A 72,089-nucleotide genomic window follows, 5' to 3' on the forward strand; every position below is an offset into this window, starting at 1 on the left:
CCCGTGCTGTGGGACTCCTGTGCGTGCTGCCTGGTCCTCTGAGGGCTCTCTTAGAGCTCCTGGGTAGAGGCCATCAAGTCCCACCTGTTCCTGGGCACTGCCATTTTCCATTAACTGCGAGCTTTGTGTGTGCCAAGGCTTGTTGGCAGAATACAGTGACACAAACCAGACTGCTGTCATTCATCCGGCGTGGGACATTATCTGCACCAACCAGGAACCCACATCCATCTTCTTGGGTTCAGTCCTGACTGTTCTTCTACACCGGTGGTTCTTCTTTTGCACCTTCATCTGGGTTAGCAAGGGCTCCTGTTCTCCCTGGACTCTTCAGTGCTTCTTGGACCTGGTTCCCTTCTTCCACAAGTCTTCAGGTCCAACAATCCATTGTTGGTGTCTTGCAGTCTCTTCTGGTTCTTGCAAAATCTTCTATCACATGTTCTTGTGTGTTCTGGGAAAGTTACTGTGATTTACTCCTGCTTTCCTCGGCTCTGGGGTGGGTTCTATTAATTACCTTTGGTGCTTTCTAACACTCTCAGCGCCCCTCTACACACTACACTTGCCTAGGTGGGAAACCGACTTTCACATTCCACTATTCTAATATATGGTATGTGTTCCCCTATGCCCATTTCTAATTATTGTGATTTTCACTATTTGCACTATTTTCGAACTGCTTTTACAGCTATTTCTGCATTCTAGTGTATATACTGTGTATTTTACTTTCCTCCTAAGGGAATAGAGGGGGTAATTTTGACCTCGGCAGTCTTTTTTTAAAGACCGCTGAGGGACCGCCGTGCGGAAGACCGCCAGTGCAGGCGGTTTGCCACTCGGCCTTTTATGACCGTTGGCAGCTCTCCGTCCCTTTACGAACGGAGAGCCGCCAAAAGCCATACTGGCGGACGGCGGGGAAGTGGAGGTTGCTCCATCTCCATCGCCACGCCAACAGAACACCACCCAGCAAATCACGTCCTTTGATTCGCCGTGACGGTGTCCTGTTGGCAGTGTGGTGTCGGCGGAGCTGCCCCCTTTGCTCCCGTCCCCTCCTTGAGGATCGTCTGACCAGGTAAGTCGATCGTCCGTGAGGGGAAGGGGGTGGGGGGTATTGTGTGGGTGCATGGGGGTGTGCGTGTGTGTATGTGAAGGGGGGGTGAGTGCGTGTATGCTTGCGGGGGTGTTGTGTGTATGGGAATGAGTGCGTGTATGTCTGTGGGTATGTCTGTATGGATGTGTGCATGTATGTTTGAATGTGGCTGACTATGTGTGTGGATGTTGGCATGTATGTCGGTGTGTGTGCGTGTAAGTATGTAGGTGGTGCCTGCGTGCGTGTCGTGTGGGTATGGGTGAAGTGATTTTGGGGGTCGGGGCGGGGAGGGGGGCCCTGCCACCTTTGGGGGGTGGCAGGGGTAGTGGGGGGGTAGGGGAGGGAGTCGGGGTGGGGGTGGGGGAGTCCCCTATCAGTGCCAGGGAAGGGATTCCCTGGCACTGATAGTGCTTACCGCCATGGATTTAATGGCCGTTCAAACTGCTGGAAATCCACGGCGGTAAGCCGGGTCCAAATACTGCCGGTGGTATAGTGACGGCCGCCGGGCTGGAGACCCAGGTCTCCAGCCTGGCGTGCGGAACGGAGAACCGGCGGATGACCATGGCGGTAACCGCCATGGTCATAATTCCATGAAGGGAGACTGCGGGACTGTTGGCTGTCTTACTGCCGCTTCTCCGCCTTCCGCCAGGGTCATAATGACCCCCATAGTCTCTAAGGTATTTATAGTCTCTAAGGTATTTTTGGCAATTGTGTCACCAAAATAAAGTACATTCATTTTTCTAACAATGAGTATTTTCTTTCATGTGTGTGACTGCAATGGTATTGCATAAGCTTTGCATGTCTCCTAGATAAGCCTTGGCTGCTCAGCTACAGCAACCCCTAGACAGCCTGGCTTCTAGACACTGTCTACATTTCACTAATAAGGGATAGCTGGACCTGGTATAAGGTGTAAGTACCCTAGGTACCCACTACAAACCAGGCCAGACTCACACAATAAGGAATCATGAGTTTCTCAGCAGTTATTTCAAAGCCTTTTATGAAGCTCTGTGGTTATACTGAATAAGCAGCTTCCTACATCATTATCCTATGAAATGTCTTTATTGATGTCATAAGTACACTTTCTCATTTGCCTTATTAACCTTTTTGTCTTCTGAAATCTAATTGAAAATGCACCATTTGCCTGCTCTTTTGTTCAACATTTTCACAGGGGGAGCCCCCATTTACCCTCATTATGACATTCAGACCCACTCTCTATGCTTGCTCACCACAGGTGACTCATGATGAACTTTTATGCCCTTCCATTTGCAAATGTCACCAGCCTCCACTGTGTGTAAGACCTAAATATGTAGTAACAGGTGAAAGGAATCCCCCTGAACCACCTAGCTTCATGTTGCACCATAAATTCCCTTCTTACTGAACTCAAATAAATACTATTTGTGTTTGGCCTTGAAACTTTCCAGTGACTATTTTGGTAGTCAAATTGGCCATTGTTTACAAATAATCAAAAGAAACCTAAAAACTTGTGATCAAGTAGTCTATCAATGACACAAGAATTCATATGCATGGCTAATTGTAGAACAGTAATTACACAGATCCACTTGAAAGTGCTGCTATATTGTGATTGAAAAACAAAAAAAAAACAAAGTGGTTCATTCAAGATCTAAAAAACACGTTCATCCTGCCTTCAGAGTTTGCTATGTTATCAATTTTTTTTTTATTTCGGAGAATCATGCAAAAGAATGGCAGCCTTCTGTGAGTAGTAAATTATTTGACAATGTATAGAAAATTCATGTCATAATTAAGGATACGTTTTTTAGGATGTATTTCCTTGTCAGTGGTCTAGCAGTCTTTTTGGGAATATCAAGGATGCAAGAAGCTATTTTATTTGTGAAATGAATAAACGTCTCTGTACAGTGACCATTAAAATTCATCTAGGCGAGGGGTCACTTTCATAGGGAAAGAGGGCCGTATCAGCACATCTAGTTAATCTCAGAAAACTGCCCAAAAGGATGTGGAACTCATTGTTTTGAAAATAAATATATCTCCCATATACAGTCACAGTCTACATATCCCACATTCAATTAGAAAAAATGGAAAAGTAAAATATAGGCCTCAACCTACATGTCTCTCAATCTTACCTCTCCATTCTTCCTACGGAACAAACGTTATCTCAGCTCACTCTTGTTGGGCTCTTGGGTGCAGTGAGCAGCCAGGCAGGCAGCCTCAGCAACCTCATGGGTAGCGGTGACATCATAACCAGCAGGTGACACGTCACTGGGTGCCCATATCTTAAAGGAGCCTGAGTGTGTTTACCTACGCCAACCTCCTGCCACAGAGAGCACTGCCACACTGTCTCAGGTTATATTTAAGAAGCTGCGTTTGGTCTTTCAAAGTTATTTTATGAGCACACATTTATATAATTTAAAGCAAGTTTCTACCAAATGAAGGCAAGCAATATCGTTTAAATTTCACCATAAAAATCACATTTCTTGGGCATGTAATATAGTTCTGACCTAAAAAGTACAGACTCCAGTTTGCTCACCAATCCTGAGGTAACACAGTCAGGAACAGCACTATTAGTAACTTGCGATCTTTATTTTTGTGATTTTTTTCAGTGAGGACCAGGCAACTATGGGTGTTGGAGTACTTCATACCACAGAGTGATTTACTTCAGTCCCAGGAGATGCCAGTGGGCTTGACTGAATCCGGTGACTTTTCCACTCTCATAAAGAGATATTACCACATCAAACCAGTGATTAGAGCATGAGGAACATTTATTTATCTAATTATTAGATCTATTTAAATAGAGCGGAAGTAGCCACAGCGGCAACAAAACACTTGCTAAAAGCAAAGATTACAATATATAATCCTAGACACCTGGATTACATTGAGGAGGGGAGACAAATTTGACTTTAAGTGAGACCCTGAATTGGTATGTTTTCGAGTCTTTATGAAAAGAGCAAAGAAATGATGAGCCGGACATTCTTCGAAAAGCCTTTCCAAAGGCCAGGGGCTTCAGAGGTGATGGCCTGGTTGAGTGCTCTAGACTATTTCCCAGTGAGGAGTTCAAGAAATGGGCGAGATCTGGTCCTGGTGTTTTCCTCTTGTGATGTGCAACATGTCTACTGTTGGTGCATCATTTTGGCGTAGATTCTGTGTTCCAGAGAAGCTCCAGGAAGGGTGTGATGTGATCTGGTTTACTTGTTCCTTTTACCAGAAAAGCTGCAGCAGAGAGGATGTCTCTCATGGGAGCTGGGGTAGATTTGGGAGGGGGTAGGAGGGAACTTTTAGCTTCACATTGCTATTGTCAAAGCTGAAAGAGAACAGAGCTGCCAAGTTTCCCAGGTCCAGGCGTGGTGCGCTACTCCAATCCGGTTTATTCCCTTTGGATTCTAGGAGTTGTAGTCCTATCTTATCATAAAATAAAGAAGCCTACAATTCTCAGAATTCAAAGAAAAAACATTGGAGTGGAGCAGCAGGTCACACGTTAACCTGGGAAACTTGCCAGGGCTGAGAGAAATAAAGCCTGAATGACAGCTTTGAATTCTGCTGGAGGGATGGAGGGCTCCGGTTTGTTTGGGGAAAGAGTTGGAAGATGTCTTATTCAGTAGATCGGGGGCCCTCATTAACACATTTTGCTCTGTGATGAAGCCTGTTGATTTGGCAACAGAAACCAAGAAGGAAGAAATGCCAAGATCTGAAAAGTTGTCTCTATAAGTACATTCTTTAGGCAGGAGGAGGATTTCCATTTTAGCTTAATTAAGGTCTAGAGGGAAAGAGGTCATCCAAGGTATCTGTTTTTCTGTTAAGTTTGTAAGCATGTTAGACCAGAAGGATTTAATATTCTTGGATAAAGCTGGTATTATTAAACGTTTCAAATATGGAGATCTAATTTTCCAGGAGCAATGGATTCATGTAAAGGCTGCACAGAAGGAAGATAATATGGAAGATTTCAGAACACCACATTTCAGAAGCAAGTGTGAGTGAGATCCGTAGTCAAATATTTTTGCAACTTGTGAGAGTGAGGTTAAGAGGGGTGAAAAACGTTTTATGCCTTAGGGTCAGGTTCCTATTTCAGAGGACAGGTTACTCTGCCACAACAGTGGTGGATATCCTGTCCGCCGACATATAAATTCTATTACATCCTATGATATTTATATTTCGGTGGGCGGGATATCCATCACCATTGTGAGGGAGTAACTTGTCTGCCGAAATATAAATCAGGCCCTTAAACTTCTTTCCCAGTTCAGTGGGGGAGGCTCTTGTGGGCGCTTTGTAAGCAGCTGTGTCAAATGCTGAGATTGGTCCAAGGAAACCCAAACACATATATCACCCTCATCCATAATGTAGAGGAGGCTCGAGCTAGCTGGAGGACGGCTCTTTCAAGGCTACATTTTGCATGGAAACCAGATTGGAAAGAGATCAGTACATCTTAGTAACTAGGGTGATGGTCTGCACACCTGTTCTCCCTTTTTATAAACTACAATGACGTCTCCATATTTACTTGGGTGAGCAGATTGAAGACATGGGAGTCGTTTGGGAGTCATTTAGGGGTCGCCAAGGGTCACAGTTGCATCAACTGTCTTACCCCAGAAAACACCTGGCACTGATTTCGACCCCCATACCCTCAGGAGTGGCAACAGTAGTGCCATGAACGCATGGGTGCCTCGCATAATCAGCATCAGGTTTCAATGTCCTTGTATTCTGCTAATTTTTTTATTACAATAATAGAGAAAACGTGTCTACTTTCACTATCAGTGTAATTAATAAAATGTGGAGCAGGAGGTTCCTGAATGAATCCTTCAGTAACATTCAAGAGAAGTAAAGTAAAAAGCTTACAAATGTATGTTGTGTGTGTGCATGAGAGTGAGTTTGGGTAAGTGTGTATGTGTGAGCATGTTTGTTTGAGTGGTTGTGTGTGTATGAGTTTGACTGAGAAAGAATAACCGTTTCAGAGTATGAGTGGGTGAGAGTGTGAATCAGTGAGTCGGGATAATAGTAAATGCAAGAGACAGTGAAAATGAATGAGTGCAAGTGACCTCGAATGGGAGAACGAATGGGAGAGTGAGTGTGAGTGATGTGAATGATGATGAATAAGTGAGTGCGAGTGAGCATGAGTGAGGATGTGTTGTTCTACTTTTAAGTCTGCTGTTGGACCTGTCACGCTTCTTGGCTTATAGCGGCACTCGTGACTAAATGCTGGCACTAGCACACTGGATGTAAGACTCACATATGTGATACCCACTGTGAAATGCTGGAGGTAAATCTTGGTGTAGGCCACCCTGAGAAAACCAGGCAAATTCTTGGCAGTGGTGCTACATGTGGCAGATTCTTGGCACAGGTGACACGTGGCAAAATGTTGGCAGACTGGAGGAAATTATTAGCGTAAGGAAGGACACCCGTGGAATATGGCGGGGCATCAATGACAAAACGCTGTCCCTGATATCCTAGATGCCATGTTGTACGCAGGGTCACCCATAGCCCATGGATGGCAGTAATGGCAGAAAATATGGCACTGACATATAGAATGTAATATCTGGGCAAAAGGGACACCCATATCAAAATGCTTTCACTAGCAATGGCTGTAATATTTGACATATCGGGGTTCCTTTAGGGCATTTTAAAAACAGGATGGGATCAAATCATGAGGACTTTCGGGTTTCATTAGCTTTTCAGGCCATCAAAATAAATATTTAATGAGTGCCTTTCAGAGTCTGTCTTTGTAGCAACTTTTTGTGAAAATTGTGCTGTAAAATGCATTATTACATCCCACTTCTTTCAAAGTTTTCTCAATGGAAGAATCCCCTCTGAACCCAAATCCCCACTAGAAGATGTCAGGCTCATTTTGTTAACCTACTGTGATTCAGATAACTGTTCGCTAAACATATGTCAGTACCTGATCTCTTCTCCAAGACTGCAGCTGATGGCTCAGTGGAAGGAGCTGTTCTTGCAGATTGTCTTTCTAAGAAGAAGGAGGATTGCAGGAACTTCCTAGGCCAATTTTCTGGACGTTTCTCTCTGACACCTGGTCAGACCACTTGGTGTGAACACACCATAGATACTGGAGAGCTTAACTGTCAAAAGTAAGATTCATAGACAGCCTGACCATGTCAGGGACTGCATTAAGTTTGAGGTTCAGATGTTATTGGACTTAGGAGTGATTGAACACTCAGATAGCCCCTGTGCCAACCCAGGATGCTAGTACCCAAGCCTCAGTCTCAAAATGGGAAAAAAGGAGATGAGGTTTTGTGTAGCTTATAGAGGAGAGCGAGCATTCCAGAACATTCTGCAGATGCGCCTTCTAACCTCACCTGCCTGAGAATACCGATGGATGTGGGAAATCGTACAAGAGCACATGCATGAATGCACGTTGTGTAAACGCCATACTGAATTGATTAAACATCTCGTATCCGGTAGCCTTTGCTTGGTGACTGAATGGCGCCTCCTGTTAAAACCTCTGTTCTTGAAACATGGGGTGAGAACATGTAATGGAGCTCCAAGCCTTATTTTCACCACAGTGGTCCCCATGGAACGAGCCCTTTTTGGAAAATTCTTTCATAAGATGAGATTAGCCTTACACCAGGCAAGGAGTCAAACTAGCATGGGTATTGTAGGAAAGTACCATCTTGGCTGGCATATTACCCCCATATTTCACTGTATATATGTTGTTTTATTGTATGTGTCAGTGGGACCCTGCCAGCCAGGGCCCCAGTGCTCATAAGTGTGCCCTGTATGTGTTCCCTGTGTGATGACGAACTGTCGCACTGAGGCTCTGCTAACCAGAACCTCAGTGGTTATTCTCTCTCTGCTTTCTAAATTGTCACTAACAGGCTAGTGACCAATTTCACCAATTCACATTGGCATACTGGAACACCCTTATAATTCCCTAGTGTATGGTAGGTACCCAGGGTATTGGAGTTCCAGGAGATCCCTATGGGCTGCAGCATTTCTTTTGCCACCCATAGGGAGCTCTGACAATTCTTACACAGGCCTGCCACTGCAGCCTGAGTGAAATAACGTCCACGTTATTTCACAGCCATTTACCACTGCACTTAAGTAACTTATAAGTCACCTATTTGTCTAACCTTCACCTGGTAAAGGTTGGGTGCTAAGTTACTTAGTGTGTGGGCACCCTGGCACTAGCCAAGGTGCCCCCATATCGTTCAGGGCAAATTCCCCAGACTTTGTGAGTGCGGGACACCATTTCACGCGTGCACTATACATAGGTCACTACCTATGTATAGCGTCACAATGGTAACTCCAAACATGGCTGTGTAACATGTCTAAGATCATGGAATTGTCACCCCAATGCCATTCTGGCATTGGGGAGCCAATTCCATGATCCCCCGAGTCTCTAGCACAGACCCGGCTACTGCCAAACTGCCTTTCCCGGGGTTTCACTGCAGCTGCTGCTGCTGCTAACCCCACAGAAAGGTTTCTGCCCTCCTGGGGTCCAGCCAGGCCTAGCCCAGGAAGGCAGAACAAAGGACTTCCTCAGAGAGAGGGTGTTACACCCTCTCCCTTTGGAAAAAGGTGTCAGGGCTGGGGAGGAGTAGCCTCCCCCAGCCTCTGGAAATGCTTTGATGGGCACAGATGGTCCCCATCTCTGCATAAGCCAGTCTACACTGGTTCAGGGATCCCCCAGCTCTGCTCTGGCGCGAAACTGGACAAAGGAAAGGGGAGTGACCACTCCCCTGACCTGCACCTCCCAGGGGAGGTGCCCAGAGCTTCTCCAGCGTGCCCCAGACCTCTGCCATCTTGGATTCAGAGGTGTGCTGGCACACCGGACTGCTCTGAGTGGCCAGGGCCAGCAGGTGACGTCAGAGACTCCTTCTGATAGGCTCTTACCTGTGTTACTAGCCTATCCTCCTTCCTAGGTAGCCAAACCTCCTTTTCTGGCTATTTAGGGTCTCTGCTTTGGGGCATTCTTCAGATACTGAATGCAAGAGCTCACCAGAGTTCCTCTGCATCTCTCTCTTCACCTTCTGCCAAAGGATTGACCGCTGACTGCTCAGGACGCCTGCAAAACCGCAACAAAGTAGCAAAGACGACTACTGCAACCTTGTATCGCCTATCCTGCCACCTTCTCGACTGTTTCTTGGTGGTGCATGCTCTGTGGGTAGCCTGCCTCCTTTCTGCACCAGGAGCTCTGAAGAAATCTCCCGTGGGACGATGGAATCTTCCCCCTGCAACCGCAGGCAACAAAAGACTGCATCAACGGTCCGCTGGGTCTCCTCTCAGCATGATGAGCATGGTCCCTGGAACTCAGCAACTCTGTCCAAGTTACTCCCATAGTCCAGTGACTCTTCAGTCCAAGTTTGGTGGAGGTAAGTCCTTGCCTCCCCACGCTAGACTGCATAGCTGGGTACTGCGTGATTTGCAGCTGCTCCGGCTCCTGTGCACTCCTCCAGGATTTCCTTCGTGCACAGCCAAGCCTTGGTCCCCAACACTCTAACCTGCAGTGCACAACCTTCTGAGTTGTCCTCCGGCGTCGTGGGACTCCCTTTTGTGACTTCAGGTGGACTACTGTTCACTCCTCTTCTAAGTGGCTGTTCCGGTACTTTTGCGGATGCTGCCTGCTTCTGTGAGGGCTCCCTGACTTGCTGGGTGCCCCCTCTGTCTCCTCATCCAAGTGGTAACATCCTGGTCCCTCCTGGGCCACAGCAGCATCCAAAAACCTTAACCGCGACCCTTGCAGCTAGCAAGGCTTGTTTGCAGTCTTTCTGTATGGGAACACCTCTGCAAGCTTCTTCACAACGTGGGACATTCATCCTCCAAAGGGGAAGTTTCTAGCCCTCTTCGTTCTTGCAGAATCCACAGCTTCTACCATCCGGTGGCAGCTTCTTTGCACCCTCAGCTGGCATTTCCTGGGCATCTGCCCACTCTCGACATTGTCGCGACTCTTGGACTTGGTCCCCTTGTTCCACAGGTACTCAGGAAATCCACTTTGGTTGCTTTGCTGGTGTTGGTCTTCCTTGCAGAAACCCCCTATCACGACTTCTGTGCTCTCTGGGGTTATAGGTGCACTTTATACCTACTTTTCAGGGTCTTGGGGTGGGCTATTTTTCTAACCCTCACTGTATTCTTACAGTCCCAGTGACCCTCTACAAGCTCACATAGGTTTGGGGTCCATTTGTGGTTCGCATTCCACTTTTGGAGTATATGGTTTGTGTTGCCCCTCTACCTATGTGCTCCTATTGCAATCTACTGTAACTTTACACTGCTTGCATTACTTCCTTTTGCTATTACTGCATATGTTTGGTATTGTGTACATATATCTTGTGTATATTTGGCATCCTCATACTGAGGGTACTCACTGAGATACTTTTGGCATATTATCATAAAAATAAAGTACCTTTATTTTTAGTATATCTGTGTATTGTGTTTTCTTATGATATTGTGCATATGACACCAGTGGTATAGTAGGAGCTTTGCATGTCTCCTAGTTCAGCCTAAGCTGCTCTGCTATAGCTACCTTCTATCAGCCTAAGCTGCTAGAAACACCTATTCTACACTAATAAGGGATAACTGGACCTGGTACAGAGTGTAAGTACCCCTTGGTACCCACTACAAGCCAGGCCAGCCTCCTACAGGTATCTGTGGAGGGAGGGGGCCCTCAAAGAAACAGCTTTGACGAGATAGCTTCTGACACCCATGCAATCCCTCTCTGCCACCTAATGGCCCTGGATGACGAGCTAAGAGAGGCTCTTCATGCACAACAGTCCCTTGGTTAGTGCATATCTTTTTGTGCTGGTCCTGGGGTTTGTCGGAAACGGGTCTGGGTTAACAGGTGATGGATTAGTTGGTACCAGCAGCAGGTTGTATTACGGGTACCTACTTGTGTAACAGCTGGTGATTAACATCTGGGGACCCCAAGGTGGGGTGATTTCCTGGGCTTTATAGTATTTTAATGTGTTTAGATAGAAGATACTATGAATAGGCATCGGCTTTGGCATCTGAAGGGTAACTTTTGCTGTTTTTTTTTTGCGCTTTTATTTTAATATGTTGTAATGGTTTTAATTAATCAGGCAATAAAGATTCATTCATTCATTCAAACATTATAGAGGGCTCAATACAGTCACAAAGACTGATGCTCACCTTATACCCAGGACAGATGGGCATATGCCAAGTATCTCAGCACTTTTGACTTGACTGCAGGGTATTGGCAGATCAGAAGAGGCGAAACCTAAAACTGCTTTCTCTGTCAATGGAGGGCATTATCAGTTCACTGTTATGCCCTTTGGTTTGAAGGATGCACCTGCCACGTTTGAGAGGCTGGTGAACACAGTCCCCTAAGGTCCGGAAGCTTTTAGCATAGCACATCTTGATGATATTGCTGTCTTCAGGTCCACCTGGGATGACCACCTGGTCCACGGCTGGAAAGTATTGAATGCCCTGCAAAAGGCAGGCCTCACTATTAAGGCTTCAAAGTGCCAGATAGGGCAGGGGAAGGTGGTTCATCTGGGACACCTAGTTGGTGGAGAACAGATTGAACCACTACAGGGGAAGATTCAGACTATTTTAGACTGGTCTCCCCCTACAACACAGACCCAGGTCAGAGCCTTTCTTGGTCTCACTGGGTACTACAGGAGGTTTATTAAGAATTATGGTTCAAATTTTGCCCCTCTTAATGACCTCACATCCAAGAAGATGCCTAAAAATGTATTGTGGACAGTTAGCTGTCAGAAAGCTTTTGAGGAGCTTAAGTGGGCTATGTGTACTGCACCTGTCCTGAACAGCCCAAACCACTCAAAGAAGTTTATTGTCCACACAGACACCTCAGAGGTAGGGGTTGAGGCTGTGCTATCACAACTTAATTCAGAGGGCCAGGATCAACCTGCTGTTTTTATTAGTAGAAGGTTGACCTCTAGAGAAAAGTGTTGGGCAGCCATAGAGAAGGAGGCCTTGGCTGTGGTCTGGGCCCTGAAGAAGTCGAGATCATACCTCTTTGGTACTTCGTAGTTCAGACAGACCACAAACCTCTCTTATGATTCAAATAAATAAAAGGTGAAAATCCTAAATTGTTGAGGTGGTCCATTTCCCTACAGTGGATGGACTTTACAGTGAAACATTGACCTGGGAGTAATCACTCCAATGCAGATGGTCTCTCCAGATATTTCCACTTAGGTAATGAAGACTCATCTGGGCAAATTTAGCCTTATTGTCACTCTTTGAGGGAGGGTGTGTGTATGAAAGTACCCTCTTTTTGGGTTGTTGTTGACATACTGGTCACCACTTATAAGACCCTAGTATATGATACTTAGGTACCCAGGGCATTGGGGTTCCAGGGGATCCCTATGGGATGCAGAGTTTCTTTTGCCACCCATAGGGAGCCCATGCAAAGGCTTCTAGGGGACTGCCATTGCAGCCTGTGTGAAATGGTGCATGCACCCTTTCTCTGCCATTTACACTGCACCAGCTCACTTATAAGTCACCCATATACCAGGCCTTCAAACCCTGAAGGCTGGGTGCAGAGTACCTGTGTGTGAGGGCACCCCTGCACTAGCGGAGGTGCTCCCACATCGTCCACGACCATTTTCCCAGACTTTGTGAGTGCCGGGACGCCATTTTACACGTGTACTATACATAGGTCACTACATATGTACAGCTTCACAATGGTGACTCCGAATATGGCCATGTTTGGTATCAAATATGTTGGAATCATACCCCAAGGCTTTTGCAAACATTGGTTGTATGATTCCATGCACACTGGAGGCTCCTTAGAGGACACCCAGTACTGCCATTACAGCCTTCTGAGGTTTTTCAGGTAGCTCCAGCTGCTGCCACATCCGGGAAAGGTTTCTGCCCTCCTGTTGTTTGAGCAGCTCAAGCCCAGGAAGTCCGAACAAAGGATTTCCATTGGGAGAGGGATGTTACACCCTCTCCCCTTGGAAATAGGTGTTACAGGCATGGGAGGGGTAGCCTCCCAGAGCCTCTGGCAATGCTTTGAAAGGCACAGATGGTGCCCTCCTTGCATAAACCAGTCTACACCAGTTGAAGGCCCCCCAGTCCCTGCTTTGGTGCAAAACTGGACAAAGAAAAAGGGGAGTGACCACTCCCCTGTCCATCACCACCACAGGGGTGGTGCTCAGGGCTCCTCCAGACTGTCCCTGGGTTTTGCAATCTTGGATTTCAAGTTGGCAGGGCACTCTGAGTGGCCAGTGCCAGCAGTTGATGTCAACACACTCCCCTGGTAGGTGCTTACATGTGTAGCTGACCAATCTCCCTTTCAGGGCTATTTAGGGTCTCTCCTCTGGGTGTTTCATCAGATTCGGATTGTGAGATTCCAGCAGGAATCCTCTGCATCCTTTACTTCACCTTCGTACTGAAGAAACTGCATCTGGACCCTCCAGGAACTCTACAACTGCAGCAAAGAAGCATTGACAAGTTCTGCAACACTGTATCTTCAGCTCATGCCAGCAACTGCAACTGTTTCCAGCTTGTGCATCCTCTGAGGACTGCCTGTCTTCAGCCTGCACCTGAAGAACAAAGGAACCTCCCTTGAAGTGAAGGAGTCACTTCCCTGCTTCAGCTGGCAACCTTCTGCAGCAACAACCAGTGGCTTGGGTCCCCTCTCCTGAAGAAGTGCCTGGATCCAGCAACACGGGTGGGGGACTGAAGTGGACCTGACAGTCCTGAAGTCCAGCTGTCCAACTTTGGCGGAGGTAAGAGCTTGCCTCCCCACGTAAGACAGTACCCCTGTGCAATGTGTGTTTTGCAGATGCCAAGGCTTGTTGGCATCCTTCTACGAAGTTCTTCATGCACCGGGTAGCTCCAACCCCCAGCACTCCTTCCTGCGACGCACAGCCTCCTGCATGGTTCTCCGGCGGCGTGGGATCCCTTTGTGTAGTGCTGCATGGGCCTATTTTTCCACCTTCTTTGTCCCAGTGCTGTGGGACTCCTGTGAGCGCTGCCTGGTCCTCTGAGGGCTCTCTTAGAGCTCCTGGGTAGAGGCCACCAGGTCCCTCCTGTTCCTGGGTACTGGCAATTTCCATTAACTGCGAGCTTTGTGTGTGCCAAGGCTTGTTGGCAGAATACAGTGACACAAACCAGACTGCTGTCATTCATCCGGTGTGGGACATTTTCTGCACCAACCAGGAACCCACATCCATCTTCTTGGGTGCAGTCCTGACTGTTCTTCTACACTGGTGGTTCTTCTTTTGCACCTTCATCTGGGTTAGCAAGGGCTCCTGTTCTCCCTGGACTCTTCAGTGCTTCTTGGACCTGGTTCCCTTCTTCCACAAGTCTTCAGGTCCAACAATCCATTGAAGGTGTCTTGCAGTCTCTTCTGGTTCTTGCAAAATCTTCTATCACATGTTCTTGTGTGTTCTGGGAAAGTTACTGTGATTTACTCCTGCTTTCCTCGGCTCTGGGGTGGGTTCTATTAATTACCTTTGGTGCTTTCTAACACTCTCAGCGCCCCTCTACACACTACACTTGCCTAGGTGGGAAACCGACTTTCACATTCCACTATTCTAATATATGGTATGTGTTCCCCTATGCCCATTTCTAATTATTGTGATTTTCATTATTTGCACTATTTTCGAACTGCTTTTACAGCTATTTCTGCATTCTAGTGTATATACTGTGTATTTTACTTTCCTCCTAAGGGAATAGAGGGGGTCATTTTGACCTCGACTGTCTTTTTTAAAGACCGCCGAGGGACCGCCGTGAGGAAGACCGCCAGTGCAGGCGGTTTGCCACTCGGCCTATTATGACCGTTGGCAGCTCCCCGTCCCTTTACGGACGGAGAGCCGCCAAAAGCCCTATTGGCGGACGGTGGGGAAGTGGAGGTTGCTCCACCTCCATCGCCACGCCAACAGAATATCACCCAGCGAATCACGTCCTTTGATTCGCTGTGGCGGTGTCCTGTTGGCAGTGTGGCGTCGGCGGAGCTGCCCCCATGGCTCCCGTCCCCTCCTTAAGGATCATCGGACCAGGTAAGTCGATCGTCCGTGAGGGGAGAGGGGTGGGGAGTGTTGTGTGGGTGCATGGGGGTGTGCGTATGTGTATGTGAAGGGGGGGTGTGAGTGCGTGTATGCTTGCGGGGGTGTTGTGTGTATGGGAATGAGTGCATGTATGTCTGTGGGTATGTCTGTATGGATGTGTGCATGTATGTTTGAATGTGGGTGTACGTGTCTGACTATGCGTGTTGATGTTGGCATGTATGTCGGTGTGTGTGCTTGTAAGTATGTAGGTGGTGCCTGCGTGCGTGTCGTGTGGATATGGGTGAAGTGATGTTGGGGGTCAGGGTGGGGAGGGGGGCCCTGCTACCTTTGGCGGGTGGCAGGGGTGGTGGGGGGGTAGGGGAGGGAGTCGGGGTGGGGGAGACCCCTATCAGTGCCAGGGAAGGGATTCCCTGGCACTGATAGTGCTTACCACCATGGATTTAATGGCCGTTCAAACTGCTGGAAATCCACAGCGGTAAGCCGGGTCCAAATACCGCCGGTGGTATAGTGACGGCCGCCGAGCTGGAGACCCAGGTCTCCAGCCCGGCGGTCGTCTCCACCCTGGCGGGCGGAACGGAGAACCAGCGGATGACCATGGCGGTAACCGCCATGGTCATAATTCCATGAAGGGAGACTGCCAGCCTGTTGGCGGTCTTACAGCCGCTTCTCCGCCTTCTGCCAGGGTCATAATGACCCCCATAGTCTCTAAGGTATTTATAGTCTCTAAGGTATTTTTGGCAATTGTGTCACCAAAATAAAGTACATTTATTTTTCTATCAATTAGTATTTTCTTTCATGTGTGTGAGTGAATGGTATTGCATGAGCTTTGCATGTCTCCTAGATAAGCCTTGGCTGCTCAGCTACAGCAACCCCTAGACAGCCTGGCTTCTAGACACTGTATACATTTCACTAATAAGGGACAGCTGGACCTGGTATAAGGTGTAAGTACCCTAGGTACCCACTACAAACCAGGCCAGACTCACACAATAAGGAAATCATGAGTTTCTCAGCATTGTTATCTCAATGCCTTTTATGAAGCTCTGTGGTTATACTGAATAAGCAGCTTCCTACATCATTATCCTATGAAATGTTTTTATTGATGTCATAACTACACTTTCTCATTTGCCTCATTAACCTTTTTGTCTTCTGAAATCTAATTGAAAATGCACCATTTGCCTGTTCTTTTGTTCAACATTTTCACAGGGGGAGCCCCCATTTACCCTCATTATGACATTCAGGCCCACTCTCTATGCTTGCTCACCACAGGTGACTCATGATGAACTTTTATGCCCTTCCATTTTCAAATGTCACCAGCCTCCACTGTGTGTAAGACCTAAATATGTAGTAACAGGTGAAAGGAATCCCCCTGAACCACCTAGCTTCATGTTGCACCATAAATTCCCTTCTTACTGAACTCAAATAAATACTATTTGTGTTTGGCCTTGAAACTTTCCAGTGACTATTTTGGTAGTCAAATTGGCCATTGTTTACAAATAATCAAAAGAAACCTAAAAACTTGTGATCAAGTAGTCTATCAATGACACAAGAATTCATATGCATGGCTAATTGTAGAACAGTAATTACACAGATCCACTTGAAAGTGCTGCTATATTGTGATTGAAAAACAAAAACAGTGGTTCATTCAAGATCTAAAAAACACGTTCATCCTGCCTTCAGAGTTTGCTATGTTATCAATTTATTTTTTATTTCGGAGAATCATGCGAAAGAATGGCAGCCTTCTGTGAGTTGTAAATTATTTGACAATGTATAGAAAATTCATGTCATAATTAAGGATACGCTTCTTAAGATGTATTTCCTTGTCAGTGGTCTAGCAGTCTTTTTGGGAATAACAAGGATGCAAAAAGCTATTTTATTTGTGAAAGGAATAAACGTCTCTGTACAGTGACCATTAAAATTCATCTAGGCGAGGGGTCACTTTCATAGGGAAAGAGGGCCGTATCAGCACATCTAGTTAATCTCAGAAAACTGCCCAAAAGGATGTGGAACTCATTGTTTTGAAAATAAATATATCTCCCATATACAGTCACAGTCTACATATCCCACATTCAATTAGAAAAAATGGGAAAGTAAAATATAGGCCTCAACCTACATGTCTCTCAATCTTACCTCTCCATTCTTCCTACGGAACAAACGTTATTTCAGCTTACTCTTGTTGGGCTCTTGGGTGCAGTGAGCAGCCAGGCAGTCAGCCTCAGCAACCTCATGGGTAGCGGTGACATCATAACCAGCAGGTGACACGTCACTGGGTGCCCATATCTTAAAGGAGCCTGAGTGTGTTTGAATACTCCAACCTCCTGCCACAGAGAGCACTGCCACACTGTCTCAGGTTATATTTAAAAAGCTGCGTTTGGTTGTTCAAAGTTATTTTATGAGCACACATTTATATAATTTAAAGCAAGTTTCTACCAAATGAAGGCAAGCAATATCGTTTAAATTTCACCATAAAAATCACATTTCTTGGGCATGTAATATAGTTCTGACCTAAAACGTACAGACTCCAGTTTGCTCACCAATCCTGAGGTAACACAGTCAGGAACAGCACTATTAGTAACTTGCGATCTTTATTTTTGTGATTTTTTTCAGTGAGGACCAGGCAACTATGGGTGTTGGAGTACTTCATACAACAGAGTGATTTACTTCAGTCCCAGGAGATGCCAGTGGGCTTGACTGAATCCGGTGACTTTTCCTCTCTCATAAAGAGATATTACCACATAAAACCAGTGATATGAGCATGAGGAACATTTATTTATCTAATTATTAGATCTATTTAAATAGAGCGGAAGTAGCCACAGCGGCAACAAAACACTTGCTGAAAGCAAAGATTACAATATATAATCCTAGACACCTGGATTACATTGAGGAGGGGAGACAAATTTGACTTTAAGTGAGACCCTGAATTGGTATGTTTTCGAGTCTTTATGAAAAGAGCAAAGAAATGATGAGCCGGACATTCTTCGAAAAGCCTTTCCAAAGGCCAGGGGCTTCAGAGGTGAAGGCCTGGTTGAGTGCTCTAGACTATTTCCCAGTGAGGAGTTCAAGAAATGGGCGAGATCTGGTCCTGGTGTTTTCCTCTTGTGATGTGCAACATGTCTACTGTTGGTGCATCATTTTGGCGTAGATTCTGTGTTCCAGAGAAGCTCCAGGAAGGGTGTGATGTGATCTGATTTACTTGTTCCTTTTACCAGAAAAGCTGCAGCAGAGAGGATGTCTCTCATGGGAGCTGGGGCAGATTTGGGAGGGGTAGGAGGGAACTTTTAGCTTCACATTGCTATTGTCAAAGCTGAAAGAGAACAGAGCTGCCAAGTTTCCCAGGTCCAGGCGTGGTGCGCTACTCCAATCCGGTTTATTCCCTTTGGATTCTAGGAGTTGTACTCCTGTCTTATAATAAAATAAAGAAGCCTACAATTCTCAGAATTCAAAGAAAAAACATTGGAGTGGAGCAGCAGGTCACACGTTAACCTGGGAAACTTGCCAGGGCTGAGAGAAATAAAGCCTGAATGACAGCTTTGAATTCTGCTGGAGGGATGGAGGGCTCCGGTTTGTTTGGGGAAAGAGTTGGAAGATGTCTTATTCAGTAGATCGGGGGCCCTCATTAACACATTTTGCTCTGTGATGAAGCCTGTTGATTTGGCAACAGAAATCAAGAAGGAAGAAATGCCAAGATCTGAAAAGTTGTCTCTATAAGTACATTCTTTAGGCAGGAGGAGGATTTCCATTTTAGCTTAATTAAGGTCTAGAGGGAAAGTGGTCATCCAATGTATCTGTTTTTCTGTTAAGTTTGTAAGCATGTTAGACCAGAAGGATTTAATATTCTTGGATAAAGCTGGTATTATTAAACGTTTCAAATATGGAGATCTAATTTTCCAGGAGCGATGGATTCATGTAAAGGCTGCACAGAAGGAAGATAATATGGAAGATTTCAGAACACCACATTTCAGAAGCAAGTGTGAGTGAGATCCGTAGTCAAATATTTTTGCAACTTGTGAGAGTGAGGTTAAGAGGGGTGAAAAACGTTTTATGCCTTAGGGTCAGGTTCCTATTTCAGAGGACAGGTTACTCTGCCACAACAGTGGTGGATATCCTGTCCGCCGACATATAAATTCTATTACATCCTATGATATTTATATTTCGGTGGGCGGGATATCCATCACCATTGTGAGGGAGTAACTTGTCTGCCGAAATATAAATCAGGCCCTTAAACTTCTTTCCCAGTTCAGTGGGGGAGGCTCTTGTGGGCGCTTTGTAAGCAGCTATGTCAAATGCTGAGATTGGTCCAAGGAAACCCAAACACATATATCACCCTCATCCATAATGTAGAGGAGGCTCGAGCTAGCTCGAGGACGGCTCTTTCAAGGCTACATTTTGCATGGAAACCAGATTGGAAAGAGATCAGTACATCTTAGTAACTAGGGTGATGGTCTGCACACCTGTTCTCCCTTTTTATAAACTACAATGACGTCTCCATATTTACTTGGGTGAGCAGATTGAAGACATGGGAGTCGTTTGGGAGTCATTTAGGGGTCGCCAAGGGTCACAGTTGCATCAACTGTCTTACCCCAGAAAACACCTGGCACTGATTTCGACCCCCATACCCTCAGGAGTGGCAACAGTAGTGCCATGAACGCATGGGTGCCACGCATAATCAGCATCAGGTTTCAATGTCCTTGTATTCTGCTAATTTTTTTATTACAATAATAGAGAAAACGTGTCTACTTTCACTATCAGTGTAATTAATAAAATGTGGAGCAGGAGGTTCCTGAATGAATCCTTCAGTAACATTCAAGAGAAGTAAAGTAAAAAGCTTACAAATGTATGTTGTGTGTGTGCATGAGAGTGAGTTTGGGTAAGTGTGTATGTGTGAGCATGTTTGTTTGAGTGGTTGTGTGTGTATGAGTTTGACTGAGAAAGAATAACCGTTTCAGAGTATGAGTGGGTGAGAGTGTGAATCAGTGAGTCGGGATAATAGTAAATGCAAGAGACAGTGAAAATGAATGAGTGCAAGTGACCTCGAATGGGAGAACGAATGGGAGAGTGAGTGTGAGTGATGTGAATGATGATGAATAAGTGAGTGCAAGTGAGCATGAGTGAGGATGTGTTGTTCTACTTTTAAGTCTGCTGTTGGACCTGGCACGCTTCTTGGCTTATAGCGGCACCCGTGACTAAATGCTGGCACTAGCACACTGGATGTAAGACTCACATATGTGATACCCACTGTGAAATGCTGGAGGTAAATCTTGGTGTAGGCCACCCTGAGAAAACCAGGCAAATTCTTGGCAGTGGTGCTACATGTGGCAGATTCTTGGCACAGGTGACACGTGGCAAAATGTTGGCAGACTGGAGGAAATTATTAGCGTAAGGAAGGACACCCGTGGAATATGGCGGGGCATCAATGACAAAACGCTGTCCCTGATATCCTAGATGCCATGTTGTACGCAGGGTCACCCATAGCCCATGGATGGCAGTAATGGCAGAAAATATGGCACTGACATATAGAATGTAATATCTGGGCAAAAGGGACACCCATATCAAAATGCTTTCACTAGCAATGGCTGTAATATTTGACATATCGGGGTTCCTTTAGGGCATTTTAAAAACAGGATGGGATCAAATCATGAGGACTTTCGGGTTTCATTAGCTTTTCAGGCCATCAAAATAAATATTTAATGAGTGCCTTTCAGAGTCTGTCTTTGTAGCAACTTTTTGTGAAAATTGTGCTGTAAAATGCATTATTACATCCCACTTCTTTCAAAGTTTTCTCAATGGAAGAATACCCTCTGAACCCAAATCCCCACTAGAAGATGTCAAGCTCATTTTGTTAACCTACTGTGATTCAGATAACTGTTCGCTAAACATATGTCAGTACCTGATCTCTTCTCCAAGACTGCAGCTGATGGCTCAGTGGAAGGAGCTGTTCTTGCAGATTGTCTTTCTAAGAAGAAGGAGGATTGCAGGAACTTCCTAGGCCAATTTTCTGGACGTTTCTCTCTGACACCTGGTCAGACCACTTGGTGTGAACACACCATAGATACTGGAGAGCTTAACTGTCAAAAGTAAGATTCATAGACAGCCTGACCATGTCAGGGACTGCATTAAGTTTGAGGTTCAGATGTTATTGGACTTAGGAGTGATTGAACACTCAGATAGCCCCTGTGCCAACCCAGGATGCTAGTACCCAAGCCTCAGTCTCAAAATGGGAAAAAAGGAGATGAGGTTTTGTGTAGCTTATAGAGGAGAGCGAGCATTCCAGAACATTCTGCAGATGCGCCTTCTAACCTCACCTGCCTGAGAATACCGATGGATGTGGGAAATCGTACAAGAGCACATGCATGAATGCACGTTGTGTAAACGCCATACTGAATTGATTAAACATCTCGTATCCGGTAGCCTTTGCTTGGTGACTGAATGGCGCCTCCTGTTAAAACCTCTGTTCTTGAAACATGGGGTGAGAACATGTAACGGAGCTCCAAGCCTTATTTTCACCACAGTGGTCCCCATGGAACGAGCCCTTTTTGGAAAATTCTTTCATAAGATGAGATTAGCCTTACACCAGGCAAGGAGTCAAACTAGCATGGGTATTGTAGGAAAGTACCATCTTGGCTGGCATATTACCCCCATATTTCACTGTATATATGTTGTTTTATTGTATGTGTCACTGGGACCCTGCCAGCCAGGGCCCCAGTGCTCATAAGTGTGCCCTGTATGTGTTCCCTGTGTGATGACTAACTGTCGCACTGAGGCTCTGCTAACCAGAAACTCAGTGGTTATTCTCTCTCTGCTTTCTAAATTGTCACTAACAGGCTAGTGACCAATTTCACCAATTCACATTGGCATACTGGAACACCCTTATAATTCCCTAGTGTATGGTAGGTACCCAGGGTATTGGAGTTCCAGGAGATCCCTATGGGCTGCAGCATTTCTTTTGCCACCCATAGGGAGCTCTGACAATTCTTACACAGGCCTGCCACTGCAGCCTGAGTGAAATAACGTCCACGTTATTTCACAGCCATTTACCACTGCACTTAAGTAACTTATAAGTCACCTATTTGTCTAACCTTCACCTGGTAAAGGTTGGGTGCTAAGTTACTTAGTGTGTGGGCACACTGGCACTAGCCAAGGTGCCCCCATATCGTTCAGGGCAAATTCCCCAGACTTTGTGAGTGCGGGACACCATTTCACGCGTGCACTATACATAGGTCACTACCTATGTATAGCGTCACAATGGTAACTCCAAACATGGCTGTGTAACATGTCTAAGATCATGGAATTGTCACCCCAATGCCATTCTGGCATTGGGGAGCCAATTCCATGATCCCCCGAGTCTCTAGCACAGACCCGGCTACTGCCAAACTGCCTTTCCCGGGGTTTCACTGCAGCTGCTGCTGCTGCTAACCCCACAGACAGGTTTCTGCCCTCCTGGGGTCCAGCCAGGCCTAGCCCAGGAAGGCAGAACAAAGGACTTCCTCAGAGAGAGGGTGTTACACCCTCTCCCTTTGGAAAAAGGTGTCAGGGCTGGGGAGGAGTAGCCTCCCCCAGCCTCTGGAAATGCTTTGATGGGCACAGATGGTCCCCATCTCTGCATAAGCCAGTCTACACTGGTTCAGGGATCCCCCAGCTCTGCTCTGGCGCGAAACTGGACAAAGGAAAGGGGAGTGACCACTCCCCTGACCTGCACCTCCCAGGGGAGGTGCCCAGAGCTTCTCCAGCGTGCCCCAGACCTCTGCCATCTTGGATTCAGAGGTGTGCTGGCACACTGGACTGCTCTGAGTGGCCAGGGCCAGCAGGTGACGTCAGAGACTCCTTCTGATAGGCTCTTACCTGTGTTACTAGCCTATCCTCCTTCCTAGGTAGCCAAACCTCCTTTTCTGGCTATTTAGGGTCTCTGCTTTGGGGCATTCTTCAGATACTGAATGCAAGAGCTCACCAGAGTTCCTCTGCATCTCTCTCTTCACCTTCTGCCAAAGGATTGACCGCTGACTGCTCAGGACGCCTGCAAAACCGCAACAAAGTAGCAAAGACGACTACTGCAACCTTGTATCGCTTATCCTGCCACCTTCTCGACTGTTTCTTGGTGGTGCATGCTCTGTGGGTAGCCTGCCTCCTTTCTGCACCAGGAGCTCTGAAGAAATCTCCCGTGGGACGATGGAATCTTCCCCCTGCAACTGCAGGCAACAAAAGACTGCATCACCGGTCCGCTGGGTCTCCTCTCAGCATGATGAGCATGGTCCCTGGAACTCAGCAACTCTGTCCAAGTTACTCCCATAGTCCAGTGACTCTTCAGTCCAAGTTTGGTGGAGGTAAGTCCTTGCCTCCCCACGCTAGACTGCATAGCTGGGTACTGCGTGATTTGCAGCTGCTCCGGCTCCTGTGCACTCCTCCAGGATTTCCTTCGTGCACAGCCAAGCCTTGGTCCCCAACACTCTAACCTGCAGTGCACAACCTTCTGAGTTGTCCTCCGGCGTCGTGGGACTCCCTTTTGTGACTTCAGGTGGACTCCTGTTCACTCCTCTTCTAAGTGGCTGTTCCGGTACTTTTGCGGATGCTGCCTGCTTCTGTGAGGGCTCCCTGACTTGCTGGGTGCCCCCTCTGTCTCCTCATCCAAGTGGTAACATCCTGGTCCCTCCTGGGCCACAGCAGCATCCAAAATCCTTAACCGCAACCCTTGCAGCTAGCAAGGCTTGTTTGCAGTCTTTCTGTATGGGAACACCTCTGCAAGCTTCTTCACAACGTGGGACATTCATCCTCCAAAGGGGAAGTTTCTAGCCCTCTTCGTTCTTGCAGAATCCACAGCTTCTACCATCCGGTGGCAGCTTCTTTGCACCCTCAGCTGGCATTTCCTGGGCATCTGCCCACTCTCGACATTGTCGCGACTCTTGGACTTGGTCCCCTTGTTCCACAGGTACTCAGGAAATCCACTTTGGTTGCTTTGCTGGTGTTGGTCTTCCTTGCAGAAACCCCCTATCACGACTTCTGTGCTCTCTGGGGTTATAGGTGCACTTTATACCTACTTTTCAGGGTCTTGGGGTGGGCTATTTTTCTAACCCTCACTGTATTCTTACAGTCCCAGTGACCCTCTACAAGCTCACATAGGTTTGGGGTCCATTTGTGGTTCGCATTCCACTTTTGGAGTATATGGTTTGTGTTGCCCCTATACCTATGTGCTCCTATTGCAATCTACTGTAACTTTACACTGCTTGCATTACTTCCTTTTGCTATTACTGCATATGTTTGGTATTGTGTACATATATCTTGTGTATATTTGGCATCCTCATACTGAGGGTACTCACTGAGATACTTTTGGCATATTATCATAAAAATAAAGTACCTTTATTTTTAGTATATCTGTGTATTGTGTTTTCTTATGATATTGTGCATATGACACCAGTGGTATAGTAGGAGCTTTGCATGTCTCCTAGTTCAGCCTAAGCTGCTCTGCTATAGCTACCTTCTATCAGCCTAAGCTGCTAGAAACACCTATTCTACACTAATAAGGGATAACTGGACCTGGTACAGAGTGTAAGTACCCCTTGGTACCCACTACAAGCCAGGCCAGCCTCCTACAGGTATCTGTGGAGGGAGGGGGCCCTCAAAGAAACAGCTTTGACGAGATAGCTTCTGACACCCATGCAATCCCTCTCTGCCACCTAATGGCCCTGGATGACGAGCTAAGAGAGGCTCTTCATGCACAACAGTCCCTTGGCTAGTGCATATCTTTTTGTGCTGGTCCTGGGGTTTGTCGGAAACGGGTCTGGGTTAACAGGTGATGGATTAGTTGGTACCCGCAGCAGGTTGTATTACGGGTACCTACTTGTGTAACAGCTGGTGATTAACATCTGGGGACCCCAAGGTGGGGTGATTTCCTGGGCTTTATAGTATTTTAATGTGTTTAGATAGAAGATACTATGAATAGGCATCGGCTTTGGCATCTGAAGGGTAACTTTTGCTGGTTTTTTTTTGCGCTTTTATTTTAATATGTTGTAATGGTTTTAATTAATCAGGCAATAAAGATTCATTCATTCATTCAAACATTATAGAGGGCTCAATACAGTCACAAAGACTGATGCTCACCTTATACCCAGGACAGATGGGCATATGCCAAGTATCTCAGCACTTTTGACTTGACTGCAGGGTATTGGCAGATCAGAAGAGGCGAAACCTAAAACTGCTTTCTCTGTCAATGGAGGGCATTATCAGTTCACTGTTATGTCCTTTGGTTTGAAGGATGCACCTGCCACGTTTGAGAGGCTGGTGAACACAGTCCCCTAAGGTCCGGAAGCTTTTAGCATAGCACATCTTGATGATATTGCTGTCTTCAGGTCCACCTGGGATGACCACCTGGTCCACGGCTGGAAAGTATTGAATGCCCTGCAAAAGGCAGGCCTCACTATTAAGGCTTCAAAGTGCCAGATAGGGCAGGGGAAGGTGGTTCATCTGGGACACCTAGTTGGTGGAGAACAGATTGAACCACTACAGGGGAAGATTCAGACTATTTTAGACTGGTCTCCCCCTACAACACAGACCCAGGTCAGAGCCTTTCTTGGTCTCACTGGGTACTACAGGAGGTTTATTAAGAATTATGGTTAAAATTTTGCCCCTCTTAATGACCTCACATCCAAGAAGATGCCTAAAAATGTATTGTGGACAGTTAGCTGTCAGAAAGCTTTTGAGGAGCTTAAGTGGGCTATGTGTACTGCACCTGTCCTGAACAGCCCAAACCACTCAAAGAAGTTTATTGTCCACACAGACACCTCAGAGGTAGGGGTTGAGGCTGTGCTATCACAACTTAATTCAGAGGGCCAGGATCAACCTGCTGTTTTTATTAGTAGAAGGTTGACCTCTAGAGAAAAGTGTTGGGCAGCCATAGAGAAGGAGGCCTTGGCTGTGGTCTGGGCCCTGAAGAAGTCGAGATCATACCTCTTTGGTACTTCGTAGTTCAGACAGACCACAAACCTCTCTTATGATTCAAATAAATAAAAGGTGAAAATCCTAAATTGTTGAGGTGGTCCATTTCCCTACAGTGGATGGACTTTACAGTGAAACATTGACCTGGGAGTAATCACTCCAATGCAGATGGTCTCTCCAGATATTTCCACTTAGGTAATGAAGACTCATCTGGGCAAATTTAGCCTTATTGTCACTCTTTGAGGGAGGGTGTGTGTATGAAAGTACCCTCTTTTTGGGTTGTTGTTGACATACTGGTCACCACTTATAAGACCCTAGTATATGATACTTAGGTACCCAGGGCATTGGGGTTCCAGGGGATCCCTATGGGATGCAGAGTTTCTTTTGCCACCCATAGGGAGCCCATGCAAAGGCTTCTAGGGGACTGCCATTGCAGCCTGTGTGAAATGGTGCATGCACCCTTTCTCTGCCATTTACACTGCACCAGCTCACTTATAAGTCACCCATATACCAGGCCTTCAAACCCTGAAGGCTGGGTGCAGAGTACCTGTGTGTGAGGGCACCCCTGCACTAGCGGAGGTGCTCCCACATCGTCCACGACCATTTTCCCAGACTTTGTGAGTGCCGGGATGCCATTTTACACGTGTACTATACATAGGTCACTACATATGTACAGCTTCACAATGGTGACTCCGAATATGGCCATGTTTGGTATCAAATATGTTGGAATCATACCCCAAGGCTTTTGCAAACATTGGTTGTATGATTCCATGCACTCTGGAGGCTCCTTAGAGGACACCCAGTACTGCCATTACAGCCTTCTGAGGTTTTTCAGGTAGCTCCAGCTGCTGCCACATCCGGGAAAGGTTTCTGCCCTCCTGTTGTTTGAGCAGCTCAAGCCCAGGAAGTCCGAACAAAGGATTTCCATTGGGAGAGGGATGTTACACCCTCTCCCCTTGGAAATAGGTGTTACAGGCATGGGAGGGGTAGCCTCCCAGAGCCTCTGGCAATGCTTTGAAAGGCACAGATGGTGCCCTGCTTGCATAAACCAGTCTACACCAGTTGAAGGCCCCCCAGTCCCTGCTTTGGTGCAAAACTGGACAAAGAAAAAGGGGAGTGACCACTCCCCTGTCCATCACCACCACAGGGGTGGTGCTCAGGGCTCCTCCAGACTGTCCCTGGGTTTTGCAATCTTGGATTTCAAGTTGGCAGGGCACTCTGAGTGGCCAGTGCCAGCAGTTGATGTCAACACACTCCCCTGGTAGGTGCTTACATGTGTAGCTGACCAATCCCCCTTTCAGGGCTATTTAGGGTCTCTCCTCTGGGTGTTTCATCAGATTCGGATTGTGAGATTCCAGCAGGAATCCTCTGCATCCTTTACTTCACCTTCGTACTGAAGAAACTGCATCTGGACCCTCCAGGAACTCTACAACTGCAGCAAAGAAGCATTGACAAGTTCTGCAACACTGTATCTTCAGCTCATGCCAGCAACTGCAACTGTTTCCAGCTTGTGCATCCTCTGAGGACTGCCTGTCTTCAGCCTGCACCTGAAGAACAAAGGAACCTCCCTTGAAGTGAAGGAGTCACTTCCCTGCTTCAGCTGGCAACCTTCTGCAGCAACAACCAGTGGCTTGGGTCCCCTCTCCTGAAGAAGTGCCTGGATCCAGCAACACGGGTGGGGGACTGAAGTGGACCTGACAGTCCTGAAGTCCAGCTGTCCAACTTTGGTGGAGGTAAGAGCTTGCCTCCCCACGTAAGACAGTACCCCTGTGCAATGTGTGTTTTGCAGATGCCAAGGCTTGTTGGCATCCTTCCACGAAGTTCTTCATGCACCGGGTAGCTCCAACCCCCAGCACTCCTTCCTGCGACGCACAGCCTCCTGCATGGTTCTCCGGCGGCGTGGGATCCCTTTGTGTAGTGCTGCATGGGCCTATTTTTCCACCTTCTTTGTCCCAGTGCTGTGGGACTCCTGTGAGCGCTGCCTGGTCCTCTGAGGGCTCTCTTAGAGCTCCTGGGTATAGGCCACCAGGTCCCTCCTGTTCCTGGGTACTGGCAATTTCCATTAACTGCGAGCTTTGTGTGTGCCAAGGCTTGTTGGCAGAATACAGTGACACAAACCAGACTGCTGTCATTCATCCGGTGTGGGACATTTTCTGCACCAACCAGGAACCCACATCCATCTTCTTGGGTGCAGTCCTGACTGTTCTTCTACACTGGTGGTTCTTCTTTTGCACCTTCATCTGGGTTAGCAAGGGCTCCTGTTCTCCCTGGACTCTTCAGTGCTTCTTGGACCTGGTTCCCTTCTTCCACAAGTCTTCAGGTCCAACAATCCATTGAAGGTGTCTTGCAGTCTCTTCTGGTTCTTGCAAAATCTTCTATCACATGTTCTTGTGTGTTCTGGGAAAGTTACTGTGATTTACTCCTGCTTTCCTCGGCTCTGGGGTGGGTTCTATTAATTACCTTTGGTGCTTTCTAACACTCTCAGCGCCCCTCTACACACTACACTTGCCTAGGTGGGAAACCGACTTTCACATTCCACTATTCTAATATATGGTATGTGTTCCCCTATGCCCATTTCTAATTATTGTGATTTTCATTATTTGCACTATTTTCGAACTGCTTTTACAGCTATTTCTGCATTCTAGTGTATATACTGTGTATTTTACTTTCCTCCTAAGGGAATAGAGGGGGTCATTTTGACCTCGACTGTCTTTTTTAAAGACCGCCGAGGGACCGCCGTGAGGAAGACCGCCAGTGCAGGCGGTTTGCCACTCGGCCTATTATGACCGTTGGCAGCTCCCCGTCCCTTTACGGACGGAGAGCCGCCAAAAGCCCTATTGGCGGACGGTGGGGAAGTGGAGGTTGCTCCACCTCCATCGCCACGCCAACAGAACACCACCCAGCGAATCACGTCCTTTGATTCGCTGTGGCGGTGTCCTGTTGGCAGTGTGGCGTCGGCGGAGCTGCCCCCATGGCTCCCGTCCCCTCCTTAAGGATCATCGGACCAGGTAAGTCGATCGTCCGTGAGGGGAGAGGGGTGGGGAGTGTTGTGTGGGTGCATGGGGGTGTGCGTATGTGTATGTGAAGGGGGGGTGTGAGTGCGTGTATGCTTGCGGGGGTGTTGTGTGTATGGGAATGAGTGCATGTATGTCTGTGGGTATGTCTGTATGGATGTGTGCATGTATGTTTGAATGTGGGTGTACGTGTCTGACTATGCGTGTTGATGTTGGCATGTATGTCGGTGTGTGTGCTTGTAAGTATGTAGGTGGTGCCTGCGTGCGTGTCGTGTGGATATGGGTGAAGTGATGTTGGGGGTCAGGGTGGGGAGGGGGGCCCTGCTACCTTTGGCAGGTGGCAGGGGTGGTGGGGGGGTAGGGGAGGGAGTCGGGGTGGGGGAGACCCCTATCAGTGCCAGGGAAGGGATTCCCTGGCACTGATAGTGCTTACCACCATGGATTTAATGGCCGTTCAAACTGCTGGAAATCCACAGCGGTAAGCCGGGTCCAAATACCGCCGGTGGTATAGTGACGGCCGCCGAGCTGGAGACCCAGGTCTCCAGCCCGGCGGTCGTCTCCACCCTGGCGGGCGGAACGGAGAACCGGCGGATGACCATGGCGGTAACCGCCATGGTCATAATTCCATGAAGGGAGACTGCCAGCCTGTTGGCGGTCTTACAGCCGCTTCTCCGCCTTCTGCCAGGGTCATAATGACCCCCATAGTCTCTAAGGTATTTATAGTCTCTAAGGTATTTTTGGCAATTGTGTCACCAAAATAAAGTACATTTATTTTTCTATCAATTAGTATTTTCTTTCATGTGTGTGAGTGAATGGTATTGCATGAGCTTTGCATGTCTCCTAGATAAGCCTTGGCTGCTCAGCTACAGCAACCCCTAGACAGCCTGGCTTCTAGACACTGTATACATTTCACTAATAAGGGACAGCTGGACCTGGTATAAGGTGTAAGTACCCTAGGTACCCACTACAAACCAGGCCAGACTCACACAATAAGGAAATCATGAGTTTCTCAGCATTGTTATCTCAATGCCTTTTATGAAGATCTGTGGTTATACTGAATAAGCAGCTTCCTACATCATTATCCTATGAAATGTTTTTATTGATGTCATAACTACACTTTCTCATTTGCCTCATTAACCTTTTTGTCTTCTGAAATCTAATTGAAAATGCACCATTTGCCTGTTCTTTTGTTCAACATTTTCACAGGGGGAGCCCCCATGTACCCTCATTATGACATTCAGGCCCACTCTCTATGCTTGCTCACCACAGGTGACTCATGATGAACTTTTATGCCCTTCCATTTTCAAATGTCACCAGCCTCCACTGTGTGTAAGACCTAAATATGTAGTAACAGGTGAAAGGAATCCCCCTGAACCACCTAGCTTCATGTTGCACCATAAATTCCCTTCTTACTGAACTCAAATAAATACTATTTGTGTTTGGCCTTGAAACTTTCCAGTGACTATTTTGGTAGTCAAATTGGCCATTGTTTACAAATAATCAAAAGAAACCTAAAAACTTGTGATCAAGTAGTCTATCAATGACACAAGAATTCATATGCATGGCTAATTGTAGAACAGTAATTACACAGATCCACTTGAAAGTGCTGCTATATTGTGATTGAAAAACAAAAACAAAAACAGTGGTTCATTCAAGATCTAAAAAACACGTTCATCCTGCCTTCAGAGTTTGCTATGTTATCAATGTATTTTTTATTTCGGAGAATCATGCGAAAGAATGGCAGCCTTCTGTGAGTTGTAAATTATTTGACAATGTATAGAAAATTCATGTCATAATTAAGGATACGCTTCTTAAGATGTATTTCCTTGTCAGTGGTCTAGCAGTCTTTTTGGGAATAACAAGGATGCAAAAAGCTATTTTATTTGTGAAAGGAATAAACGTCTCTGTACAGTGACCATTAAAATTCATCTAGGCGAGGGGTCACTTTCATAGGGAAAGAGGGCCGTATCAGCACATCTAGTTAATCTCAGAAAACTGCCCAAAAGGATGTGGAACTCATTGTTTTGAAAATAAATATATCTCCCATATACAGTCACAGTCTACATATCCCACATTCAATTAGAAAAAATGGGAAAGTAAAATATAGGCCTCAACCTACATGTCTCTCAATCTTACCTCTCCATTCTTCCTACGGAACAAACGTTATTTCAGCTTACTCTTGTTGGGCTCTTGGGTGCAGTGAGCAGCCAGGCAGGCAGCCTCAGCAACCTCATGGGTAGCGGTGACATCATAACCAGCAGGTGACACGTCACTGGGTGCCCATATCTTAAAGGAGCCTGAGTGTGTTTGAATACTCCAACCTCCTGCCACAGAGAGCACTGCCACACTGTCTCAGGTTATATTTAAAAAGCTGCGTTTGGTCGTTCAAAGTTATTTTATGAGCACACATTTATATAATTTAAAGCAAGTTTCTACCAAATGAAGGCAAGCAATATCGTTTAAATTTCACCATAAAAATCACATTTCTTGGGCATGTAATATAGTTCTGACCTAAAACGTACAGACTCCAGTTTGCTCACCAATCCTGAGGTAACACAGTCAGGAACAGCACTATTAGTAACTTGCGATCTTTATTTTTGTGATTTTTTTCAGTGAGGACCAGGCAACTATGGGTGTTGGAGTACTTCATACAATAGAGTGATTTACTTCAGTCCCAGGAGATGCCAGTGGGCTTGACTGAATCCGGTGACTTTTCCACTCTCATAAAGAGATATTACCACATCAAACCAGTGATGAGAGCATGAGGAACATTTATTTATCTAATTATTAGATCTATTTAAATAGAGCGGAAGTAGCCACAGCGGCAACAAAACACTTGCTAAAAGCAAAGATTACAATATATAATCCTAGACACCTGGAATACATTGAGGAGGGGAGACAAATTTGACTTTAAGTGAGACCCTGAATTGGTATGTTTTCGAGTCTTTATGAAAAGAGCAAAGAAATGATGAGCCGGACATTCTTCGAAAAGCCTTTCCAAAGGCCAGGGGCTTCAGAGGTGATGGCCTGGTTGAGTGCTCTAGACTATTTCCCAGTGAGGAGTTCAAGAAATAGGCGAGATCTGGTCCTGTTGTTTTCCTCTTGTGATGTGCAACATGTCTACTGTTGGTGCATCATTTTGGCGTAGATTCTGTGTTCCAGAGAAGCTCCAGGAAGGGTGTGATGTGATCTGGTTTACTTGTTCCTTTTACCAGAAAAGCTGCAGCAGAGAGGATGTCTCTCGTGGGAGCTGGGGCAGATTTAGGAGGGGGGAGGATGGAACTTTTAGCTTCACATTGCTATTGTCAAAGCTGAAAGAGAACAGAGCTGCCAAGTTTCCCAGGTCCAGGCGTGATGCGCTGCTCCAATCCGGTTTTTTCCCTTTGGATTCTAGGAGTTGTAGTCCTGTCTTATCATAAAATAAAGAAGCCTACAATTCTCAGAATTCAAAGAAAAAACATTGGAGTGGAGCAGCAGGTCACGCATTAACCTGGGAAACTTGCCAGGGCTGAGAGAAATAAAGCCTGAATGACAGCTTTGAATTCTGCTGGAGGGATGGAGGGCTACGGTTCGTTTGGGGAAAGAGTTGGAAGATGTCTTATTCAGTAGATCGGGGGCCCTCATTAACACATTTTGCTCTGTGATGAAGCCTGTTGATTTGGCAACAGAAACCAAGAAGGAAGAAATGCCAAGATCTGAAAAGTTGTCTCTATAAGTACATTCTTTAGGCAGGAGGAGGATTTCCGTTTTAGCTTAAATAAGCTCTAGAGGGAAAGAGGTCATCCAATGTATCTGTTTTTCTGTTAAGTTTGTAAGCATGTTAGACCAGAAAGATTTAATATTCTTGGATAAAGCTGGTATTATTAAACGTTTCAAATATGGAGATCTCATTTTCCAGGAGCGATGGATTCATGTAAAGGCTGCACAGAAGGAAGATAATATGGAAGATTTCAGAACACCACATTTCAGAAGCAAGTGTGAGTGAGATCCGTAGTCAAATATTTTTGCAACTTGTGAGAGTGAGGTTAAGAGGGGTGAAAAACGTTTTATGCCTTAGGGTCAGGTTCCTATTTCGGAGGACAGGTTACTCTGCCACAACAGTGGTGGATATCCTGTCCGCCGACATATAAATTCTATTACATCCTATGATATTTATATTCCGGTGTGGGGGATATCCATCACCATTGTGAGGGAGTAACTTGTCTGCCGAAATATAAATCAGGCCCTTAAACTTCTTTCCCAGTTCAGTGGGGGAGGCTCTTGTGGGCGCTTTGTGAGCAGCTGTGTCAAATGCTGAGATTGGTCCAAGGAAACCCAAACACATATATCACCCTCATCCATAATGTGGAGGAGGCTCGAGCTAGCTGGAGGACGGCTCTTTCAAGGCTACATTTTGCATGGAAACCAGATTGGAAAGAGATCAGTACATCTTAGTAACTAGGGTGATGGTCTGCACACCTGTTCTCCCTTTTTATAAACTACAATGACGTCTCATATTTACATACACATAGTGCCCATTATGTTAATTGGGTGATCAGATTGAAGACATGGGAGTCGTTTGGGAGTCATTTAGGGGTCGCCAAGGGTCACAGTTGCATCAACTGTCTTACCCCAGCAAACACCTGGCACTGATTTCGGCCTCCATACCCTCAGGAGTGGCAACAGTAGTGACATGAACGCATGAGTGCCTCGCATAATCAGCATCAGGTTTCAGTGTCCTTGTATTCTGCTCATTTTTTTATTACAATAAGAGAGAAAACGTGTCTACTTTCACTATCAGTGTAATTAATAAAATGTGGAGCAGGAGGTTCCTGAATGAGTCCTTCAGTAACATTCAAGAGAAGTAAAGTAAAAAGCTTACAAATGTATGATGTGTGTGTGCATGACAGTGAGTTTGGGTAAGAGTGTGTATGTGTGAGCATGTTTGTTTGTGTGGTTGTGTGTGTATGAGTGTGACTGAGAAAGAATAACCGATTCAGAGTATGAGTGGGTGAGAGTGTGAATCAGTGAGTCGGGATAATAGTAAATGCAAAAGACAGTGAAAATGAATGAGTGCAAGTGACCTCGAATGGGAGAACGAATGGGAGAGTGAGTGTGAGTGATGTGAATGATGATGAATAAGTGAGTGCAAGTGAGCATGAGTGAGGATGTGTTGTTCTACTTTTAAGTCTGCTGTTGGACCTGGCACGCTTCTTGGCTTATAGCGGCACCCGTGACTAAATGCTGGCACTAGCACACTGGATGTAAGACTCACATATGTGATACCCACTGTGAAATGCTGGAGGTAAATCTTGGTGTAGGCCACCCTGAGAAAACCAGGCAAATTCTTGGCAGTGGTGCTACATGTGGCAGATTCATGGCACAGGTGACACGTGGGAAAATGTTGGCAGACTGGAGGAAATTATTAGCGTAAGGAAGGACACCCGTGGAATATGGCAGGGCATCAATGACAAAACGCTGTCCCTGATATCCTAGATGCCATGTTGTACGCAGGGTCGCCCATGGATGGCAGTAATGGCAGAAAATATGGCACTAACATATAGAATGTAATATCTGGGCAAAAGGGACACCCATATCAAAATGCTTTCACTAGCAATGGCTGTAATATTTGACATATGGGGGTTCCTTTAGGGCATTTTAAAAACAGAATGGGATCAAATCATGAGGACTTTCGGGTTTCATTAGCTTTGCAGGCCATCAAAAGAAATATTTAATGAGTGCCTTTCAGAGTCTGTCTTTGTAGCAACTTTTTGTGAAAATTGTGCTGTAAAATGCATTATTACATCCCACTTCTTTCAAAGTTTTCTCAACGGAAGAATCCCCTCTGAACCCAAATCCCCACTAGAAGATGTCAGGCTCATTTTGTTAACCTACTGTGATTCAGATAACTGTTCGCTAAACATATGTCAGTACCTGATCTCTTCTCCAAGACTGCAGCTCATGGCTCAGTGGAAGGAGCTGTCCTTGCAGATTGTCTTTCTAAGAAGAAGGAGGATTGCAGGAACTTCCTAGGCCAATTTTCTGGACGTTTCTCTCTGACACCTGGTCAGACCAATTGGTGTGAACACACCATAGATACTGGAGAGCTTAACTGTCAAAAGTAAGATTTATAGACAGCCTGACCATGTCAGGGACTGCATTAAGTTTGAGGTTCAGATGTTATTGGACTTAGGAGTGATTGAACACTCAGATAGCCCCTGTGCCAACCCAGGATGCTAGTACCCAAGCCTCAGTCTCAAAATGGGAAAAAAGGAGATGAGGTTTTGTGTAGCTTATAGAGGAGAGCGAGCATTCCAAAACATCCTGCAGATGCGCCTTCTAACCTCACCTGCCTGGGAATACCGATAGATGTGGAAAATCGTACAAGGGCACATGCATGAATGCACGTTGTGTAAACACCATACTGAATCGATTAAACATCTTGTATGCGGTTGCCCTTGCTTGGTGACTGAATGGTGCCTCCTGTTAAAACCTCTGTTCTTGAAACATGGGGTGAGAACATGTAACGGAGCTCCAAGCCTTATTTTCACCATAGTGGTCCCCATGGAACTAGCCCGTTTTGGAAAATTCTTTCATAAGATGAGGTTAGCCTTACGCCAGGCAAGGAGTCAAACTAGCATGGGTATCTGTGGAGGGAAGGGGGCCATCAAAGAAACAGCTTTGACGAGATGGCTTCTGCCACCCATGCAATCCCTCTCTGTCACCTACTGGCCCTGGATGACGAGCAAAGAGAAGCTCTTCATGCACAACAGTCCCTTGGCCAGTGCATATCTTTTTGTGCTGGTCCTGGGGTTTGTCGGAAACGGGTCTGGGTTAACAGGTGAACAATTAATTGGTACCCGCAGCAGGTTTTATTACAGGTACCTACTGTAGGAGGCTGGCCTGGCTTGTCGCGGGTACCAAGGGGTACTTACACTCTGTACCAGGTCCAGTTATCCCTTATTAGTGTAGAAGAGGTGTCTAGCAGCTTAGGCTGATAGAAAAGGTAGCTTAGCAGAGCAGCTTAGGCTGAACTAGGAGACATGCAAAGCTCCTACTATACCACTGGTGTCATATGCACAATATCATAAGAAAACACAATACACAGATATACTAAAAATAAAGGTACTTTATTTTTATGACAATATGCCAAAAGTATCTCAGTGAGTACCCTCAGTATGAGGATGTCAAATATACACAAGATATATGTACACAATACCAAAAATATGCAGTAATAGCAATAGAAAGCAATGCAAGCAATGTATAGTCACAATAGATTGCAATGAGAGCACATAGGTATAGGGGCAACACAAACCATATACTCCAAAAGTGGAATGCGAACAACAAATGGACCCCAAACCTATGTGAGCTTGTAGAGGGTCGCTGAGACTGTAAGAAAACAGTGAGGGTTAGAAAAATAGCCCACCCCAAGACCCTGAAAAGTAGGTGTAAAGTGCACCTAAGTTCCCCAGAGAGCACAGAAGTCGTGATAGGAGAATTCTGCAAGGAAGACCAACACAGCAATGCAACAACAAAGGATTTCCAGACGAGAGTACCTGTGGAACAAGGGGACCAAGTCCAAGAGTCACACTTAAGTCGTGAGCGGGCAGATGCCCAAGAAATGCCAGCTGAGGGTGCAAAGAAGCTGCCACCGGGTGGTAGAAGCTGTGGATTCTGCAAGAACGAAGAGGACTAGGAACTTCCCCTTTGGAGGATGGATGTCCCACGTCGTGAAAAAGCTTGCAGAGGTGTTCCCACACAGAAAGACCGCAAACAAGCCTTGCTAGCTGCAAGGGTCATGGTTAGGGTTTTTGGATGCTGCTGTGGCCCAGGAGGGACCAGGATGTCGCCAATTGCGTCAGGAGACAGAGGGGGCGCCCAGCAATAATAGGAGCCCACTCAGAAGCAGGCAGCACCTGCAGAAGTGCTGGAACAGGCACTACGAAGAAGAGTGAATCGGAGCTCACCCGAAGTAAAAAAAGAAGGTCCCACGACACCGGAGGAAAGCTCGGGAGGTCGTGCACTGCAAGTTAGAGTGTCGGGGACCCAGGCTTGGCTGTGCACAAAGGAAATCCTGGAAGAGTGCACAGGAGCCGGAGCAGCTGCAAATCACGCGGTACCCAGCAATGCAGTCTAGCGTGGTGAGGCAAGGACTTACTTCCACCAAACTTGGACTGAAGAGTCACTGGACTGTGGGAGTCACCTGGACAGAGTTGCTGAGTTCCAGGGACCATGCTCGTCGTGCTGAGAGGGGACCCAGAGGACCGGTGATGCAGTCTTTTGGTGCCTGCGGTTGCAGGGGGACGATTCCGTCGACCCACGGGAGATTTCTTCAGAGCTTCTAATGCAGAGAGGAGGCAGACTACCCCCACAGCATGCACCACCAGGAAAACAGTCGAGAAGGCCGCAGGATCAGCGATACAAGGTTGCAGTAGTCATCTTTGCTACTTTGTTGCGGTTTTGCAGGCGTCCAGAGCAGTCAGCGGTCGATTCCTTGGTAGAAGGTGAAGAGAGAGATGTAGAGGAACTCTGATGAGCTCTTGCATTCGTTATCTAAAGAATTCCCCAAAGCAGAGACCCTAAATAGCCAAAAAAGGAGGTTTGGCTACTTAGGAAGGAGGATAGGCTAGCAACACAGGAAAGAGCCTATCAGAAGGAGTCTCTGACGTCACCTGCTGGCACTGGCCACTCAGAGCAGTCCAGTGTGCCAGCAGCACCTCTGTTTCCAAGATGGCAGAGGTCTGGAGCACACTGGAGGAGCTCTGGGAACCTCCCAGGGGAGGTGCAGGTCAGGGGAGTGGTCACTCCCCTTTCCTTTGTCCAGTTTCGCGCCAGAGCAGGGCTGAGGGGTCCCTGGACCAGTGTAGACTGGCTTATGCAGAAATGGGCATCATCTGTGCCCATGAAAGCATTTCCAGAGGCTGGGGGAGGCTACTCCTCCCCTGCCTTAACACCTTTTTCCAAAGGGAGAGGGTGTAACACCCTCTCTCTGAGGAAGTCATTTTTTCTGCCTTCCTGGGCCAAGCCTGGCTGGACCCCAGGAGGGCAGAAACCTGTCTGAGGGGTTGGCATCAGCAGCAGCTGCAGTGAAACCCCTGAAAAGGCAGTTTGGCAGTACATGGGTCTGTGCTTGCGACCTGTGGAATCATGGGATTGTGCCAACAATGCCAGGATGGCATAGAGGGGGCAATTCCATGATCTTAGACATGTTACATGGCCATATTCGGAGTTACCATTGTGAAGCTATACATAGGTAGTGACCTATGTATAGTGCACGCGTGTAATGGTGTCCCCGCACTCACAAAGTCTGGGGAATTTGCCCTGAACCATGTGGGGCCACCTTGGCTAGTGCCAGGGTGCCCACACACTAAGTAACTTAGCACCTAACCCTTACCAGGTAAAGGTTAGACATATAGGTGACTTATAAGTTACTTAAGTGCAGTGGTAAATGGCTGTGAAATAAGGTGGACGTTATTTCACTCAGGCTGCAGTGGCAGGCCTGTGTAAGAATTGTCAGAGCTCCCTATGGGTGGCAAAAGAAATGCTGCAGCCCATAGGGATCTCCTGGAATCCCAATACCCTGGGTACCTCAGTACCATATACTAGGGAATTATAAGGGTGTTCCAGTGTGCCAATGTAAATTGGTGAAATTGGTCACTAGCCTGTTAGTGACAATTTGAAAAGAGATGAGAGAGCATAACCACTGAGGTTCTGGATAGCAGAGCCTCAGTGAGACAGTTAGTCATAACACAGGTAACACATACAGGGCACACTTATGAGCACTGGGGCCCTGGCTGGCAGGGTCCCAGTGACACATACAACTAAAACAACATATATACAGTGAAAAATGGGGGTAACATGCCAGGCAATATGGTACTTTCCTACAGTCACTAGCCTGTTAGTGACAATTTGTACAGAGAGAGCATAACCACTGAGGTTCTGGTTAGCAGAGCCTCAGTGAGACAGTTAGGCATCACACAGGGAACACATACATATAGGCCACAAACTTATGAGCACTGGGGACCTGGCTAGCCGGGTCCCAGTGACACATAACAAACATACTGAAAACATAGGGTTTTCACTATGAGCACTGGGCCCTGGCTAGCAGGATCTCAGTGAGACAGTGAAAACACCCTGACATACACTCACAAACAGGCCAAAAGTGGGGGTAACAAGGCTAGAAAGAGGCTACTTTCTCACACCTACTTGTGTAACAGCTGGTGATTAACATCTGGGGACCCCAAGGTGGGGTGATTTCCTGGGCTTCATGGTATTTTAATGTGTTTAGATAGAAGATACTATGAATAGGCATCCGCTTTGACATCTGAAGGGTAACTTTTTTTTTTTTTTTTTTTTCTGCGCTTTTATTTTAATATGTTGTAATGATTTTAATTAATCAGGCAATAAAGATTCATTCATTTATTCAAAGATTATAGAGGGCTCAAAGACTGATGCTCACCCTATACCCAGGACAGATGGGCATATGCCAAGTATCTCAGCACTTTTGACTTGACTGCAGGGCATTGGCAGATCAAGCTATCAGAAGAGGCTAAACCTAAACCTGCTTTCTCTGTCATTGGAGGGCATTATCAGTTCACTGTTATGCCCTTTGGTTTGAAGGATGCACCTGCCACGTTTGAGAGGCTGGTGAACACAGTCCCCTAAGGTCCGGAGGCTTTTAGTACAGCATATCTTGATGATATTGCTGTCTTCAGCTCCACCTGGGATGACCACCTGGTCCACCGCTGGAAAGTATTGGATGCCCTGCAAAAGGCAGGCCTCACTATCAAGGCTTCAAAGTGCCAGATAGGGCAGGGGAAGTTGGTTTATCTGGGACACCTAGTTAGTGTGTAACAGATAGAACCACTGCAGGGGAAGATTCAGACTATTTTAGACTGGTCTCCCCCTACAACACAGACCCAGGTCAGAGCCTTTCTTGGTCTTACTGGGTACTACAGGAGGTTTATTAAGAATTATGGTTCAATTGTTGCCCCTCTTAATGACCTCACATCTAAGAAGATGCCTAAAAATGTATTACGGACAGTTAGCTGTAAGAAAGCTTTTGAGGAGCTTAAGCGGGCTATGTGTACTGCACCTGTCCTGAACAGCCCAAACTACTCAAAGAAGTTTATTGTCCACACAGACACCTCAGAGGTTGGGGTTGAGGCTGTGCTATCACAACTTAATTCAGAGGGCCAGGATCAACCTGTTGTTTTTATTAGTAGAAGGTTGACCCCTAGAGAAAAGTGTTGGGAAGCCATAGAGAAGCAGGCCTTGGCTGTGGTCTGGACCCTGAAGAAGTCGAGATCATACCTCTTTAGTACTTCGTAGTTCAGACAGACCACAAACCTCTCTTATGATTCAAACAAATAAAAGGTTAAAATCCTAAATTGTTGAGGTGGTCCATTTCCCTACAGTGGATGGACTTTACAGTGAAACATAGACCCGGGAGTAACCACTCCAATGCAGATGGTCTTACCAGATATTTCCACTTAGATAATGAAGACTCAACTGGGCAAATGTAGCCTTATTGTCCCTCTTTGAGGGAGGATGTGTGTAAGAAAGTACCTTCTTTTTGGGTTGTTATCCTGAATATCTGCCTGATGTCAGTGTGTTTGACGGTGTCACTGGGATCCTGTTAACCAGGAGGCCAGTGCTTATGCTCTCTCTCCTCTAAATGTTGTCACTGCATACAGGTAACCCAGTATTTCATCCCAAATTGACATACTGGTCACCCCTCATAAGACCCTAGTATATGATACTTAGGTACCCAGGGCATTGGGGTTCCAGGGGATCCCTATGGGATCCAGAATTTCTTTTGCCACCCATAGGGAGCCCATGCAAAGGCTTCTAGGGGACTGCCATTGCAGCCTGTGTGAAATGGTGCATGCACCCTTTCTCTGTCATTTACATTGCACCAGCTCACTTATAAGTCACCCATATACCAGGCCTTCCAACCCTGAAGGCTGGGTGCAGAGTACCTGTGTGTGAGGGCACCCCTGCACTAGCAGAGGTGCTCCCACATCATCCACGACCATTTTCCCAGACTTTGTGAGTGCCAGGACGCCATTTTACACGTGTACTATACATAGGTCACTACCTATGTACAGCTTCACAATGGTGACTCCGAATATGGCCATGTTTGGTATCAAATATGTTGGAATCATACCCCAAGGCTTTTGCAAGCATTGGTTGTATGATTCCATGCATTCTGGGGGCTCCTTAGAGGACACCTAGTACTGCCATTACAGCTTTCTGAGGTTTTTCAGGCAGCTCCAGCTGCTGCCACATCCGAGAAAGGTTTCTGCCCTCCTGTTGCTTGAGCAGCTCAACCCCAGGAAGTCCGAACAAAGGATTTCCATTGGGAAAGGGATGTTACACCCTCTCCCCTTGGAAATAGGTGTTACAGGCATGGGAGGGGTAGCCTCCTAGAGCCTCTGGAAATGCTTTGAAGGGCACAGATGGTGCCCTCCTTGCATAAACCAGTCTATACCGGTTGAAGGACCTCCAGTCCCTGCTTTGGTGCAAAACTGGACAAAGAAAAAGGGGAGTGACCACTCCCCTGTCCGTCACCACCACAGGGGTGGTGCTCAGGGCTCCTCCAGACTGCCCCTGGGTTTTTCAATCTTTGATTTCAAGTTGGCAGGGCACTCTGGAAGAATCTGAGTTGCCAGTGCCAGCAGTTGACATCAGCACACTCCCCTGGTAGGTGCTTACATGTGTAGCTGACCAATCCCCCTTTCAGGGCTATTTAGGGTCTCTCCTCTGGGTGTTTCTTCAGATTCGGATTGTAAGATTCCAGCAGGAATCCTCTGCATCCTTTACTTCACCTTCTTACTGAAGAAACTGCATCTGGACCCTCCAGGAACTCTACAACTGTAACAAAGAAGCAATGATGAGTTCTGCAACACTGTATCTTCAGCTCATGCCAGCAACTGCAACTGTTTCTAGGTTGTGCATCCTCAGAGGACTGCCTGTCTTCAGCCTGCACCTGAAGAACAAAATAATCTCCCTTGAAGTGAAGGAGTCACTTCCCTGCTTCAGTAGGCACCCCTCTGCAGCAATGACCAGTGGCTTGGGTCCTCTCTCCTGAAGAAGTGCCTGGATCCAGCAACACGGGTGGGGGACTGAAGTGGTCTTGACAGTCCTGAAGTCCAGCTGTCCATCTTTGGTGGAGGTAAGAGCTTGCCTCCCCACGTAAGACAGTACCCCTGTGCAATGCGTGTTTTGCAGATGCCAAGGCTTGTTGGCATCATTCCACGAAGTTCTTCATGCACCGGGCAGCTCCAACCCCCAGCACTCCTTCCTGCGACCACAGCCTCATGCATGGTTCTCCGGCGGCGTGGGATCCCTTTGTGTAGTGCTGCATGGGCCTCTTTTTCCACCTTCTTTGTCCCCGTGCTGTGGGACTCCTGTGCGTGCTTCCTGGTCCTCTGAGGGCTCTCTGAGAGCTCCTGGGTAGAGGCCACCAGGTCCCTCCTTTTCCTGGGCACCGCCATTTTCCATTAACTGCGAGCTTTGTGTGTGCCAAGGCTTGTTGGTGGAATCCAGTGACGCAAACCAGACTGCTGTCATTCATCCGGCGTGGGACATTATCTGCACCAACCAGGAACCCACATCCATCTTCTTGGGTGCAGTACTGACTGTTCTTCTACACCGGTTGTTCTTCTTTTGCACCTTTATCTGGGTTAGCAAGGGCTCCTGGTCTCCCTGGACTCTTCAGTGCTTCTTGGACCTGGTTCCCTTATTCCACAAGTCTTCAGGTCCAAGAATCCATTGTTGGTGTCTTGCAGTCTCTTCTGGTTCTTGCAAAAGCTTCTATCACATGTTCTTGTGTGTTCTGGGAAAGTTACTGTGATTTAATTCTGCTTTCCTGGGCTCTGGGGTGGGTTCTATTAATTACCTTTGGTGTTTTCTAACACTCCCAGCGCCTCTCTACACACTACACTTGCCTAGGTGGGAAACCGATTTTCACATTCAACTATTTTAATATATGGTTTGTGTTCCCCAAGGCCCATTTCTAATTATTATGATTTTCACTATTTGCACTGTTTTCGAACAGCTTTTACAGCTATTTCCGCACTCTAGTGCATATACTGTGTATTTTACTTTCCTCCTAAGGTATTTATAGTCTCTAAGGTATTTATAGTCTCTAAGGTATTTATGGCAATTGTGTCACCAAAATAAAGTACCTTTATTTTTCTAACAATGAGTATTTTCTTTCATGTGTGTGACTGCAATGGTATTGCATGAGCCTTGCATGTCTCCTAGATAAGCCTTGGCTGCTCAGCTACAGCTACCCCAAGTCAGCCTGGCTTCTAGACACTGTCTACATTATACTAATAAGGGACAGCTGGACCTGGTATAAGGTGTGAGTACCCTAGGTACCCACTACAAACCAGGCCATACTCACACAATAAGGAAATCATGAGTTTCTCAGCATTGTTATCTCAAAGCCTTTTATGAAGCTCTGTGGTTATACTGAATAAGCAGCTTCCTACATCATTATCCTATGAAATGTCTTTATTGATGTCATAACTACACTTTCTCATTTGCCTTATTAACCTTTTTGCCTTCTGAAATGTAATTGAAAATACACCATTTGCCCGCTCTTTTGTTCAACATTTTCACAGGGGGAGCCCCCATTTACCCCTCAGTATGACAGTCAGGCCCACTCTCTATGCTTGCTCACCACAGGTGACTCATGATGATCTTTTATGCCCTTCCATTTTCAAATGTCACCAGCCTCCACTGTGTGTAAGACCTAAATATGTAGTAACAGGTGAAAGGAATCCCCCTGAACCACCTAGCTTCATGTTGCACCATAAATTCCCTTCTTACTGAACTCAAATAAATACTATTTGTGTTCGGCCTTGAAACTTTCCAGTAACTATTTTGGGAGTCAAATTGGCCATTGTTTACAAATAACAATCCAAAATATCCTGTCATCAGCTGATATCCCCTGAAATTCATTTTCTATCCTAGATACAAATTTGTTGTTTTATGTCAAGTATAATTGAAATCAATCATAAAACATAAAGGTAGCAATTTGTAAACACGACCCAGCCACTGTGTTCCAGAAGATGAATTTGTCAAACTACCAGGTAGTAGCACCTTGGAATATTGGGATCAGTCGTGGGGGGTGGAGGAATAAACACTAGTAAAGACCAACTGTGTTCTCAGTCCAACATTCTAATGGGCAGCATCTGTCTCTCCGTTTTCTTTGCCTCTTCTGAAGATCTGTGGGCTTTTTGAGGTAGCAGAACCATAGCCTAGTGCCATAGCAGAGTATGGTTACAACTAATCGCAACACTGGGAGAATTCTATAGGGGTTCTTCCATAGACATTAGTAAAAATAAAGGGTGAGAGTATTTAGACTGGTGAATTCTCAATTATCCAAATATCCACAACTCAGACACATACTGCAACCACCTCTGGCACTCAACTCGGGCATCTCAGAATTTTTTCCACCAGAGGCTAGATTTACCATGTCTCCTTTGCCCCAAAGATGGCGAATTTCGACAAGACATTACACCATAATAATCAATATACTGGATAAATTCCCTAAGCTTAAACAGGCTTGGAGGAAGATTTGGGACCACTAGCGGAGGAAGACATGGGGCTTCATTTACAACAACCAAAGCATTGCTGCATTGTGGCAGGGTTGCACCAAAAAACTGCTGCGTCAAAAAAGTTTACAACGATATGAATGCGTAGTATTTACAACACAGTACTCCACGGCATGGGGTTCCAGGATCAGTCCAAAATACTGACACATCCAAGGGATGGATGCCGCAACACATCCACTCAAAAAGTGAAGTTGGTGTCATATCTGACGTAACTTCAGCAAGGCATAAAAAATTGAGGCAATACGTCTGGAAAGGTTAACGCATGGAGCCAAATGTGTGAGGATCAATGTAAAAGACTGTAAAATGCTGGAATATCACCTTATACACTTTTACATTGGTCCTGGATGTTAGAGGTAATGTATGTATTGTTGCTGTGTGTCACATTACAGTGTGCATATTCTACTTATGTGTATTTACAGAACTGTGTATGTATGACATAGTGAGTGACAGTATAATGTAAGTGAATACAAGTATATCCGGAATGTGATGTGGCAATACATATGTTACCTACCTTATGTGTGTACTTACCTGTTGTCTTTTGGAATACGCAGGTCTGGACTTGGGGAGCCCTTCCTCCATGGAGAAGTGACAATCCTGGCCTGTCCCTTAAAAAAAATACACAATGTCATTTAGCCTTGCAGCAGTGGATGACAGTAGCATTGATGCCATTGTCCCAGCTTGGTCAAGGGATCCTACAACATGAGTTTCACATATGTGGACCTGCAACACATAGTTGGGATGTGAAAAACAGACAACTTCCAGAGTGTGAAGTGACTTCAAATGGTCAGATTCCTGTTTTAAAGCCATGGTGTTAGTCCTTACGCCTCGGTCTTGGTGACGTATGAATTCTGACACATCGCAGGCTATGCACTACCCATCTGACAGATGCTTCAAATGAGGGAAATGTTGTAAATACCACTGTGTCACTTCTAAGTGACTTTTTCCGATGGAGCGCCCACTCTGCACACATTAAATTTAACATGATGCAGCCTGTTTTCACCCACAGATTTAATCGGACACAGGGCCCTGTTGTGAATCACAATAAAATATATATAAAATAACACAAATGATACAATATAGAACAATATTTTCTAAAATAATATTTTTCACATCAATATTAAAAACAACACTTAAAATGATATTGTTACCTTTGATGTTCCGGTCCATTACGTTTTTGTTGTCCCAATATTCTTGAAACAATATTTTCGTATCATGATTTCTTAAATTCAATATTTTGTTCAAATGCCTTCAGGGGCTCTGGAGGACTGGACCTGCTCCCGCTTGTACTTAGGAAAAAGACGTGGACTCCAGCGGTTAGTTGCTGACCTGCCGTCTGGCTAGAGGGACACACAAAGCTGCAAAAGACTGTTTCTCTAAATCACCCAGCTGACCAGAGGCAAATATATCTTGGAATGGACGTTGCTGGTGGCCTCTAACTGGCACACCCAGTCTTGACTACCACCCATGAGGTCCTGGGGTGCTTATAAGTGTTCTCCTGTGGTTCCTTGGACACCAGAATAATGTTTGGGAACTTTTTAAAAGTTTTACTCCAAAGACAAGGGTACCTCCTGCAAAAAGTACCCGACTAGCAGTTTCACAGCCTTGGATTGAATTTCAGATCCACCTCCTGAAAGGCTCCAGCATTTCTGAAAAAAAACAACAAAGTCATTTTCTTTTTTAGGAAGTAGAAATGTTTTAAAGCAAAAGCCTCAACCATAGCAAGACCAGCATGAACAAAATATCAGACTGGTAGCTCCATGGAGGCTGTTGTAATTTTAGAATTGCCCTGTGGAAAGACATCTGTTTCCTCTCTACTGGTACTCTGCACTTTTTGGTTCTACTTCACTTACTTTTTTTAAAATTCATATCTCCGGTTCTCCTTATTGGGTTTTTGTTGTTTTCGTGTCATTTTGTTCTTTACATGTTCCTCTATTTTTATAATCAGTTTGAGACTTTTGTTGTTTGTCAGTTTAACTTTATTACTGTGTTGGTGCTGCATAAATACTTTACACATTACCCTAAATTACGCCTATCTGCTCTGTGCCATAGCTACCAGGGGGACTAAGCTCAGGTTTCTTTAGTGGGTTGGAGAGTTTCCGCTGACAAGAATTGTGATTGCTCCTTGAGGTGAGGAGACACATACCCTAAATATTAATTCAGTTTCTTGCAGAGCTACAATTTGAACCACGTGGGGACAGTGAATCCCACACTGGCTCCCTTGAAGATAAGTGTGACTAAACACTGCATTCGTTGTTTATACAAACATGCTTCCTGAAGGAAAGGGTAAATACATCCATTTACCCTAAACACTGTGTCAATATATCTGGCTAGATTAACCAGTCATTTTCATGTGGCTATATATTAAATGCATTTCACCTTGGTTTATGTTACATTAGAAAGTCCTGCTTTATAGAAATATTTTACTCTGTTGTAAAGAATGCACTTTGATATGGTTCCCAAAGAATTCCAGAAATACAGAGTGTATATCTCATTTAAATCTGTACAAATTCAAGAATCCTGTTTTCTGTAACTAGAATGAAATGTGTTGAGTGTTGTGTTTAATTACTTATAGTAATCCACTTCATGTTGTATCAAAAATGCGTTTTATATTTTGCCAACTTTACCAATAGAAAATTTACATCTTCAATTACTTGGGTTCTTCCTTCTTCCTTTGTGTAAACAAACATTGTACATAACCATAACATAACAAAATATGAGGTTTGCAAACATATTATTTATGGAATATAAATACAGGGAAATTATTTTGCATATACTACTCCTGTATTATGTACTAAAACACTATTCGTTTTCTCAGCATTCTCAAAGAACACAAAAAGCCCTTATGGGAATAAATCACCATCTCAGATGACTATAACCAGAAAAGTGAGCTATAGATCACATCATGGAAGAGCCATGAGTGAATCCTTATATATCAACATACAGACCTTCACCACATTGTTAGGTATTTTAAAAACTTCTGGGAACAATATCATTAATCTCGTGCCTACCATTTCTACCTTTTACACCACTAGCACACTCTTGGAAATGTGCCCTGCCAGCAGAATCACCACAGATTTGGTTTGCCTTCAGTAACTGAACATGTTTTTGTTTCTTGCCAGTGTAAAAACTTGTAAGTTATTTCAACAAAGGGTTACATTATAACAACTTACAATGCTTGAGTTAGGTTTGGGAGAAGCTAGAAAAATTATTTAAGGACTTTTTTTAATAGTAATTTAATATCCAACATAATGGCAAAGTTGGATTTTAATTTACTATTTGAATATGACACACTTAGAAGATGGTAATATTCCTGCCAAAAGCCAAAGGGACCTTTTGGCCACTGTAGATCTTTTAGTTAGATCTTTACAGAAGGTTTCAGCCCTGTAGAAATGAGGTTTCTACCCAGGCAGAACCCACCACTCTAGTCAAGGTGAATAAGTTACACACCAAAGATAACCTGTGCTCACCCTCTGGTAGCGTGGCACAGACCAGTCAGGCTTATCCTTAGAGAGAATGTGTAACGCTTTTCCCAAGTGACACAATAACTACACCACAAAAGAGACTCCACACAGAGTTATGTAAAAATATGCTTCTATTTTATACCTGTATCACAAGACCAACAAGAAAGTAAGTCGTAATGACTGTATATCCTGCAGTCACTTCTAGAGTGCTAATTATCCTAAACAGTAAAAAGAAATCACAGCATATAACAGTGAATGCCTTCATTATGGAATGCATATGGGCTCTAGAGAGGTACAATCACCCTGAACACATCACCTCTGGCATGTAGGACGTGTGTGAATGGTGTGAATACTCAAGTGCAAAAAGATAACCTTAGGCACTGAACCATGATCGTGATGACACTGACATGAAGGGACAATGGAGTGCATGAGTACCTGTGCTCCTAGTAGCTTTTGTACAAAAGAACCATAGGCCACGGAGACACCTGCACGCCTAATACATATTGTTGGAAATGGCCTTTCTGCAGGGTCACCCCCAAACTTTTTGCCTTTCTCCTTCTCTTTTTCTGACCTTATTTTTGCTGGCTTTAGGACTCTGCGCCTTTTACCACTGCTAATCAGTGCTAAAGTGCAAAGTGCATATGTTCTCTCCTTAAAACATTAGCTTATACCCAATTGGCCTATTTAATGTACTCGTAAGTCCCTCGTCAAGTGCACTACATGTGCAGAGGGCCTGTAGATTAAATGCTACTAGTGGGCTGCAGCACTGGTTGTGCCACCCACATAAGTAGCCCCCTAACCATGTCTCAGGCCTGCCACTGCAGTACCTGTGTGTGCAGTTTCACTGCCACTTCGACTTGGCATTTAAAGGAACTTGCTAAGCCTTAAACTCCCCATTTTCTACATATAAGTCACCCCTAAGGTAGGCCCTAGGTAGCCCATAGGACAGGGTGCTATGTAGGTAAAAGGTAGGAGATGAACATGTGTGTTCCATACGTCCTGGTAGTGTAAAACTCCTAAATTCATTTTACAATGATGTGAGGTCTGCTCCTTTCATAGGATAGCATTAGGGCTGCCCTCATATACTGTTTGAGTGGTAGATCCTGATCTGAAGGGAGTAGCCAGGTCATATTTAGTATGGCCAGAATGGTGATACTAAATCCTGCTTAATGATGAAGTTGGATTTTATATTACTATTTTAGAAATGCTACTTTTAGAAAGTGAGCATTTCTCTACACTTAAATCCTTCTGTGCCTTCCAATCCACGTCTGGCTAGGTTTAGTTGACAACTCCCTTGTGCATTCCACTCAGGCAAACCCCAAACACAGGATGCTCAGTCACACTTGCGCACATCTGCATATTGAATGGGTCTTCCTGGGCTGGGAGGGTGGAGTGTCTGACACTTACATGTCAAAGGACAGTAGCCTGCCCTCACACAAAGGACAGCCACACCCCTAATGGGACTCTGGAAGACAGGATGGACCTGAAAGGGGACCTTGTGCACTTCTAAGCCACTCTTTGAAGTCTTCCCCACTTCAAATGCACATTTGGGTATTTAAGCGGGGTCTCTTACCCTACCAACTCAAGACACTTCTGAGGTAGAGACCTCTACTTCACAGACACTTTCTGGAGAAGAAACCCTGAGCCAGAACCTGCAACCTGCCAAGAAGAATTGCCTTTTCAAATGGACAGCAGCCCAAATAAACAACAGGCTGTTGTTTATTTGGGCTGCTGTCCATTTGAAAAGGATTTCTGTTGTCATCCTTTGATTCTGGCTCCAAGATGTCAGCTTGGGCCACATGCCATTGTTTCATCTAAAGACATTACGAGGAATAAACTGGAACATTACAACTTCCTGGGATGTGCCGTGGTTTTCCTTCTTTGCCACAAATATTCGGGGACGGGGTGCAGCAAACACCCATCGCAAGGAAGATGGATCTATGGCAGACCATTGTGAACAGGGACAATGCAGTGGGACACCATTCATGCACCAGGGACAGCATCCAGAAGAGAAGGAACGACCTGCAGGGGAAGGTCAGGGGCATGGTATCAACGCACCACATCGCAGTGCAGAAGACTGGGGGAGGACCACCACTAACACCACCAGAATACACAGACTGGGAGGAAAAGGTACTGGCCATCCTGCACCCTGAGGGACTCACTGGAGGAATGGACTTGGGTAAGTCATCAACATATACCCCATATACACCATCCCTGTAATGCATGCACCATCCCACCCCACCCACACCCACCAGGATCAACACCCCACCCATGACCACAAACCCACTAACAGGCCCACATCCCTCCCCCTGTGCACTGTCACCTATCCCTACAAGTACCCACAATGGAACGACACCCCCACCACAATGCAACCCCACAGTCAATGCTAAATGCAGTGTCAACCTCACAAAAGCACCCTGTAAGGCCACAGAAAGTAACCCCAACACAAAATAGCCCAGTCCTGTTCACCTCAAACGTTCATGCAGCTGTAACAGACATTTCTATGTCCCCCAACAGGCACCACCACCCATGCAACCCTAACGGATGGGACAAGGAGTGCCACTGCCCCCAGGGAGACAGAGGCACCTCACAGGACACTGGTGAAGGATCCCTGGACACTGATGAGCAGGCAGGCCCCTCACACAGTCCTGGACTCTCATCATGTAGCAGCCGCACCCAGGAAACCACTGTCACCCCTACCACCCAGCCAAGACCAGCAGCCCAGGGCAAGCGTCCCCACACCAGTGTATCCAGGCCACAGACTGGTGGAACACAGGTACAGAGGCCACAGTCTCCCACTCCCAACATGCAGGAAGGCGAGGGCCCCAGTACAAGTGGTACTGCTGACCTGTGTAGAGGACACAGGCACAGGGAGGTAGGGCAAGTGCAAGGGTGGCAGTGGGCCAGGGGGGAGGCCACAGGATGGATGCAGCAGCCCAGGACGTGATATCTGAGGTATTGGGGGCCTACCAGCATACCCATGACAGGTTGGCACAGATGGTGTCCACCCTGGAGCACAGTCAGAGGATGCAGCAGGAACACCACCAACAGGCCATAGAGAAGTGGAAAGAGCACAACGCCACAATGGCCACCATAGCAGTAACACTGCTGCAGCTGGTCCAAAACCAGTCCGATACCCACACAGGACAAGAAGCCCCCCACAACAGCACCGGACACCCACCATGAGATTACACCATCAACAGAAACATCCCAGGAACTACCCTCACAGGAAGCCCAAGGGCCTACCATGTCATCCCCTGAAGACAGCAGGCGCCCAAGCAGACCCTCAGGCCATGCTATGGCACAGGAACCCTAGGAAAGAACAAGGCCCCATTCAAGAAGTAACTCAGCAACAATCCGCACAGCAACCATCCCACTCAATCAGCCATCACACATTGCTAAAAGGCTATATGAACTAATGTAAGAAAAGATGGACCCATCATTAGTACCAACAAGGCTGCCACCATGTTGGTCTTGAGGAGACCCACCCCTTACGACTTGCCATCACTGTAAATAGCACTACTCACTCACTTCAACCAATAAAACACATATCACACCTGTAACACTGTCCCCTGTGTTAAATTGTGAACAAAGTGAAGTATGGATGCAACTGGCTGATAACTACTTTATTGTCAAATCTGTGTATGAAGGGAGTCCTGTGTGCCTAAATGTTGGCAATACGTAAATGCAGAAAATTTCAATCTGTACCATGCAGAAGTGAACGATGTTTCAGCTATCATTACCAACCCCCCCCATATGACTGAGCACACTGACAATATGTGTCACAAACCCCAATGTTAGGCCCAAGTCCCACACAGTTACAGGAAGTAGAGTTGTATCAGTTGGGTCCTGGAATTGACATATTCCCCTTCCTCATCATCACCATCACTCTCTTCACCTCTCTGAGGTAGCTGGTCAGGACATACAGCACCTTCCACCTCCAAGAGGGAGATAGAATGTCTCACTGCCACATTGTGCAGCATGCAGCAGGCCACCACTATTCTACACACCTTTTCAGGCCCATAGGCCAGGGAACCCCCAGAGATATGTAGACAATTAAATCTAGCCTTCAGGAGACCTATAGTTCGCGCTATCACCCTCCTAGTATGTCCATGGGCCTCAATGTAATTTCTCTCTGCATCCGTCCTGGGATTCCTCACTAGTGTCAGGAGCCAACGCAAGTTTGGATAGCCAGAATCACCTAGAAAAAGGTGCAATACAGAGTTGTCATTGTTATGCCCCTTACACTTACCTATGATCCACCCTCTGTCCTCTTGTAGTTGTTCCATACTGTGTGGCACACTACTGTTCCTCAACACAAAGGAATCATGGACTGAACCTGGGAACATGGCATTCACATGTGGGATGTACTGGTCTGCAGTACGTACCACTTGGATGTTCATGGAGTGAAAGTTCTTTCTGTTTCTGTACACCTGTTCACTCACTCTTGGGGGGGATGATCGGTATGTGGGTGCCATCGATGGCACCTATTACATGGGGTATGTTGGCAAAGGCATAGAATTCTGACTTGATGGCAGGGAGGTCAGTACTTTGGGGAAACCTCACATAGGACTGCAGGTGTTGTACAAATGCATTCAGAAATCTTGTCAGTACCATGCTGAACATTGGCTGTGAAAATCCAGCACCCATGCCCACTGACACTTGGAATGAGCCCGTGGCCAGGAAATAGAGTGCGGAGAGCATCTGCACTTCATTAGGGATGGCATGCTGATTACGATTTCCCGGAGTTAGTGCAGGATCCACTAAAGCACAAAGTTCCTGAATTGTTGCACGTGTGAGTCGGTAATTGATTATGATCTGATGCTCCACCATAGTCCTCATATCCACAAGTGGTCTGTACACTGATTGTGCTCTTCCTCGCCACAAGGGTCGGTACCCACGAGAGGTTTCAAAAAGGTGTGATGAAGACACATACATAGGCACACATTTCATCATTTGTGCACTGTATAGTTCATTGTAGTGACTCTACATGAACTGCTTCCTGACATATCTACATCTACATCACAATGAGGGAACAGAGTATTTCATGTGTGGTATATTACGCAATGGACACATGCTTAGGTGTTTAATGTGGCTAGTAAAGACTGCATTGTGCAAAGTTTTATTTATAGATACTTAGTTACTGCTTAAATGTATGCCCACTGTAATCCAGGCCTTTTGTTGTGGAAGTGACCTCATACCGCTAGCGGTTGACCTCACAGCGTAAGGCGGTGTTTACCGCCGTTCACACCGTCATTGGTTAACATGGATGCCAGTGGGGAATCCTGGAGTATCATGATCGCCCACGGCGGTGACGGTGCACACCGCCGCAGAACGTACGGGAGTTCGTCATTGATTATTCACTTGACTTCCTGATCTTGTGCGGACAGGTACTCCACTGTGTGTACTGACGTGGCCTGCCTCTGGCAATGGATGTGGCTTGTGTTGCAGGAGAAAGGGCCCCGGACTTCACCCAGGAGGAACTGGAGAGGCTAGAGGATGGGGTCCTGCCCCTGTAGGCAAATCTGTACAGACGGCCAGAGATACAGGTGAGTCTGGGTTTGGGGGGCACTTTTTGGGTGTAATGGATGGTGTTGAATGGACATATGTGTCCACCTCTGAGCCTGCATGGGCCGTGGTGCATGGCATGCTGCGTGCGTATAGCCTGTCTGAGAGTACTGTCGTCCCATAGTGGAAAATTAGCCAGCTGTACCTATCTTGCAAGTGCCTGACCTCTGTGTTCCATATCTGTGTCACCCTTTTAGGTCAGCGCCCACCAGAACAGGGCACTTTGGCATGCCATCACCAAGGAGGTGCACCCTGGGGGTCTACAACCGGCGGAGCACCCACTGCAGAAAGAGGTGGGAGGACCTGCGGCACTGGGCGTGTAAGATCTGTGAAGCCCAACTGGGGAAGTCCTCCCAACATGGAAGGGGTGCCCGTCAGGCACTGACCCCCCTCATGCAATGTATCCTGGTGGTGGCGTACCCAAACCTGGATGGGTGCTTGAAGGCTGCACAGCAGCCACAAGGGGGTGAGTACTCATTTCACAAACTTCAGTCTGGAAGGATGTCTGTGTGTGCATTAGGGTTCAGGCTGCTTAGAGGCAGGGACTCTGACTGGTGTTTATCTACTTTATGGTCCCCAAAGGGTGTAGGGGTGTCTTTGTCAGGTCTCCCACACGTTGCCTCCTTAGTTAGTCCAGGGTATGGGTGTAGAGCAGTATTCTGGTCAGTAGTCAGGGGCATGGCCTTGGGCATAGTGAACGGTGCTGCCTGTTGGGTGTGCCTTCTGGGTGGGTGTATGTCTGGCCATTATGTACCTCCATTCAGCTATTTACAATTGTCTCTCCTGTTTTGTCTCCCCATCCCTGTTTTCTTGTGTTGGTTTGGTACAGCAGCCACATCTGGCGAGGGAGCTGAGGCACCGGAAAGTGGGAAAGCAGCGTCCCACTGATCCTTGGAGGCAGAGACTTCTGACGCCCAGGGGACCAGTGGGTGTGAGGGCGAGAGGAGTTCCACGGGGGAGGCAACTACCACAGGAGGTAGTGACTCTGAGACCTCCTCCGATGGCGGCTCCCCGGCGGTGGCAGACCCTTGTGGCCACACCACTACAGTTACATCTTCCGCCACCCCCATTCCATCACCGCACTCCCTACTGCTCCCCACCGAGTTGCCCATGCCCGCTCACCCAGAAAGGTGGGTGTCTCCTTCGCCCCAGGCATGTCCTCCCCTGCCTCAGTCAGCCCTGCTGCCCTCACAGAGGAGGCTATTGACCTCCTGAGAACCATCTCTGTAGGGCAGACAACTATTGTCAATGCCATCCATGGGCTAGCATCAGAGGTGCAGCAGACAAATGCCTATCTGGATGGCATTCACGGTGCTGTGTTGGCCCTACAGAGATCTTTTCAGGCACTGGCCTCCTCTTGGCCGCAGCCAGTTTCCCTAGCCATTCTGTCCCCCCTCCAACCTCCTCTACCCCTTCCAGCACCCCACTCCCTTCACCCGTCCAAGGCACACATACAGACACGCAGTCAAGCACATCAACACATAAGAAGCACACTTCTAAACACAGGCACCACATCTCCCACCACAAGCATTCACACAGCCAACAGACACATGCACACGCAACAACATCCACTTCGCCCAGTGTGCCCACCTCTTCCACCTCCCTGTCTGTCCTCTCTACATCCACACCCTCATACACTGCATCTTCAATCACTGTTGCTGCTCCGCTTACTGCACTCACCACAATAGCAGACATCCATACATGCACCCCATGCACCACACCTGCACTCACCACAACTACTGTAGTTGACACATGCAGCACACTCACCAAACTTGCAGACACCCATACAACATACATCCACACTTGCTGCCTGTCTTCTCCTACTGTGTCCACCCCTCCTCCAAAAACACACAAACGCACCAAGACACCCACCCATCAGACATCCACCACACAACAGCATACTGTCCAGTCACCTGCACCCACTACAGGCACCCCTACACCACATACATCCACTGCCTCTGCCTCCACTTTCACGCCCTCATCCATGACCACCCCAATTGCTCCGAAGAAACTTTTCCTCTCTCATGCAGACCTCTTCCAACCCTCTGGCCCACCCCGTCTTGTCCCCAAGAGTGCTCACCTCATTGCCCTTTCCACTCCTTCCACTTAACAGCCCACCCCTGTCCGCCCTTCACATTCCTGTGCCCCTTTTCCAGAGAAGAAAAAGGCCCAGGCTGAGCCTAGTCCATCTGGCTCCAGCCGCTCAAAACACCCCGCCACCTTCAAAGGACAAGCCCACCCCCTCTCCACCTTCCAAACGAAAGGTCAAGGCCCACCACTGTCGCAAATCCCCACCCCCATCTCCCCCTACCCCTGTTCTGTGAGGTGCCTGGATGCCCCTTTGTTGCCCAATTAGGTGGAGTACCATGCACTTTTGGGAGTCAGGTTGGGTCCGTTGTGGCCCATGGCAATTGTAGCTGTCCGGACTGGCCATTGGCCCTGTTTGGACTTTTTAGCTCTGTGAGCTTTCATTAAAGATTTCTGTGTGGCCTGTGTTTTGGCGGCACACTGTTGAACCCTGATCTTTCGTTTCATTGTTTATGGGTGAGGGGCATTGGTAGGTACTATTGTCATGTTGGATTTGCCTTGTGTCGGGTAAGTACCTCTTGCTGTGGGGTGCATGACTTGTGCTGCTGTTAAGGGTTGGGGGGTATTGCAGGGTGCGTGTAGTGGGTGGGTATGTGACTGTGCCCTTTCCTCCCTTGTTTCGTCGGTTGCGGTACTTACCATTGTCATCTTCGTCGGTGGTCTTGGTCGTGGAGGTATATGGCAAGGAGCAGGGCTGGCATGATCTGCAGCTCTCTATCCATGTCTGCTTCAGCGCGTTGTGTGGTCCTCCGGTGAGTGTTTCCTTATATTTGGTTCATTTCTGGCTGGCTTTGCATGGCGGTGATTCCCACCCCAGAACTGGCGGCGGACTGGTGGTTCTTTATTTGATGAGCAGGCTGGGCCTTTCTGTCGGCCTGTGGGCGGACTCTGCCTTCGTCGTCGGCACTCCTCTGCTGGCGGTGGGTGGTTTTCGGGATGCCTGTCTTTAGTTTGGTTCATTATTTGGCGGTCCGGCCCGCTCCTCTGTTGGCGGTTCTTACCGCCACCGCCGGCAGCATGGAACGGACCGCCGTGTTCATAATGAGGGCCTTCATGGCATTTTTACAGTAATATCTCAACGTATACTTATTGAATCCGTTTTGACCTGCATCTTACCAGATAAATATTATATATTTTTCTAAACACTTTGTGGTGTATTTTTGTGGTGTTCTACTGTGTTATTGCATGATTTATTGCACAAATACTTTACACATTGCATCCTAAGTTAAGCCTGACTGCTCAGTGCCAAGCTGCCAGAGGGTGGACGCAGGATAATTTAAATTGTGTGTGACTTACCCTGACTAGAGTGAGGGTCATTGCTTGGACAGGGGATAACCTGACTGCCAACCAAAGACCCCATTTCTAACATTGGTGATCAGAGGTGAGGCTGGGACTTGTATTTGTGCAGTAACATACAATAACTAAGTGTTCACTACCTTCCCACAGTTAAAGGTCAACTTCATTTCTGCAACTTTGTTTTCTACCTAACATTTTTAACTAAAATCCTCATTCAACATGTCTCTGGTTGGATCTCAAGCAGGAGCTGAAGATTCCGACCTAGCCAAGCTGGAGACATATACTGTTAACCAGCTGAAGGGGTTCTGCAAGGGGAAGGGAGTACCTACCAGGGGTGCCTCCAGAAAGGAGGAGTACCAAAAGGCGCTGAGGGCCTGGGCAGAAGCCCTTTCTGAGGAGAATGTTGAGCAGGAGGGTCCACAGGATGGCCCCTCAGAGGATTTCTTGCCAGTAGTGGGGGATGTTACCCCTGTAATTGTGCCCCCTGCTAAACCAGGGAGCAGTGTCTCTAGCCATGGCCTGACCGCAGAGGAAAGGAGGGAAGAGAGAGAATTTCAATTGCAAATGGCAAAGTTAAAAATTGAAGCTGAGAAAGCAGAGAGAGCAGCTGAGAGAGCCTTGGCTGAAAAGAAACTTTTGTTGGCTCATGAACTGAGTCTCAAGGAGCTGGACCTTAAGGCAAAGCAGTCTGAGTCAAGCAGTAATGGTGGCAGCATACATGCAGAACCTGCTGGAGAAAGGAAGGCTTGTATGCCCAAGAATGTGGTGCCAAGTTGTGTGGTGAGAGATGACATTGATAAGTGGTTGGCTGCTTATGACGTTGCACTAAGGGCTCAAGGGGTTCCTGAAAAACAATGGGGGGAAGCCTTGTGGTGGTATGTGCTAGTATGTGCTAGTAGTGGGGAGGGACACACTTCTTTCACTGGATCCAAGGGACCAAAATGTATATGCACCCATGAAAGCCGCTTTACTTGCCAAGTTTGGGCTGACTCTTGAGAAGTACCGTCACAGGTTCAAGGACAGCAGTAAACTCCCCACACAGAACTGGGTAGACTTTTTTGATTTCTCTGGTAAGGCACTGAATGGATGGGTGCAGGGCAGCAAAGTAAATTATTACACAGGGTTATTTAATTTAATTCTGAAAGAGCATATGCTCAGTATTTGTTCTACAGAGTTGCGCCTGCACCTGGTTGACAGTAAGCTGACTGATCCTAGAAAGCTTGCTGAGGAGGCGGACCTCTGGGTTAGCACCTGGGTGTCCAAAAAGGTACCCGGGAATGACCCCAAGAAGGGTGGTTCCAGTTTTCCCCAACAGAGTGAGGGGGAGGTTAAAGATGACCCAGACAAGTCCCAGAGTAAGGGGGGAGGAAAGGGTTCCCATGCCCTATCTGAGAAACAGGGTGGTGCTGCTTTGAGTGTTCCCAGCTATGGCACAGGAAGGGGGACTCTGTCTGTCAAAAGAAATGTGATTCCTGATGGTGGGAGTTGTCCCTTCCACCAGGTGGGACGGAATGGGGTCCTAGTCACCGCTCTGAGGGACACAGAGGCTAGTCTTACCATGATGGTAGAGAGACTAGTTTCACCAGAGCAGTACTCCGGCCAAGTGTGTAGGGTGACTCCAGCCCATGGGGAGGATTTCTTCCACCCCATGGCCCTAGTGTCCCTGGAGTGGGGTGGGGAGGTAAACCAGAGGTGGATCATAGTTAGTCCTAAGCTGCCCTTAGACTGCATTCTGGGGAATGAGTTACCCCTAGTGTCAGGAGAACTGAGAGGGTTGACCCCTAAGTGTGCCCTGACAGTTCAGTTATCTGGCAGTACCCCTCCAAAGGAGGGTACTTGAGCCCAGATGTTGGGGCAAGGTGAGGAAGGACTCACCATTGTCCCCTGTTCGGCCTCAGGGTACAGACCATGGGCTAAGTGACCAGGGTCAGGGTACCACACCTGAACTGGTGGGAGGTAGAATGGAGAAGGGGTGCAAGACCCCTGGGGCTACTGCCCCACATTCTGAGATGCCTCAGGAGTCCCTTGGGAGCTCCATACCAGCCCCCCATCTGGAGGAGAATCTCATCCAAAGGCTCCACTCAGGGTCTCCACTTAGCACTGGATGGTCTGGAACCTGGCTCCTGACACTGACAGCTGCCAGTGACATCTTTTGGTTACTGTCCTTCTGGACAGAGTTTTCCCTGGTTTGAGGACAGAAGTCAGACCCAAGGGGTGGAACGGGCCACATCGCTTTGTTGGCCATGTTGGTACCATCTGCATCTGTGAGCAAATTAAAGTTAGGAGCTTCTCACATGGGGTCCTCAGAGGAGGAAAAAGGTTCCCCATGGGTAATTTCAGTGGCCCCAGAGAGTATAGACAGAGGAGCCTCACTGAGTTCAGAAAGGCATAGAACTGTCAAGTGCCCCTGCAGTAGTGGGCCATTGTCCAAGTTCTATCGCCTTATGCAGTCTGACCTCACACAAAGGACTGTCACACCCCCTAATGGGACCCTGGCAGACAGGATGGAACTGAAAGGGGACCTGTGCACTTCTAAGCCACTCTTTGAAGTCTCCCCCACTTCAAAGGCACATTTGGTTATTTAAACAGGGTCTCTGACCCTACCAACTCAGACACTTCTGAGGTAGACACTTCTACTTCACAGACACTTCCTGGAGAAGAAACCCTGAACCAGAACCTGCAACCTGCCAAGAAGAACTGCCTCGTTGCCCAACAGATTCACCTGGACTACTTTTCTAAGAACGACTGCTGTCTTGCTGTTGCCTTGCTGCCTTGCTGCTCCCTACCTGTGCTGAGAAGTGCTCTCCAAGGGCTTGGATAGAGCTTGTCCCCTGTTCCCTGAAGTCTCAGGACCAATAAAACTTCATTCTTGCAAAAGAACTCCTTGTGCGGCAAAAACCGATGCACAGCCTCCAAGAAACGATGCACAGCCTGCATAGCAGTGAGAAAATCACCACACAACAAACTGGAACGACGCAGCCCAACTTCGCAAGGAGAAGATCGACGCAGCACCAGTGTTGCGACTGGAAATTTGATGCACAGGCCTCAGGATCGATGGAAAGCCGAGCCAGAACGACGCAGCCCGACTTACTGAGAGGAATCGATGCACCGCCTACCGTTCGGCAGAAATTTCCACATATCACCCACTCGATCGACACAGCTCCTGTGACTTCGTCCTGCAAGCCCAGGACTTCGATGCATTGTCCCCGGGGCGTCTGAAAACCCTGCAACCCAAAGAGGATCCCAGTCCTATGTGTTGGAAATTGATGCAAAGCTTGCCCTGCGTGAAAACTCAACGACGCATCGTCTGTGTGCACCGGAAAAATCAACGCACACCTCCCTGTTTTCCATGCATTTCCTCCTCTGCGGTCCCTTGCGGAGAATTATAACGTAAACTGGGTACTTTGTGCTTGCAAGAGACACTTGTTGCTTTTTAAAAGACTACAGACACTTTATATAATTTTTACAGTGATATTTCAACGTATACTTTGAATCTTGATCGTTTTGACCTGCATCTTACCAGATAAATGTTATATATTTTTCTAAACACTGTGTGGTGTATTTTTCTGGTGTTCTTCTGTGTTATTGCATTATTTATTGCACAAACACTTTAAACATTGCCTTCTAAGTTAAGCCTAATTGCTCTGTGCCAAGCTACCAGAGGGTGGGCACAGGATAATTTGGATTGTGTGTGACTTACCCTGACTAGAGTGAGGGTCCCTGCTTGGACAGGGGATAACCTGAATGCCAACCAAAGACCCCATTTCTAACACATATAATAGAGTAACTTCTGTAAACTTCCCCAGAGGCGATCCCACACCATTCTCTGCACTCATACGGCAATATTTTACTCTGAATACAATGTCCCAGCACAAGGAGGGAACCTCCCACATGGTGGAATATCACATGAAAACCCTCCTTGGGCCCCTCCCAGATGCAGACTCAGCAACAGCAGCTACTGTGGCACGTGGCTCAGCTGCTTGTAGAAATACCCTAACAGGAGCCGACCGCAGTGAAGGGATTCCCTACAGAGAAGAATGGTGGTTTGAGTGTGCGGAACCTCTCTCAACAGTGACTGTGGCAAGGCAGGCGATGGAGGTGTGGTGGCCTTCCCAACCGGCACCCATGTGGGTGGAGGGCCATGCCAGGACTGGCTCGACCACCTCTGATGGCTGGGGGTGTGACCTGATCTGGGTCGTGCAGAACGTGGAACTTTTCACCACAATGGGCGCTGGGCTCAGGGGCAATCCAATCCGATTAGAACTTCTGGACACAAGCTACCAAATTTAAATAACTGTGCAGCAAGACAGCGCTCACCACGAGCTGAGGGATAAAAGCTGACTTCAAAATGAAGTGGAAAATATCAACCTTTCACTATGTTTTATGATTGCAGCGGCTGTGGGCAAAAAACAGCGTTCACCATGCATGGGGTCCCCGGGAAAACACTGTGAACACTAAGCAGGGCAGGCAAGCCAGCTCATCAAGGCCAGTGGAAAAGTGGTAGGAACATATTTACAAGCCCTTTGCACCCCTTAGCGAGCGCTGCCGCAGCATCATATTTAGGTTGAGCGTTAGCGTCGACGTGGTATATACTTATACTGTGGGTTGAAGCAATTTCATTGGTCGGTTGCTGTGACCTTTAAAAATTCTTGCTCGCTCATTGTCAGTTCTGCCTTTTTCTCCCTCCTTTTTTTGTTTCAGAGCAGTGACCTATTACTGCATAGTTCCACTTTGTTTTCTCTATGTGTTGCTGTGACAGACTTTTTTTCCATTTCTTTGGTGGTCCCCTTTCACTGTGTGCCTGTTTTAGGCTGGTAGCTGCATGCATTTTTTTTGCTGCAGTTTTATTGTAGCATTCCCTTCCTCCCATCTCCTCCCATGTTGCTGACATTTGTTTTGGCTTTATTCCAGTGCTGTACTTGTCGGCTCCTAAAATAAGCTTATTTTACTTAACAAATGGCTCCTAAAATAAGCTTATTTTATTTAATAAACACTGTATGCCCTCGCATGGAATTGCAGAGAGTGTCTCTCTCTCCAGGCCCCCTTCCTGCCAGCTCTCAGGACATCCCACACAGGGCACTGCTTATCTCCTTTATTGGGCCATAAATCTTCTGAAGCTGCTCTGCTAACTGAGGCAAAAATGCTTGTTAAGTAACTCCGAGTGCTTTCTAGGCAGTAGCACAACTGACGCATTGTTCCTCAGGCGACATCATCTACGAAAATGTGATTTTGTGGGCCGCGCTTTGTGTTCCTATAATTTTGTTTCTGTTTTACTTTACATAATTTCATTAATCTTTCCTTCATCGACTTAAATGAAGTTCCCTAAGCAATTAAAGGATATGTTTTGGTTTTTAATATTTTCTTTTAAATTGTGTTGATGTATTATGTGAATGACGTCATTTATGCCCCATAAGTTAGCCAAGGCGTAAGTGCAGATGACAGACTGCCACAGGAAACATTATGAAAACAAACTATGAGACCTTGTTGTATTTTGTTTTATTCGCCGTGAAAATTTTTAATGTATCAACTGAGTGGCACCGGGACTAGGACTCATTTGTTTCGGGCACTGTAGTGTTTCTGCTTTTTAGGGTAGAGCCTGCGTAGCATGCGCTTGCGCATGCGTTTCGCTAAGCGAGGCGCTTTAGTAATTAAAAAGGGCTCGGAGCCCTGTCCATGTCACGTCAGTGTCTGTCATTGGCTTGTGGGCTTGCCTATTAGAATCTGCTTGATTTCATTAGTGGAAGGCATGCACATGCCATGCCTTGTCCGTTGGATAGCCCTCCTCGAGCGCATCGACCAAGTACAGAAAACAGGCGAGGCTCGCTGTTTTCAGTCCGGCTCGTGGACTACTTTTTCTCTATTTTGCCAGCGCGATCTCGCTTGGCAGAAGTTGAGCGCTTTACACAGTTAATTGCACTTTTTCGGGTTACGTACATAAATGTACTTTTGCCGATATTTAAAAAGTCGGGTTAGGAGTTTACAACGCTATCAGCATTAACACGAGCAAACGCGAGACCCGTTGCATTGCAAATGCTTGTTGTAGAACTGTAAACTCTTTGGCACATATTTTTGCTTTTTCCCGCAAAAAATGCACTAACTTAGCGCTGGCTTGCGTCATTTAACAACACCAGTCGGGCAATGTATTTATTGAATGGCGCAAGCCGGCGCAAAACTTGGGCTATTGTCCTAGAAGACGCTAGCTGGGTGAGGGTGGCAGTAGGGAAGGAGGGGTTTGTGCGTCAGAAAATGACGCTAGCCTGGTTAGAGGGAAAAAAATGCCTCTAACCAGACTAGCACCATTTTCTGGCGTACAACCACCACAACCATGACTTCTGTCTTCGGAATGACAGCTGCCATGCGCACCACCCCAATGGCTAGCACAGGGGACAAGTGTCCTGTGGGCACCGCCATTGCACCGTGTGCCATGCAGGAGGCCCCAAGTTGGGGTCCCCGATGGCACTTAAAAAAAATAAAAAATACTTACACGAATTACCTGGGATGGGGTCCCCGAACCTCTGGTGTCCCTCTGGTGTGGGTGGGGGTGTTCCTGGGACTTCGGGAGGGCAGCTGTGGGCCCATTCCATGGTGTTTAACCATGGAATGGGTCCACAGGTCTCCTAATGCCTGGTCTGACCCAGGCGTTAAATAATGGTACACCATTATTCATCCCCTCCACCCACCTGTACGTCATTTTAGCATGGGTGGATAAATATGGGCCTATTGGGATAGCACCATTTTTTAGATGGGAACACATACCTTTCAACTCATTGATGCAAGGTAGGTGCACGCATCTAAAAAATGGTGCAAACTCTTATATTTTGACGTTAGACGTGTCTAATGTCAAAATATATATATATATGTTGTTAGGTTTGCGCTGAATTTGCGTCAAAAAAGTTACGAAAAATCAGTGCAAAGTATAAATATGGCCCTTGTTTTCTAAACTTTTCCACTACTGAGGTTTAGCGAATTGTGCTGTCTTGAGCAGCCCACAATTCCCTGAGATATAATTAAAGAAAAGCAAATCACAATACAGGATAGATGTCTTCAAGCATTTTACAGAGATCAGGAAAAATACCACTTAGCCAGAATTAGTTGAATCCTTGCAAATGTGGTGCATTTAAATGTTTCTCTCCGGCAGTAGAAATTATAAACGGGTTGGTTTCATCAATTGAGAGACAACCTTACCTGATCTCCATCTTCGAGCCCACTATTTGATTTAGGCTCTTAGAAGTAACACCGTTGGTGAGTCATCTTCGATAATATCAGAGTTACTTTACAATTTTGATATTCACTGCAGTGCTGGGGACCTTGTTATCCTTATATGGTGACATCCCCAGTTGTTCTGTGAAAAAATAAATCATCGTAGACAATATGGCCCATATTTATACTTTTTTAGCTCCGCATTTGTGCCGCTTTTTAACGCAAAAGCGGCGCAAACTTTCAAAATCCAATTGTATTTTGTAAGCTTGTGCCGCTTTTGCGTTAAAAAGCGGCGCAAATGCAGCGCTAAAAATGTATAAATATGGGTCTAACTATCCATAGATCGACATCTGTTTTTGACCTGCAGGTGACACTGTTGCAGCAGAAATGAGCGGAACAGTGCAAGAAACCCTTTTCCTTAAAAGTATTTAGGTATGGTTTTGGGTCCCCCATCTTCTGGTGGCCCTCTGGTGATGGTGGGGGTGTTCGTGTGGTTGGGGTGGGCACCTGTGTGCTCTTTCCATGGAGCTTGACCATGGAAATGGGTCCACAGGTTCCCTAACGCCTGCTCTGACCCAGGCATTAAATAATGGTGCTAAGCAGGATTAGCGTCATTATTTAGGCCCGCTTCCCCCTGTGCACCATTTTTACATGGGAGGATAAATAAGGCGCTAGGGGCTTCGAGTGATTTTTTGAACAGGAACGTCTACCTTGCATCTTATTGGCGCAAGGTGGTTTCACACATCTAAAAACGGGTCTAGCGTCAAAATATAAAACTGGAGTTAAGTTTGTGCTGAATTACGCTAATTCAGCGCAAAGGAAGTATAAATATGCCCCCAAGTCTTAGGAAGAGGCATTCCATTCTATGTCGAAATAAAGCAAATTGTGAATATTGTTGCACAAACCTAAATGGAGGCGAGTAGGAGTGATCGAGCAACAAGGAATCAGAGAATATCCATGGGCAGGAGCCCTTCTCATGTTACTTGACCAAAATAAATTATTTACAATACAGATAGTATTAGTACATGCAAATATATTTGAAGTAAAAATTAAAGTTCCCTAAATTTAGGTTTTCTTTCATTCCTCAGCTTGCGTGAATCTTCCATATGTACATGAGGCATTTATGAGGACCCAAAATAGTCTCATACTGCTGAGGATACAAGTGTAGTAGATGGCACCGTTTTAGATGAAATGGCACGTTTTAAACACAAATAAAAAATAGCAACGTCTTGAAAACGGTTCTGTCTTTTAAATGTGTTTAATGAAAAACAAATGTCTATGGACATGCTTCAGCATGGCTACCGAAGCGCGAGCCTCCACCCTGTGAGCGCATAGAAGCACGCTGGGTTTATAGCTCATTTCATATGTATTGTATTGGTATAATTTTGATATAGTGCTTACAGGGCCAAAAGGCAGATGCACCGATGTTCAACATTTCCAAAAACCTTTCAAAATGTGGTAATACCCAATCTAAACGTGAGTCATCCCCATACACCAAAATCTTACTATTATTGCAAACTTGAAAATACAACCAGTGACAAAGCCAGTAGGTGTTATCGTGGTACTCTGGTCAAATGGTTAAGTCATTTTTCTTTTTTTATTTTGTAGGTTGAGTGCGCAAGTGCTTTGACTTGTTGGAAGTATTGTGGGCTTTTAACCACCCCCATCTCACGCCCATCACTTTCACTTGTTTGTGGGCTTGCCTTTCAAAAATCACTTGATGTCATTGGCAAATGATTTACATTTGTCCCGCCTTGAGGCTGTTTATGTAACCGCCTTGAAGACTGCTCCTTTTACATGGAATATTGCATGATTGCGGATATACTTCAGTGTGGCCAAACTATTTCTTTTGTCTCTCCCCTTCCTGCTGCATGGTAGCCTTGGCGCTCACAGCACGAAAAGGCACAATAGCGTGAACTCAATCATCTGTATTGAAGCTCGTCACATTGTTCACAGTTACCTAATCAGAGTCATGTCTTGTGGCTCTCCCCTTAAAAACTTGAAATAGGTGAATGCTTTATTTAAAACAGAAATCCTCAAAGTAAAAGCAGCTCTCCTGGCACAGCAGGAGAACCGATACTAAAATATTCACTGCACTCCGGAAAACTCGGCCCATAATGCTTTGCTGGGCATTACTTTTACAAAGCATTTTTGCTCATAACTGAGCCTGTTGTGGTCCTAGGACAATGGGACCGCTGCCAAAACATTCACAACATTCTGTTTCTGTCTATATTATACACCACAATAATAACGTCTACCACCATTCAGAGTCTATTTAAACTCTCTCATGGATGGAACTTTTCTTTTACAGCTGGGAATAGCTTGTGTCTTAAGGGGCTTGTTTGAAATATCATTGTTATAGGCCCGTTATCTCTGAATATATGTAATGCATTATGCTCTCTAGGCACTAAATATATGGTTATAATACATTATTTATTGACACATCCTTTTTTGTGTGGTTATGCACTCCAGGGGCTAACTATATAGTAGCAAGACCATGTTACAAATGGTATTTTCATTGTGATTGTGGGGCTGTTTTAAGCATTACAGTCATATCAACATATTGAAATATTTGCGGCATGGAAACTTGTCCCATAATGCTTTGCTAAGGGGCTAACTATATGGTTGCACTGCATTACTTTCTCCCATTATTTTTTTATGTCATCATGCTCTCTAAGGGCTGACTGTATGGTTACAAGACCATGTTTCTTCAAAATTCTATTTTTATTGTGGTGTCCTCTAGGAGCTGTTCTGAGCATTGCAGTCAATATACTATAATATTTGTGGCACGAAAACTCACCCCGTAATGCTTTTCAGGACATTAATTTTACAAAACAGTTTTGCTCATGTGGTGGTCCTAGAACAATGAGACAATCTGCAAAATGATATTTCTGTCTACATCATCTCTAGGTCTCCACACTAGGTTATTGGGGACCCCAAAATATTAACTCCTCCCACCATTCAGTGTCTTTTAAGCTTTCTCATGGCTACAACATTTGCTTTCCAGTTGAGAGAAGTTTTGTTTTAAGGGCCTTGTTTGTAATATTATTGCAGTATGTCTGCTAGCCCTAAAAAAAACATTATGTAGGGGCAAAGTACACGGTTCCACTGAATTACTTTCTCCTGTTTTATTTCATGGGATTATAACTTCTAGGGGCTAACAATATGGTTACATGACCATGGGGGTGATTCTGACCGCGGCGGACGGCGGTCGCCACCCGCCACGCGGTTCCCGCCGAAAGACCGCTCCGCGGTCAAAAGACCGCGGCGGTCATTCTGGCTTTCCCACTGGGCTGGCGGGCGACCGCCGAAAGTCCGCCCGCCAGCCCAGCGGGAAACACCCTTCCCACGAGGACGCCGGCTCAGAATTGAGCCGGCGGTGTGGGAAGGTGCGACGGGTGCAGTTGCACCCGTCGCGAATTTCAGTGTCTGCTAGGCAGACACTGAAATTCTTTTTGGGGCCCTCTTACGGGGGCCCCTGCAGTGCCCATGCCATTGGCATGGGCACTGCAGGGGCCCCCAGGGGCCCCGTGGCACCCCCTACCGCCATCCTGTTCCCGGCGGGAGAACCGCCAGGAACTGGATGGCGGTAGGGGGTGTCAGAATCCCCATGGCGGCGGAGCGCGCTCCGCCGCCATGGAGGATTCTCAAGGGCAGCGGAAAGTCGGCGGTACACCGCCGACTTTCCGTTTCTGGCCACGGCTGAACCGCCGCGGTCAGAATGCCCAGCGGTGCACCGCCAGCCTGTTGGCAGTGCTACCGCCGACCTCCGCCATGGCGGTAATTACCGCCAGGGTCAGAATGACCCCCCATGTTTCTTACAACTGATTTTTATGGTGCCCTCTAGGGGCTGTTTTGAGCAAAAGTTTATTTCTGATAAAGGTTTATATGATAATTGTACATGTTTTAATAATCTCTCCTTATTACAATTGTGACCATAATTCAGTCCACTTTAACATTCTTATTACACTATGATTTTGAGTGACCATTCTAGTTCAGTGGTTCCCAACCTTTTGATGTCTGTGGACCCCCAGTTTATCATTACTGGAACCCGGGGACCCCCCCTGAATAAATATTGGAATCCTGGGACCCCCCCACTGAGTCATTACTGAAAGCTAGGGATGGAATCTGATAATATTGCAGAATTTTCTAAGCAGTCGCGGACCCCCTGAGGAGGCTTCGCGGACCCCCAGGGGTCCCCGGACCACAGGTTGGGAACCACTGTTCTAGTTTATTTCTCCTCTGTGGCTGTCTTGGGGTAATTGTGTTAGCCAGCCAGCAACTCTGATGGCGGGGTGGTGAAACTAGTATTCTATTGGAATTAGCATTGCTGATTTAAATTAGGATGCTGTGGGAAGTTGGCTCTGTATGTACTATTTCAAAGTAAGAATTAGCATGCACAGAGTCCACGGGTTCCCCTTAGAGGTAAGATAGTGACAAAAAGAGATAATTCTAATGCTCCATTTTGTGGTAGTGTGGTCGAGCAGTAGGCTTATCAGAGGGTAGTGCTAAGCATTTGTTGTACACACACAGGCAATAAATGAGGCACACACACTCAATGACAATTCCAGGCCAATAGGTTTTTGTATAGAAAAATATATTTTCTTAGTTTATTTTAAGAACCATAGATTCAAGATTTACAAACAATACTTTAAGTGAAAGGTACTTTACTTAGGAACTTTAGGAACTTTGAATTAGCAAAATAGCATATGCAGTTTTCACACAAATGGCATATATCTTTTTTAAAACTAGACATAGTGCAATTTTCAACAGTTCCTAGGGGGGGTAAGTGTTTGTTAGTTTTGCAGGTAAGTAAACCACCTACAGGGTTCAAAGATGGGTCCAAAGTAGCCCACCATTGGGGGTTCAGGGCAACCCCAAAGTTACCACACCAGCAGCTCAGGGCCGGTCAGGTGCAGAAGCCAAAGTGGTGCCGAAAACGCGTAGGCTTCAATGGAGGAGGGGGTGCCCTGGTTCCAATCTGCCAGCAGGTAAGTACCCGCGTCTTCGGAGGGCAGACCAGGGGGGGTTTTGTAGGGCACAGGTCAGCACAAAAGGTACACCCTCAGCAGCACAGGGGCGGCCGGGTGCAGTGTGCAAACAGGCGTCGGGTTCGCTTGTAATCCAATGGGAGACCAAGGGGTCTCTTCAGCGATGCAGGCAAGGCGGGGCTCCTCGGGGTAGCCACCAACTGGGCAAGGGATTGGGCCACCTGGGGGTCGCTCCTGCGCTGGAGGTCGGTTCCTTCAGGTCCTGGGGGCTGCGGATGCAGTGTCCTTACCAGGTGTCGGGTCTTTGAAGCAGGCAGTCGTGGTCAGGGGGTGCCTCGGGATTCCCTCTGCAGACGTCGCTGTAGGGGATCTGGGGGGTAAACTCTGGCTACTCACGGGCTCGCAGTTGCCGGGGAGTCCTCCCTGTAGTGTTTGTTCTCCACAAGTCAAGCCGGGGGCGTCGGGTGCAGAGTGCAAAGTCTCACGCTTCCGGCGGGAAAAGTGTGTTGTTTCAAAGTTGCTTCTTTGTTGCAAAGTTGCAGTCTTTGTGAAGCAGAGCCTCTGTCCTCAAGAGTTCTTGGTCCTTCTAGATGCAGGGTAGTCCTCTGAGGCTTCAGAGGTCGCTGGACTCTGTGGAACGCGTCACTGGAGCAGTTTCTTTAGAAGTAGGGAGACAGGCCGGTAGAGCTGGGGCCAAAGCAGTTGGTGTCTCCGTCTTCTCTGCAGGTTTTTCAGCTCAGCAGTCCTTCTTCATCTTAGGTTGCAGGAATCTAGTTTCCTAGGTTCTGGGGAGCCCCTAAATACTGAATTTAGGGGTGTGTTTAGGTCTGTGGGGTTAGTAGCCAATGGCTACTAGCCCTGAGGGTGGCTACACCCTCTTTGTGCCTCCTCCCTGAGGGGAGGGGGGCACATCCCTAATCCTATTGGGGGAATCCTCCTTCTGCAAGATGGAGGATTTCTAAAAGTCAGAGTCACGTCAGCTCAGGACACCTTAGGGGCTGTCCTGACTGGCCAGTGACTCATCCTTGTTTTTCTCATTATCTCCTCCGGCCTTGCCGCCAAAAGTGGGGCCGTGGCCGGAGGTGGCGGGCAACTCCACTAGCTGGAGTGCCCTGGGGTGCTGTAACAAAGGGGGTGAGCCTTTGAGGCTCACCGCCAGGTGTTACAGTTCCTGCAGGGGGAGGTGAGAAGCACCTCCACCCAGTACAGGCTTTGTTACTAGCCACAGAGTGACAAAGGCACTCACCCGATGTGGCCAGCAACATGTCTGGTGTGTGGCAGGCTGCTAAAACTAGTCAGCCTACACTAGTAGTCGGTTAAGGTTTCAGGGGGCACCTCTAAGGTGCCCTCTGGGGTGTAGGTTACAATAAAATGTACACTGGCATCAGTGTGTATTTATTGTGCTGAGAAGTTTGATACCAAACTTCACAGTTTTCAGTGTAGCCATTATGGTGCTGTGGAGTTCGTGCATGACAGACTCCCAGACCATATACTCTTATGGCTACCCTGCACTTACAATGTCTAAGGTTTTGCTTAGACACTGTAGAGGCATAGTGCTCATGCACTTATGCCCTCACCTATGGTATAGCACACCCTGCCTTAGGGCTGTAAGGCCTACTAGAAGGGTGACTGATCTATACCTATAGGCAGTGTGAGTTTGGCATGGCGCCCTGAGGGGAGTGCCATGTCGACTTAGTCTTTTTATCCCCACTAGCACACACAAGCTGGCAAGCAGTGTGTCTGTGCTGAATGAGGGGTCCCCAGGGTGGCATAAGACATGCTACAGCCCTTAGAGACCTTCCCTGGCATCAGGGCCCTTGGTACCAGAGTTACCAGTTACAAGGGACTTACCTGGATGCCAGGATGTGCCAATTGTGGAAACAAAAGTACAGGTTAGGGAAAGAACACTGGTTCTGGGGCCTGATTAGCAAGCCTCAGCACACTTTCAAATCATAACTTGTCATCAGCAAAGGCAAAATGTCAGGGGGTAACCATGCCAAGGAGGCATTTCCTTGCACGACCCCCCCCCCCCAAACAAAAGAGGATGAGACTAACCTTTCCCAAGAGAGTCTTCATTTTCTAAGTGGAAGAACCTGGAAAGGCCATCAGCATTGGCATGGGCAGTCCCAGGTCTGTGTTCCACTTAAAGTCCATTCCCTGTTGGGAGATGGACCACCTCAACAGTTTTGGATTTTCACCTTTTATTTGCATTAGCCATCTGAGAGGTCTGTGGTCAGTCTGAACTACAAAGTGAGTACCAAAGAGGTATGGTCTCAGCTTCTTCAGGGACCAAACCACAGCAAATGCCTCCCTCTCAATGGCACTCCAACGCTGCTCCCTGGGGAGTAACCTCCTGCTAATGAAAGCAACAGGCTGGTCAAGGTCATCATCATTTGTTAGGGACACAACTGCCCCTATCCCATGTTCAGAGGCATCAGTCTGCACAATGAACTGCGTGGAGTAATCTGGAGCTTTGAGAACTGGTGCTGTGCACATTGTTTGTTTCAGGGTGTCAAAGGCCTGTTGGCATTCTACTGTCCAGTTTACCTTCTTGGGCATTTTCTTGGAGGTAAGTTCTGTGAGGGGTGTCACTATAGATCCATATCCCTTCACAAACCTCCTGTAGTACCCAGTCAAGCCAAGGAATGCCCTGACTTGAGTCTGGGATTTGGAGCTGCCCAGTTCAGAATAGTCTGGATCTTAGGCTGGAGTGGCTGAACCTAGCCTCCACCTACAAGGTGTCCCAAGTAAACCACAGTTCCCTGCCCTATCTAGCATTTGGATGCCTTGATAGAGAGGCCCGCTGCTTGCAGAGCCTTCAAAACCCTCTTCAGGTGGACCAGGTGATCCTGCCAGCTGGAGCTAAAGACAGCAATATCATCAAGATAAGCTGCACTAAAGGACTCCAAGCCAGCAAGGACTTGATTCACCAACATTTGGAAGATGGCAGGGGCATTC

Source organism: Pleurodeles waltl, chromosome 8 (assembly GCF_031143425.1).
Source record: "Pleurodeles waltl isolate 20211129_DDA chromosome 8, aPleWal1.hap1.20221129, whole genome shotgun sequence".
Taxonomy (NCBI): domain Eukaryota; kingdom Metazoa; phylum Chordata; class Amphibia; order Caudata; family Salamandridae; genus Pleurodeles; species Pleurodeles waltl.